Source organism: Ostrea edulis, chromosome 2 (genome assembly GCF_947568905.1).
Source record: "Ostrea edulis chromosome 2, xbOstEdul1.1, whole genome shotgun sequence".
NCBI lineage: Eukaryota > Metazoa > Mollusca > Bivalvia > Ostreida > Ostreidae > Ostrea > Ostrea edulis.
Genome location: NC_079165.1, coordinates 94,845,139 through 94,917,227, shown reverse-complemented (window position 1 = coordinate 94,917,227; position 72,089 = coordinate 94,845,139). Strand labels below are relative to the sequence as shown.

General features: G+C 37.9%; 5 protein-coding genes across 7 annotated transcripts; 3 read left to right on the top strand and 2 right to left on the bottom strand.

The window, feature by feature from the left end:
* Positions 1-17,111: 17,111 nt before the first annotated feature.
* Positions 17,112-21,086, bottom strand: LOC130051540 (uncharacterized). The gene has a single exon (XM_056153535.1). The coding sequence runs from the start codon at positions 21,084-21,086 to the stop codon at positions 17,112-17,114; it is 3,975 nt and encodes a 1,324-aa protein (XP_056009510.1).
* A 1,526-nt stretch (positions 21,087-22,612) lies between these two features.
* On the top strand, positions 22,613-44,561 carry LOC125680151 (uncharacterized). The gene is made up of 9 exons (XM_048919594.2): positions 22,613-23,067; positions 29,523-29,687; positions 31,170-31,340; positions 31,435-31,572; positions 39,886-40,887; positions 42,312-42,605; positions 42,715-42,885; positions 43,684-43,854; positions 44,377-44,561. The coding sequence occupies exons 1-9, from the start codon at positions 22,894-22,896 to the stop codon at positions 44,512-44,514; spliced, it is 2,424 nt and encodes an 807-aa protein (XP_048775551.2). The 5' UTR covers positions 22,613-22,893; the 3' UTR covers positions 44,515-44,561.
* A 2,761-nt stretch (positions 44,562-47,322) lies between these two features.
* On the top strand, positions 47,323-48,901 carry LOC125682569 (ganglioside GM2 activator-like). Its single transcript, XM_048923219.2, has 4 exons — positions 47,323-47,659; positions 47,934-48,095; positions 48,388-48,558; positions 48,656-48,901. Exons 1-4 carry the CDS (start codon positions 47,429-47,431, stop codon positions 48,791-48,793), a joined length of 702 nt encoding a protein of 233 aa, XP_048779176.2. The 5' UTR covers positions 47,323-47,428; the 3' UTR covers positions 48,794-48,901.
* A 7,806-nt stretch (positions 48,902-56,707) lies between these two features.
* On the bottom strand, positions 56,708-65,931 carry LOC125682567 (aminoacyl tRNA synthase complex-interacting multifunctional protein 1-like). Of its 3 annotated transcripts, none has more exons than XM_056155603.1 (7): positions 65,913-65,931; positions 64,380-64,492; positions 62,510-62,623; positions 60,443-60,619; positions 60,012-60,214; positions 58,503-58,671; positions 56,708-56,889 (listed from the first exon to the last, which is right to left on the bottom strand). In XM_056155603.1, the coding sequence occupies exons 2-7, from the start codon at positions 64,483-64,485 to the stop codon at positions 56,723-56,725; spliced, it is 936 nt and encodes a 311-aa protein (XP_056011578.1). In that variant the 5' UTR covers positions 64,486-64,492; positions 65,913-65,931; the 3' UTR covers positions 56,708-56,722. The 3 variants fall into 3 exon arrangements, with proteins under 3 accessions (XP_056011578.1, XP_048779171.2, XP_048779172.2); XM_048923214.2 differs by lacking the exon at positions 65,913-65,931 and adding an exon at positions 65,288-65,595; XM_048923215.2 differs by lacking the exon at positions 65,913-65,931 and adding an exon at positions 65,316-65,443.
* A 47-nt stretch (positions 65,932-65,978) lies between these two features.
* Positions 65,979-69,030, top strand: LOC125682562 (tripartite motif-containing protein 2-like). The gene is made up of 2 exons (XM_048923208.2): positions 65,979-66,235; positions 66,812-69,030. The coding sequence occupies exons 1-2, from the start codon at positions 66,050-66,052 to the stop codon at positions 67,943-67,945; spliced, it is 1,320 nt and encodes a 439-aa protein (XP_048779165.1). The 5' UTR covers positions 65,979-66,049; the 3' UTR covers positions 67,946-69,030.
* The last annotated feature ends 3,059 nt before the right edge of the window (positions 69,031-72,089 follow it).

Genomic DNA, 72,089 nt, shown 5'->3' with positions numbered 1-72,089 from the left:
TTTGACTATGAAGATTTTTATGTTGGTGAATAAAATGTGTTTCAAAACCTTTGCAATCCACGATGAAAAAACATGCATATCATGCTACCTTAAAGAATATAAATGCTCGTTTAGTCTTAGTTATGATGTGACTTCCCGCATCGCGATCCTTAAATTATTATTTAATCCAAATAGAAAGAGTCAAAATAATTAAAATAAAAAAGCAGAAAATTATGCAGTTCGTATTCACTTAAGGATGGATGTCAAAATCCAGATTTGTATATACATGTATGAATATAATTTGGAACTGCATATTTTCCTGCTTTCTTATTTTTCTATATAAAATATTGATGATGATGATAATAATAATACAAGCCACTTCGTAACTAAATCATTTTATTACCATTACAGCATTTTATTATATACTTTCAATTTCATCTCTTCTATTTTCTTTAAAAGTTTGCGGACATATATCACACGATATATGCCCGGAAACATTCCGGCCCGCAAACATTACGTCACAATCAAATTTCTACGCCGTTAATTTTCAAATTTTTCGTGTTTTTCATCTTTTACTCAGTTAAACCGATAAAGTTATTGTTAAAAATAAAATTATTGTTAGTAGTATAACCCGGCTCGATGGCCGGTTCAACTGAGTGCACTTTTGAGGTCAAAAGGTCAAGTTTGAGAACGGAGTGGCGAGCAGGCGAGGTAGGGCGTTGTTAAGGTAGCGCGTGTCGAGGTAGCGGTAAGGCGGCGGGTGCCTAGTGCAGGGGTAGGCCGATATGAAGTAGAGCGCGTGCTATGACGCAACAATGGGTCGATAGCACTATGACGCAACAATGGGAAAGAATCGAGAACACTAACTAAAGTCGCTATGACGACGAGACCTGTGTGAATCCTTTAAAAATTCAGAATGAAAAACGCATGATGTGAAGTTTACACATTTATTAAATAAACAATTGGAATAACAATTGAACACAATTTTATACAGTTAAACATTAAAATTGTCAGAATAAAGTCACAATAGTTTTATCACACGTTCATTCTTTATTCTTGCGGCTCAGCTTTCTCTTCTTTTTAGGGGGTTCTCCTTCACTCATCTCTTTGCTCGTTTTCTTAGGGGGTGGTGGGTTCCACTTCTCCGATGGGGTGTACTCTCTTACGACCGGAGGTTTTGTGCCGGGTACCTCGCCAATCATAGCCATCAATTCGTCTTCATCTCTCGGGCAGTCGCTGATCCAATGGCCTAATTTCCCACACTTGTAACAAGGGTCCTTTTCTACAGTTTTCTTGACTTTCTGAGGGCAGTCTGGTGACCAATGTCCCGTTTCTCCACATGTGAAACAGGGGTTAGTGGCTGGGTCCTTCCTTCTGCTGCTGGTGATGTCCTTACGGGTTGCTGCTAATTCCTCGATTTTTTTCACCAGTACTGCGGTGTGATTGGCGATTTCGTCGGTCATCACGTTGATCCGGTTGACAATACCGTCTAGTGTGGTTGTAATGATGGCGAAATCGGCCCTGCTCATGCAGGAATCTTCTCCGCCGAAGGGGGGTTTATCGTATAAGCCCATCTCCAGTCCCGTAGCGTCCTGTGAATCGGGAAAATAGAAGCCTAATCCCGGGTCTGTCGGATTCTGGCTAGGGAGGTAATCCGAGGTCTGGGCCATCTTCACTTGTTGAGCAACGTAGTCTGAAGGCGTGAGATTGAAGCTCGTGGTCTGGACCATCTTCTCTTGTCGAGCAATGTAGTCTGGAGACGTGAGAAGGAAGTTCGAGGTCTTCCCCAATTCAGTCTTCTGATCGTCACTCTTAGCTTTCTTCAGTTCAATGTAGTCTTTCTGTGGTCCCATCTGCTTCTGTACCAGCTGATCTATTTTCTTCTGAGCTTTGTCCACAAATTCTACTTGTTTCTGAGCCATGTCTTCTGGAAGGTGATTGAAGATCGAATGAGGACTGACACTGGGGCTCCGCTTTTATAGCCAGCAAAATGTCTAGACTATTCTGTCTCGTGGGGGGCACGTGGGGAGCACGTGGTTGCACCATCTTTTTCTGGAAAAACCGGTTTCATTTAGAACATCGCGCGACCAGCGCGTGGTAGTGCCCTAATTGAACTTGAAAAACCGGTTTCAGCTAGAACATCTCGCGACCAGCGCGTGCTAGTGCACTAATTGAACTTGAAAAGCCGGTTTCTCGCGACCAGCGCGTGCTAGTGCACATTGGTACACATTGACTTTAGTGGAATGGAACTTATATTGGTGTTTAAAATAGCCCTGAAAAGGGCTGTTTTGTGTGTGTGTGTGTGTGTGTGTGTGTGTGTGTGTGTGTGTGTGTGTGTGTGTGTGTGTGTGTTTTTAATAATCTCTTTGACCAAATTCGTAGGGGTAATCTACATCATAAAAGTTATAACTGTGATCTGCTGAGGTAATGGCGTTTTCTATTTTTTGAGCTCTGCTACCTCGGAAATTCATCACGTTGATTGTTTCCAGCCAATAAATGTTTGCACAAAAAAGCTGTCGCCATGCACCGCCTCTGTTACGACGTTTTTTCAAACGCATGAATCCCGACACTTTTCTGGTTCCGTTAGACAGCGTGTAAAACTGGGCAATCATAAACTGTATTACAGTATTGTTGCGGTAGCAATCTTCCAAATCGATCAGAATGGCATGTTCCGTTTCCCTCTCTTGCAAGACATATTCAAAACACCAATTTTTAGATCTTCTCCTACGATTTCTCATTCGACGCAGCTCTTTCAATTCTTCCCATACGTTGTCGTCCATGACTAACAGTGTAATGGTCGAGAATGTTAGCGCGTGCTACTGTACAACAGACTATTGCATCATCGGAAAAACCGGTTTCATCTAGAACATCTCGTAACCGGCGCGTGCGAGTGCACTAATTGAACTTGAAAAACTCTATTGTATCAAATCTAGAATATTCTCTGCACTCCACGACCTTTTCCCTATAAATACGATTGTTTTCTTAACTTATTTATTCACTATGGGTGGAACTTCCAACACTAGGTTAGACGGTTATACTTGTATTATAGATTTTGTCAAGATTGTTGAAAATTCGTCTTGGTATAAATCTGCTAAAGCCTATGTACAATCGGCGATACACGAGGTGGGGAATCTTGACAGTTTTCAGAGGATTGGTAGATCGTTAGTTAAAGACACGAATCCCGGGCGATTGATCATGATCTATTTGTATGCTGAGGAACTGAAGAAAATCATCCCCGATCAAACCCGAGACATCGAGCTCATTCTACGAGAATGTTTACAAGAAGGATTCATGGAAATAATCCGTTTTAACTAGTTTTCCTTCATTATCGAATCATGGGTGAAAGTGACAACATCGTAGAAAAAGCGGATACTTGTATTCATTTTAGTCATTTACAAACCATGGCTGAAAGTGACAACATCGCAGAAAAAGCGCATAACCATGCATTAGAATGGGTCGAGAAAATGCAAGACAATGTGGTGTTTCAATTTGCTAAAAAAATTCTGATAGCGGGAGTGTTTCCATTGACTCTGGACCAATATACAGATCTACGGAACCGGGTGTACATCAATCTCTATAACGATGCGGGATTGATGTTAATTTATGTCGTGGGGGAAGAAATCAAGAAACGCATGCCTGAAAAAACCGCCGAGATTGAAAGTATCACCAAGGACTGGCTTCGAGAAGTATACATAAAGTGTGAAGAACTTAATTCATTTCATTTATGAAATCATGACTGCTAGGGATAACATCGAAAAAACATTTGTCCTACAGTGTATTGAGGAAATAGAAAACTTGCCAGATTTTCAAAAATTGAAATCCTATCTTCGTGCGGTATTATTTCCAATCACTTTAGACGAATATTGGTGGATATGCAGACATTTGATCGAGACCCGTATCAACACCGAGGCATTGGTGTTGATTCATTTAGTAGCCGAGGAGTTAAAGAGAACAAAGCCGCACATCAGTGGCGTGATCGAGACCCTTCGAGGGCGGTATCTTCATCACATGTACAACAAAATACAAGAAAATGTGTAACTTTTAATCTGGATCATAATGAAGTGTATCTGTTACCCGAAGAAGACCGGACAAGTATCTGGATGACTGTAGCCGCTGATCGATATCGATTTCAACGCAGGATTCGAGAAATGGAAAAAATGTTGGACCCTATTTTAAAAAGACATGTGTATTGGTGTTGTGTGTGGGAGTTATGTATTTGAAATATGTGACATGAATAAAATTGTTTACACGAAAGCTGTGTTTGGTTGAGTCTCTCAGAGAAGGGTTTATTTGTTGAGGAATCCAGAAAATCCTAAAGGTAGAGTGAAAATCGAAGCAAATAAGGTGTTTTCTATCGAATAGACCTTATGAGATGTTTTTAGGGATGTACATGGTCGAGAAATAAATTTTTAAAGAGGCGGTGAAGAAACATCGAACCTCGACTCGACCTCTTTGACCCTTATTTCTTTGAAAACTATGCGACGTAGCAAAATAAAAGTAAGTTTAACGAATTCCGCGCCCTAGAATCTATCAGATTAAATCTACCATGCACAGATATCGATTGTCTAGAAAAAGACAATGAGAAAAAACACTCTGCTCGAAAGCACAAATCCGCCATTTTGACGGCCGCCATCTTGGCTTCGTCTCCGAAGCGAGGGATGTTTTCGAGGAGGTCCGCGCTTTCCTGATATATACCGGCGCGCTCCCCAGTTCGCTTCACTGGTGATCCAGCACAGCTTTTGATTATTTTATAGAAGATAGAAGATTTTAAGAAAGAAGAAAGAAGAATGGGTGAAGAAAGAAGAGACCCGCTCTACAATTTCCAGACCCTGCCTGGCTTTCGGTACCGGCTCTTAGTGGTGGCTGAGGAACGGGTAGGGGAGAATTGGGTCGTTCGTTCTCAGAACGACCTGAGTACCTTCTCCCCTTTCGACCGCAGTGGGGCCCGTGAGATCATCTACAGGGTGCGGGCAGAGTATGAAGGGAGGGGACGCCGCCGCACCGCCCGGATGTCCACGGCTACAAGACCACGCCGACGGGCCCCACAGCCACCCTCACCACCACCACCTTACTCCCCGGCGACGCCTACAGCACCACCACCAGCGATCCCATCGGCACCGGAGGAATAAAGCCCGATGCCGATGAGCGAGTCGCCAGCGTCACCGGTGGAGTACTCACCGAGGTCACCGTCCCCCGCACCACCTCCCAGTCCAGCCCAGAGTCCGTCGCTGTTGGTCGCAGACACGCCGCCACCATCACCACCGAGACCAGCAGCCCCTGCAAGACCCCCACCACCTACCATCCGGTCTGCAGGGAGGACTCCGCCACCGAGACCAACCCACGCACCGGTGGCAACTCATCCCCCGAGGAACCACCCTATGACTGTCCCTGGCTGGGCAGATAGGGCGGTTCCTATCTGGTTTAAGTGCCCTGTCTGCTGGCAAGACAGGGTACACTCCGGTATCACGTGTAGGGGATGTGGGCAGCGCCCAGCTTGCTGCCTGTGCGTGGAACAGTTAGAGGAGCGGCGACACACCCGGGGACGGTGCCCGTTATGCCGGTTTACCGGAGCCAGGCATTGAAAGTCGGTCTCAGGACCAAACGGCCCTTTTTAGGGCCACCCACATGTTACGAAAAGATGCTTTTATGACAATGATTGAGAAACAAAATTAACACCAGTTGCACTTTATTAACAAATACATGATTTAATGACAATATACACTTGTTGATCATACCTATAAGCAAAATCATGAATACATTGTCTGTAATGAGTCCAATTTCCTCCCGCTAACCCACATCCAATCTTATAAGGGAAGGCTAAAGTCTTGTACGATAATGTGCCCAATTCACGTAAACATTGTTGAAACCATAGTTCTCGCTGTTCGGGTGTATCTCGATAGCGGGGAATACGCTGAGTTCCTTTTCCGTAATCCCACTGGGCTAAGAAACAAATCACATCAGGATCTGTAGCATTTGATAAGATGCGTAACGTGCCGGGTATTCCTCGATCGGGTTCTATAGCTAGATTTCTACGGCCTAAGGGTCTCCGTGTAGCATACAAGTTGCCCCACGGATATTTGTCGGCAATACTTTGACTTATTCCATGAGGTTTCACTGTTAAACAATTACATTGTTGTACAATACCATCGACTTTCATAGTGAGTAAATCTCCCTACACATAAGTCACACTCATGCTGTGAATGATGCGTGTCGAGGCTACAGCTTTCGTTTTTATAAGTCACATTCACGCGGTGTGTTTGTTGAGTGTCAATCATGGGGTTTCTTTGTCAAAGGTTCACTACCCCATTCAAAGTGGCATTAAAATAGGATGAAATAGGTTTTTCTCTATCGATCTAACTATCATTGAGGTTTCTACTACCTCACAGACGTGAGAAATGAAGTTTTAAAGAGGCGGTGAAGAAACATCGAGCCTCGACTCGACCTCTTTGACCTTTGATTCTTTGAAAACTATGCGACGTAGCAAAATAAAAGTAAGTTTATCGAATTCCACGCCCTAGAATCTATCAGATTAAATCTACCATGCACAGATATCGAATGTCTAGAAAAAGACAATGAGAAAAAACTCTCTGCTCGAAAGCACAAATCCGCCATTTTGACGGTCGCCATCTTGGCTTCGTCTCCGAAGCGAGGGATGTTTTCGAGGAGGTCCGCGCTTTCCTGATATATACCGGCGCGCTCCCCAGTTCGCTTCACTGGTGATCCAGCACAGCTTTTGATTATTTTATAGAAGAAAGAAGATAGAAGAAAGAAGAAGATGAGCCAAGTACCAAGTCCTCCCATCAAGAACCACAACCTGGTCCCGGAGGATCAGCGTGAGGACTGGGATGCCGAGCTGGAACTGGTCCAGCGGCCCCCGGGACGGATTGTGTTCCAACCCGACGGCTCATTTGAGTGGCACTTCTTCTATGAAGGAGTGCCAGATGCCCCCAAGAAGCCATTGAAGAGACGCCGCCGCCGAAACAAGAAGGCCGCCAGACAGTAAGGGGTAGACAACCTCTAGACAGTGTGGGGGGCTTTCATAGTCCCCCCGGCCCTTTTCAGGGCCACCCACATCTTATGAAAAGAGACTGTATATGACAATGGTTGAGAGAAACAAAAACTAACACCAGATGCACTTTTATTTTTTATTAAGAAACTCGCTAAAGTTACACAGTGTTGATCGTTAATAACTTGCCGTGTTCTTCATAGTCTCCCGTCATGTAACGTAGTCTTTCAGCTGCGAGCCTATTCTCATATGCTTTCCAACAACATAGAGGATGAACGAAATACCGCATGTTACGCTTCGTTCTCCAGTGTTTCATTTGAATCAATCCTCTTAACGTTTGTTGATCTCGGGTCATGATCAAATACTGGTATTCACTCTGAACGATTTTAACGATATCCTCCGGTCCTGCATTGTCTAAGATAAAAGTCCATGCCATACTTTGAGGAGTTTCTCTCACTAGTTTGACTCTTCTATAAACTGGCACGTAATCCATGTCTAAGTAGACTGATTTTTTTATTGTGGCAAACCTGTCTTATATAGGTACACACAACACAGATTTTTTTTTTTTATTTTGTAAACAATTAAACATTTGAACAATTAAACATTTGAACAATTAAACATTTGAACAATTACATCAGTGACAAGTTAATACCATGACATTGACAACTTTGTCCTTTATGGGTTCTAGGTTTACGAAATGTCTCTTTAAACCATTGGGCTACATAACGATCTCGTTGTAACGCCGTGCCTTTCCAAGGAAGTAACCAATCTTGAACCGTTTTTCTTTTACGATGGCGTTGATGTAGATAATACACACAATATTGGCCACAGACATCCGTGTTCAACGCTTGATAACAATTCGTGTTATGAATCCAAGTGTCGCCGTGGCGTCGCATAAACGCTTTGATTTCTTGATGCATCGGGGGTAATCCGTAAGAATCAAAATATTCTATGATGGGGCTGTTCAAATACAAACACACCCAGTGGGCTCCGGGGCGATGATGAGGGTCTGTATTGATCACGATCGCTTTTTGGTGGGGTAAGATCTCCGGTAATACATCTCTAGGATACACACCTCCAAACGCAGGGCCTAAATCTCGAGATAAGACCTCTCTCAATTGTTACGTGTCCATCAGTAATCGATGCTGACTTCTCGTTGTTTGTTGATTTCTAGCAAATTGTCAAAGACGGCATACACCACGCAGTTTAAGGTCGTCGCTATGCTGTCGGTAAATTGTACTTCTACTCTCAGGTTCCCCGTCTGTATGAGATGAAATTTATCCGTCTGAGCTTCTTGATCTTTGGTGAAATCCATACACCATAGGGTGTAACCGTTTTTATACTCTTCCAGAGTAATGTCGGGAGCCCAATCTTGCCCTAATTTTCCCAATCCTTTGTACAGACTTAAATACGATCTCAGATACTGATCGGCCGTGAAATTCGGTTCCAGGGGACGAGTTTCCATCATGTCTCCATTGATACTGACTTCTAATTTTTTGATTTTCTGATTTTGGAAATTAAACGGATTTTTAGCATCATCCCCGTTAAAGGCGGCGTTTTCCACAAACCCCAAGAGGATGAGTTTGGGCATCTGACCTTGGAATAGGTGATCGGTGATTTTCGATTGGGTCCCGGTGGGGATCGTGAACGTTTTCACTTCCACTCTTCTCAATGGGTATTTAGCTGTTTGAGTACTCAGCTGTTGATTGATCAGATTGATGATCGTTGGAGTCGGTTTGACTTTTCTCACCCACAACACCATACTTTGAATGACTACTTTCCCACTACTTCCGGCATCGGTCATCATGTAGAATTGAGGTCTGGTACGATTGAATCGGAGACGGACGTCTACTCCGTTCGGCAGACATTTCTCTTGCTGAAACAAATCTAGATGTAAACGGTCCATCAAGACAATTTCCTTACTGTTATTTATTTTGTGGTGACGTTTTCTCAACCCCATATTCTGAGAATCGTCGGGATATATTGGGGTGGGTAACACTGCATTGATGGTGACTTTATCATTAGCTACGGGAAATTCCTTTGGAGGTTGAACCAGACCAGAATACTCTCGATCTTCCATTTGACCGGCGGTATCTTTTTCCCACAAGGTACAGGCTCTCATCTGAGTTTTCAGAGTTTTGGGGGCATAAGACAGTAATTTTTCCAAGTAGTATCCGTTCCGGGGGTAATGACTTTGCCATTGAGACTCACATCGATTTCACTGAATAAGGAATGTAAGATGTTATTGACCGGGGTAGAAGTAGAACCCGCTCCCGTGAGAGCCGTCCCGTCTGCTTTGGTGAATTTACAGACCATCTGGAGATACGATTGAGATAAATCCAAATATTCATCTCCTTGACCTTTGATTTCAAATTCAATGGGAGCCGTATCCGAATTTAACGTACTGGAAATCGGATAATATTCCATCCATTTAGAGTCTTCTAAAGTGACGTTTGTCGGGGGAACTTTAAACAGTTCCAAACTGTCGGTCCCACACGCGCAGGATTCTCTGTGCATCATTTTTGAACGATGTGTTACTGATCGTTGTTAGGAATCAAATGGGTTCACCCCTCCCTCACATCTCCTTTTTATAGGTTCAGTCGAAAATGTCGAGAGATCGTTTCTTCTTACCCCGGACCGGTGCCTGGGGCTTTCTTTTACGCGGTCCTCCTAAGAGACGATGTTGAGAGGGTGTCTTGGACTGTCTCTTACGATGTCCTCGTGCACCGGCCTGTCTTGTACGGGGTCCCCCTCTTGCTAAAAGGCGATGTTTGGCCATACCAGCTGTATTCTTAGCGGCTCGTATACCATGTGTCTTAAGAGCGTCTTTGAGAGATCTCTTATTTTCTAAAACATCTAACCCCGTCTTTGCGGCGGCTGTCAAAGCTTGTTTAGCTCCCGTTTTGAGTAAATCGGTAAAAAACCCTTTTCCTCTCTGTTTTCTTTTCTTTCTCCTCATAGCGGTTGCTAACGCCTCCCTATCGGTAAAAAAGCCTTTTCCTCTCTGTTTTCTTCTTTTCTTTTTCCTCATAGTGGTTGCTAACGCTTGCCTTCCGTGAGTTCTGAGCGCTTGTTTGAGAGATCGTTTATTTTCTAAGACATCTAACCCCGTCCGGTACCCGGCTTTCATGGATTGTCGTGCTCCTCGTTTCATCATCCCCGCTAAAACACTATCCCCTTGACGGGATCTTAATTTTTGTTGAATTCTCGGCATGGCCATACGACCCGTATTTTTGATGGCTTGTATTCCGTGTGTCTTGATGGCATCTTTGAGAGACCGTTTATTTTCTAAGACATCTAACCCCGTTTTAGCGACTGCTGATAAAGCACTTTTAGCTCCCGATTTGAGCAAATCGGTGAATAAACCTTTTCCCCATTGCGTGGGGTTAACCTTTTTGAGGAAATCGACGAAACCTGCCCTCCCTTTGCCCCCTTGTGGTGGCGGTACTATATTGGGCAAGGAAAATCCTCCGATGACTTTAGTGGCCGTGTTAACAAGCCCACGAGCCAAACTCTTGGACCAATCTCCAAAATATCCATCGCCTGTTTGTGGTGCGGGGCTCCCTCCCAGTAACCCTCCAACGACCTGACCGATCACGGGAGCCGCTAGTTTACCGACGGTTTTTAAGAGACTACCCCACCCATGACCCCGCTGGTGTAATAAACCTCGTTGATACTGCATCTTTGTCGAGACTGACCCCTTTCAGAGCCTTACCCGCTTTTTATACTTTTTGCGACCCCTCTTTTTTCTTTTCATACCTTTGCCTCCTTGAACGGCCCCGGCTATGGCAGTAGCAATCAAAGGGAGGAGAATGGTGAATAATCCGTGTCCTTTCTGTCGTCTGACTCCACGATGATACTTCATCGTCACACGACTTTTCTCTTCAATACACTTTTCGGAAATGAAGTTTCACGATCGTTCTTCCATTTAAAAAGGGCATGGGGGTTCCCAGAGAGGTCATGATGTGAATATCGATTGTATCGAAATGTTTTTTACTCAGTTTCAAATATTCTGCTCGGATAGGTTCCCATTTGGCTTGTTGTCTATCATCTTGATGAAAGGTACAAGGAACCACTCTTAATAATTTCAATTCGTTGGACCCCACCACCTGCGGATCCACCACATCGCAATACACGTACATGGATTTCAGATTTTCGTACAAATCCATGGTATGGTTGGCTAAGTAAGTCACGTTCAACCACGTAGTCATGGGTTCATTGGGAATGATGAGTTTCTCACTCCCTATTCCGAGTTTGTAAGCTAAGCCAGTGGGAAAACGGATGGCTAAGGCTGTTTTTTTAAGTATACTACCATGAAACTGATACATGACTCGATCATATTTCTCGAAGTACACTAATTTCATAGAATTCTCTTCTCGCGGATCGCCGGCTGTTTTCCATATCTTTGCGAATGTTCTGCGCAAGGCTTCATTGATTTCATCGATTAAAGCCGTGGAATGAATGTAAGCCCCGGGTCTAAAGTGAATTCGGTAAATAGTCATCATAGCATTGAGTGGAATGACATCCCCCCAATCCGTATGGGTCCAATCGACCACTACAGCACACCGATTTAAAGGGATCGAGTTTTTTTTGGTCAGTGTAAATCGCCCCCATTTAAACGTATCTGGATTTTTAATCTGTTGGGCGTAAGCTGTAGGGATAAGGATGTCAAAATAAGCCTCTTCCTTTGTAATGTTTTTCAAGGCATTGGTATACATCATTTCGGTTAGCCCTACTTCCCATTCTCCGTCCGTTAAATCCACGGTTTGTGGTAATAAGGTTTTAAATTGAGCAGTCGTATTATTTGAAAAAGCGTCCATAGACCCGTCACTGAGGAGAGTCATGTAAAACCCTTCTCGGTGAGCCATGATGATTCAAATGATGACCATGTTTCCGTTCCTTCTCTATTTATACTCATAACACAATGAACATTTTCATATTTTATTGAACATACAACATAATGTTAATACACAATTTTACATGTCATTCTTCTTGATCGCGACCACCACCGCAAGTCAACGATTGTAGAAAAGAGTCTTCCAACTCTAGTGTTCCTCTCTCGACTAAACGGCGGCGCATCATCAGATAGTGTCGGGTTCCCCAGCAATCGGCCACATCATACCCCTCCTGTAATGTGTCTTTGAAATGTCGGAGACAGTCCTTGGAATTGTCAAACCAAGGACTCTCAATCAATGTCCATTCCGATTCGTGTTCTCGTCCGAAACATCCCCAATGGGCTTTCACTTTCCAACGAAAATCTTGATACTTGGTCTTCATGATAAAGGCTGACCATCCGTGAGGTATCAGTATACGTTTGTACAAGTACACCGGTTGATCTAACACTTTGTGTTGTTTACAATGTCTCAAACACATCTTCTTATCCGCAAACCATGCCGTTTTCGTTCCCTCTTGTTTCCATGCGTACTGTGTGTTAGCCATGGTGAACTGGTGAATCTGAAGAAGATCGTTCCTGTTTTATACTCGGGCTCGCTAACGTCATTTGTGGACTAGGCATGACGTAGCCTACGAGAGAACTTAATGTGACCATCCAAAAATCACGATTGGAATCGCCTAAGGCTAACATCACGACCGACGTAATAATGATTGTTAAACACAGGAATAATTGTGCAAAATACACAATTTCTGCTCGAGGGGCTTTTTCACCCAAGAATTTCCATTGGACGGTCATGGCAGAATGAGATCCGCTTGCGGAATCCATGAGTCAAAACTAGGGGGATATCCTTTCCAACGCACTTTGACTTCTGAAATGACTTTTTTCCCCACGCGGCGCTTTTTATACCCTAAGATCTCCTCCACTTCGTAGACATCGTCTTTTTTAATTACTGCTTGCAATTCTTTATCGTAAAACGTTCCTTCTAATTCTTCTCCATGGTCGTCTTTAATTCGATATACGTTGCGTCCTGGAACTTTTCTGGAAATGGTAAACAATTCTGTCGTCCAATTCGGTAAATAGCCTTTTTCAAATGTACGTTTCGCTTTACTGATCCGTACACGATCTCCCGCTTGTAATGAAGAGGTCGATGATAGTCTCTGTTTTCCGTACAAGATTTTCCATACTTTCAAGACGTTCTTGGCATTGACTTGAGCAGGAGCTCTCTGAATACTACGATGATACGTGTGATTGTAACCGTGTACCAGATCGGGTAAAACATCCACATACCGTCGTGTTTTATGACGTGTAAAATATCGCCACATACGTGCTTTCAGGGTGCGTTGAAAACGTTCCACGATACTGGCTTTGGTTTCGGCATTACGCGTCGTAAAGAAATGAATGGATTTGAAGGCTTGCAGAAATTCTTTATTTGTGAATTCTCTCCCTTGATCCGATTGAATGCGAACGGGGCGACGTCCGTCTCGAAATATCCATTTGAGGCCTCGTATCATTTCTTTTCCCGTTTTCTGTTTTAAAGGCACCACCCACGCATATTTCGACAACACGTCAATCGCACACAATAAAAACGTATACCCATCATTGTATTTCTTCAAGTTCGAGACGTCGGCTAAATCTAACTGCCATTGTTCGTCTATATCCGTCACTCGCGTCTGTTGTCTTTTAAATTTCCGACGTATGGGCTTATGTAGGGTATACGTATCCTGTTCTTTGAACCATTCTCGAATTTGAGCAAGAGTAATCTTATGACCTAATTTACGCACTTGTCGGTATAAAGCCTGTACTCCTCCAAACCCTGTCTTAGGGTCGTAATAAAGTCGCTGTAAGATCTGATTCCTAGATTTTTTCATGGTAGCGTTAACCATTTTCCAATTTCACGTGATGTCTTTTTACCAGCCTCCCTGATATTTTTAGGGGTCATCATTCGTCTGGGAGTTTCATAGAAAGATTGGTCAAAACCCGAGATTTCTTGAAATCCGCTCTCATCTTCATCTATAGGTTTAGGAGTACTGATTTTTCCGGGCTTGTCCATCGCTTTTATAACATCACGATTGGTCACATATCCTTTAGGGGCATTCGTTTCTTTTAAAGCTTGGGCAAATTGCTGTAACCCTGCAGGGGGTTCACGATGTTTCAAAGGTTTTTGTCTCTGGGACTCGGTGATTAAATCCACGATATTGGAATCGGGGACCTTATGTCCTCTATAACTGATTTCTCCTTCTTTACTCCAAGTTAAGACTTTGGATTTCTTGAGATGATCGAGTAATAAACCCGCTTTCTTTTGACTCGGTTTACTGACACTTTTGATAATCTGATCTTCTAATGCATTGGTATCTGCGGCTGTGGCACCTCCAGGCGTTGGTATTCCCACAGGTGGTGTCGGTGGTAAAGGTTTAGACGGAGTCTGTTGTCGTGCTTGTTGTAAATATTGTCGATATCGATGAAGTTGATGGCCATACAAAGCTACTTTTTCCCCCTCGGTTAAATCATCTCGATGTTCGATGTCATCTAATTCACTGCGTAACCCCACGGTCGATTGAAATTCGGGAGGCTTGGGTAATTTTCCCTTCAACTCATTCAGCATGGCTTCGGGTACTAATACCATTTTACGACTCATCTTCTATTGGGATATTTGCAAATTTTGTTAATTCCACAAACGAATGAAGCCAAACCTCCTTTCTGATTGAGTAACGCTCGTCGTTTTTTCACGGGTTGCGGCTGCACCATGCGTCTTAAGATGTGCTTCTTCGGACCAAGTTGTCGCTTCTGAGCGGGAGTGAGAGGAATCACCCCTTTTAATATATTGTACACGATCTCACAAATCTTTAGAATGCAGTCATTGGAACAATATTTGATGACCTCTCTCTTTAATTTGGAGGAATAATGAGGAGCCGCTAAGGTTTGCAAGAGGGGTAAATGAGGTCTTAATCGGGATTCACACTTCTTCGTATCAGCCATAGTGTAATAATGAAGGTCTGTGCACATTCCCCCTGCTTTTTATAGTGTTACGCGCTCGGGTGCTGGGGATTGAAACGCCCGTGATGAACGGTCTCCTCGTGACGATCGCGGCTACTTTTCAAATTGTATTGCAGAGGACAATATCGACATTTGTATTTCTGCTTAGGGGTCGATGTGGTTAAGGGAGTAAAATGTGCCATACCCCCAAAGGCTTGACCAAAACTGGGTAAGGCTGTATCGGTGGTTCTGGAAGTTCCTATGGGTCCTCGCATGGCTCGTTCCATTTTCTTTTCAGCTAATCCTTGTTTCAGTTCTGCTAAAGTCTTCGTTTTCCTGGGTGGGGTATTTTGAGGTGTCATATATTTCGAAAAAGGGATTTTCACGATGAGTTTAGGGGTCTTCTTCTTCTTAGGAAATTTAGCCATGCGCAAGAGATAAGGAGCCAGGACACTGGTTTTAGGATCGTGGGTCTTCCGGTGAATGATGAGTTTCGGAACTTTCTTAGGAACTTTAGGAACTTTCTTTTTTCTTTTCTTAGCTAAGGCTAAGAGGGAAGGGGGTAACACACGTGTTTTCTTTTGCTTCACGACTCTCGCTACACTACGGGGACGTCTTTTACGTTTTTGCCCCGTTTCCCATTTGAACAAATGACGAATGATGGTCCCTCCTAAGAATCCGGCTCCACCCCGTTTCAAAATGGCTTTTTTACGATCTTCTTCATTCGCATTCTTATTGGCAATGACATTCAAGTCGTGACGATGTGCTTGAATGAAACGCCCCGTGAGTTTATTCACGGGTAAGACTCCTCGTAATAAATTTTTAGCGCCCATGGCAAACCAGTTGAGTAAGGCTTTACGCCCTAATTCAATGAGATGGGCTCGTTGAACGGGATCCCGTTCCCGCTGTAAACGTCGTAACGTTTTCACTAATTTACTCTTGGCTGTAGGTCTACCCATGATGAAAGGTGTTTGTGAAATGAAATGAATAGTCATTCATAATGATATTTATACTCTCGGTGGCATGTGCACCGCTAAGGTAGAAAAGAGTTGACTTCTTAATCTTAAATCCTCGGGTGTCTGAGGACTTAAATCGACTAGTAAATACCCGTGAGGAATACGGGTGGCGTCATCATACGCGGGTAATAAATGAGGCATTTGTAATTGGCGACTTAATACCCCAATCTGAGATTTATCTCTAGGATTTTTAAACAACACGAGATAGTGGGCATTCAGACTGATAGTACGATGTTGCACGGCCCGATCAAATAGATTTTGCGTGATATATATAACACTGGTATTACGATGATGCGCTTTGCGCGTAAACCAATCTACAATAGATTCTATGGCTTTACCGCCCATCATATCATCAAAAATGAGTAAATGGCGAGTAGTGAGATCGGCGACTAATTTCTCATCGTCTTGAGGAATGTTGTGAACGAATGTCACCGACTCTTGTAATGATTCGTAAGCCGGTTGCCATTCTCGATAACACCATACTATTTTTTCTGGGGGTGGTGATATCCACTGCGTATTTTGTACCAGTTGCTTCACAAATTCCGTTTTACCCGATTTAGAGGGACCCGCCACCACCATAGTAAATTCATGTTTCAATTGAAACGGGGCCAGTGTCTCGTAGGCATACATCTTGATAAATGACACAAGTTCATGGGATCATACATATTTATTAACAAGTAAAAATACGAACCGTTTCTACAAAAGAATCTCTACAAATAGGACATGTTCTAAGTCCTGAAGCACACATAGCACAAGTACATAAATGACCACAAGGTAAAAAAGCAATTCTCAAGTCTCGTTCTAAACAAATGTGACATTTCTGGGTACACATTGGATTCCCTGCCGCGTCTAAGGGTAAGTCTCCCCAATCGCGATCACTGTCTTTAGCGCGGGCATAGGCATTGAAGGCTTGTCGTACCCATTTGACACTTTTATTGCACAACACGTAAGCACAATGAGGGCTCCAATAGGCATGTTCTATCCAAGGATCGTCCCCGGGTTCCCAATGTTTGAGAGACAATGTGCAATGAAAACAACGCACATGATCATCCATTCCTTTGTAAAAGAATCCGGCTTCTGCAATGTTAGGTAATAAGTTCAACAGAATATCGGGGGCTGTATGAAATGACGCTAGACGAGCCGATAATTCACCATAGGAAGGCACTGAAGGATTCTGTAGTGATCCGTATTTACTCATTTTGCAGACTGATGTTTTTCTCAAGACGCGTTTCCTTTTTTATACCTAATATCCATAAGGAAGCGTGTTGTAATGGTGAACCCGATGTCGCTTGTCGTACACTACGCGGTATTTCTTTACTAAGGGGATGGTGCGAACATCGTGCTGGCGCGTTCTCTGAATAAAGTGAGGATAACGCACGTGGACTTCTTCTTCTTCTCCTTTTAACATTTTTTCTAAGGTAGCGAGTGAGACGATCTTAGAAGTGCGATAATTGAGCGTCAGTCCTTTGACTTTGCACATTGATTTCCCCCCCTGGGTCTCGTATGCATAATTTTTAGGGCCTCCCGACATGTACTTGATGATACGATCTCCACTCAATTCATCGGTCCACCCGCCTAAACTGTTGACAATGGTAGGGTTAAATTGGGTCTCGTCATGTTGGTAAATGATGCTGTCGGTATCAAAATAGAGGACGCGATCCCCCAAAGGTTCTAACGTCTCGTAGAGATGTAAACGAGCGTGTGCGGTGGTAAAACACGCTAACACCACATTGCCAAAAGGACAGTCTTCTAGGAATTCTTCTTTCTCTTGATAATTGATTAGCATCATGTCAGTTTCCGGATGATCTCGATTTTCCAGCAGCTCGACTCCTTTGATTTCTAGAGTGGCATCTTGTAATTTTTTCTGTAATTCTTCTTCTTCGGTTAAATACTGTGTTTGTGGTAGTTGTAATCGTTGTGCAAATTTTCCCCAGAGACAATTTAAAAAGAGTTTGGCAATGGTTCTACGGACGGGGTTTTTCTCGATGTCTATTAGATTCATGAAGATGCCTTCCCGGCGCCGGATCTCATCGATGTAGTCTTGTTTCTGTTCGGGCGTCTGACATTCATCGGGAAATCCGGAAGCTTCTTGTTTAATTTTTAAAAAAGTATCGATGTAAGATCGAAACAAGTCCTGACTGGTCTTTTCAAAATGCCAGACTTCGTGGATGCGGTCGAGCCGATAACCGAGATCTAGAGCTTTGTGTACTTCTACGGTCACCCAGGTGCCAGTCAGACTGCGTTCTGAATCGCTGTGACTGCATCGATCGTCGGGTCCTAAGTTGCGATGTTCGGCGTAGGTTCGGCATAAGGGGAAAAGTAATTTTCCTCCCGTCTTATAGGGTGAGACGGGATGATACAGACCTCGGGGTGGTAAGACGTGACAACGAATGAGACCAAAGTACTCTCTCACATTCTTGAAATCGCTGGTGATGACTTGAGGATGATCGATGGGAAACGTTCTGTATTTCAACACGTAAGGATACAGAGAACACACATCGACGTATCGCATGTCTCCCTCCTCGCAATACAGGCGCGTGGCATTGGTACGACCTCCGTATAAGGCATCGCGGGGATTTAAGGGGTCCTGAATATCGAGGTATCGTAGTAATGTTTGTAACTCTGGATTGTTTTTCACTTGTCGATCAAACTCGTGTTCCCAGATGCTCACGACGGTATATCCTTGTTGCTCTAAGGCGGCGGCGCGTTTCAAGGTTTGCTCGTACAGGGTTTGATACGTCTGCTGGACTCGATGGGGGTGGGTTTCCGTCAACAGATTCGGATAACAGGTGGGGCACCCGTGCCAGTAGCAGCCGTAAAATTCGTACACGGTGCGGGATTCCTCCTCGTAGCCGTCCACCGTATAAGGGCCTATGGTAATTTCGCCCCCGTTCTTAGCATGACGTATGTTGCGGTCCAGGGAGGTGAGCCAACGGCAACCCTTGGCCGAGTAGCGGCGCGACGGTTGATATCCCATATTGGGGATGATGGCTATGGTGTCCTGTGCCATGAATCCTCGGCGATACGCTAAATTAGCCGTGCTAGCAAAAGTGATGGATTCCTGAAACGGGTCGACGCGGACGAGTCCGTAGAGGGTAGACTTAAATTGCGCACAACACCGGCGCAAAATATCCACATCCGAGATACAGTAAGCCAGGAATTCCTTCTGGAAATCGAACACTTTCCCGGTCTGTTGATTGTACCAGGTATAGAAGGCCTCGCGATTGGTTATCGACATGTCGTCAGGATTGTAGTAGTGCGCATCGGGATAAGGCCCCACGTAATTCTGGTTCTGTTCCGTGTTAAAAAAGTGGGGGAAATAACCTTTTTTCAGTTCTGTTAATCCAAACGCAGAGGGCATCTTGGCCAGGGCAAAGGGGAGGAAATTGTAAGAATCGATGAATCTCAAGCCGAACACTCCCATACACAAGATTTTACTGCCGTTGAGGATGACTGCAGGTTTGATACAGGCCGTGTGCACTAGATAGTTCAAGATGAACTGCCCATCGTATCCCTTGAAATTGTGCGCAATGACGGTCGTTTCATCGTGCTTGAAGCTCACATTACCCTTCTCGTCCGTCTCGGATTGTAACAACCATTCAATAAACTGCTTTAAGGTGTCGGGGCCTTGAAATACGAAGCGGCGTTGCGAGCCAAACGCATGACAGTGATCACACCGCATGTCAATGTCTAAACTGTCGCAATGTTGACACACGCGTTCGGCCACACAGAGGTTAGGGGTGTGAATTCCGTTTTCCTGTGTACATTCAAAATCGAAATAAATGTACATTTTCAATTCCTTGTTGCGTTTGGGCTTGGGTTTCTTTTGAACGAAGCAGAAATGTGGGGTGGTGACGAGTTTCTTGCAGATGTGACATTGTGTTTTTCCCCCGCACGCGTGTCCCTTTAATAATTGCTTAGACATCCATTTCTGGCACTGATCGCAACGTCCCATTAAATTACACACGGTTGTCGCGGTATTGCTACTGTAAGGTTTCAAGTGGGTCTGGTAACACGCAGCATTTCTAAAAAATCCCTTACAATGAGCACATTCCGTGTGGGTGCCGTCCGGGGTACAGGGAGAATCGGCCAAACAAAACGAACAGCGGTGAGGACAGACGGTACGGTGCTCTTCGATGTGGCTATATCCAACATCACAGTAATCACAATAATATGTATTTTCCGTCACTCCCGCCATCGATGTTATGGTATCGTAATGCTCGTTATCCATCAGGATGTTCAAACATTTTCCGCTCCCCTGACCTCTGTAGATGGGGTCTAATCGTAATCGCTGCGTGTTTGTCTTAAATTGAAATATTTTCAAACGATACTCGGGAGCCAAGACCTGATGTAATTTCTCCCATTCCTGAGGCCCACACGGGTGGTCGTTTGCACACCCGGCGAGTTCCATGAGCGCTAAGGCCCGTCGTTTCTGGTCGAGAGCTCGTACATCTCCAAGTCTCATACGTTTCCATTTCTTCTCCCATTCGGGGTCCGGAACCTTGGGTTTTTGACTGTGTAACTGTGCCACGACAATAGCTCGAGGAAGACATAAAGAATCGTCGGGGTTTTGAATACGAACGATGGCTCTCTTGGAAATCTTAAATTTCTCCTTATCCACGTGCAGATGCTTTTTCTTCATACCACCGCCACTCCCTTGAGGATATTTGACATGAAAAAAATCTAACTGTGTGGCTCCGTCTGTCATCAGGAACTCTTTTTTAGATTGCTGTACGGCTTCTATTTTGTTTAAAATTTTATCCTCGTTGAGGTTTTTAGACTGGGTAAATTCAACCCAAATCTCGGAATCCAAAGACGGGTGTCGAATGTTGAGCCGTACATAATCATTGGGATTGCACTGCATTTCCCGTTTCACATTTTTGAGCATATCTTTGAATAATCGCCGAATAAAGGAAGAATCTGGAAGCTCTTTGAAAGTAACGTTGTACACATTTTGTTTCACTTTAAATTTCCTGGAATGGCGGCCTCTGTCGAGCTTGATTCGATAATATTCCGACACTAACTGGCGTTTTTCTCTGGCTATCCCCCCGCCCCGCTGTAAAAATCTCACTCGTCGCCAGTTTTCTCTGCGGAGTTCTAATTCACGCTCTCGCTGTATGTGTAGTTGTTCCTCTAAAAATCTCAATCGCTGTTCAATATAATTGGTTAGGACCCCATTTCTGCTATTCCGTAAGTCGTTGGGTATTCGCTCAGACATGCTGATGAAAGTGACAACGCAAATTGTGTATTGCGTTTATATACTTATTGTGACGTCATAGAAAAGCAGGTTTTTCCACAACGCCAGCTATAATGTTCCAGTCCTAGCTCACCCACAGCGTCATATAGAATGTTCCACAACGTCAATAACTCTCTAAAATAATTAAATTGTTTATTTAATAAATGTGTAAACTTCACATCATGCGTTTTTCATTCTGAATTTTTAAAGGATTCACACAGGTCTCGTCGTCATAGCGACTTTAGTTAGTGTTCTCGATTCTTTCCCATTGTTGCGTCATAGTGCTATCGACCCATTGTTGCGTCATAGCACGCGCTCTACTTCATATCGGCCTACCCCTGCACTAGGCACCCGCCGCCTTACCGCTACCTCGACACGCGCTACCTTAACAACGCCCTACCTCGCCTGCTCGCCACTCCGTTCTCAAACTTGACCTTTTGACCTCAAAAGTGCACTCAGTTGAACCGGCCATCGAGCCGGGTTATACTACTATTGTTAGTTTCTAAATGAAATTGAAAGTATATAATAAAAAGGTTATAGACTTTGTATGGGAAATATGACGACCTCGTTTTTTGTCGCGAACGGACCTCGCAAGCTCGGTCCGTCTACGTGCCAAAAACCTCGGTCGTCATATTTACCCATACAAAGTCTATAACCTATAATTATTAACATTTCACATTTAAGTTCATGAGAGATCATGCATGGATGGATGAGTCACATTTACATTAGATGTCAAATCCCCGTAGATGGATCCGCAGAACTTTAAGAAGTGGGAGGCGGTGACCAATTTTGTCACGTTTGATCGCAGTTATCCCGCACGCTGCTCTTTGTAGTCATAGCGACAATTACTATAATAATGAATTCCGATGAAGAAATAAGCATTTGTTTTCAAACTTTACAAATCATTATGCAAATCAAAATCTCCATAACTAACAACGCAAGTGGCAAACATTGAAACATATTTATTTAACATCATATTATAGATACATATAATACTGACATTCCAAAATCAATTCATAAATCCACATAAAACAATCCCAGTTATATCAGTTAAAAGAATTAGACGTTTCGACCAATATATTCTAGGGTCGAAACGTCTTGAGGTTGAAACGTCTTGATGTCGAAACGTCTGAGGTCGAAACGTCTTGGGTCGAAACGTCCCACATTATAGTCTCGTGGATTTCTAGTCAACTCGTACCCTGACCGACTGGTACCCAGGTCAACTCGTACCTCATAGGTCAACTCCTACCCAAAAGGCAAAAGTCATCTCGTACCCAAGAATCTGCCCATAATGAAATATATGTATGCGCATATAAGTGATATATCGCTTAGGTACGAGTTGTCATCAATTGAAGAGGAGGAGTCAACTCGTAACCAGATTCTTGGGACTTTTACCTTTTGGGTACGAGTTGACCTATTGGTACGAGTTGACCTATAAGTACGAGTTGACCTGGGTACGAGTCGGTCAGGGTACGAGTTGACTGGACTCCGTCTCGTGCAACCAGACGCTCTGCCTTTTCCGTAAATATCCGAAGAGCAGATATAAGATATAGCTGTTACACAAGTATTTTAAATAAACACTATTGTTTGCAATTTAGTGTTGCGTTCAAACTGTAGATCACGTTACTGTAAGTCGGTGAGCCCAAGATATATCTGCTCGTCGGATATTTACGGAGACAGCCGAGTCTGGTTGAACGAGACTACCCACATTCTCAAACGCGACATTTACAAACTTCCGGTTGATGTGTTTGGTCATGTGATTTGTCTTGTGATCATCTTCCCGGCAAGCATGATGGCAGGAGGTTATTTTGTGTTGTCCGCTTTGCTTTGCTTATCCATTGCAGATGCAGAATACCTGAAGTTCAAGGCAAATTATGAAGATGACGTCAAAGAGTTAATCAATTTTCTTAAGAAACCTTTCCTACCCGAGCGTTTCAAGTCATCGGAAGTCTTACTGAATGCGGTAAACTGTTCATTTTAACGATAACTGTACAGTTATGCAAGCAATCGGACTATGCAAAAATGATGCGTTACTTGTAAACTGAGGTATTTTTTATAATGAAGTTCAATACATCCTCAGATTATATTACTTTTAAAGGTTCTATCGAAGACTTAGACCGATTGTTTATCCAATATATTGGATATCGAAACTTTGTATTCTGAAAAGAATGCAAATGCACCAATCAAATGGCACAAAGAACAAGAGCCACGAATACCCAAATATGGCCCTGTAATTTTGAGTAAAATAAAGTATCTTCATTCCAAAATTCCAACATGGTATGAAATAGCTTAGACCTTCTTCTTTATAAATCCAGTGTGTTTTTTCCGCGAAAATTCACGCATATTGAAATTATAACATGCAGAACCCATAACAGTTGAGTTGTTTTTGTAAAAGTTGATAATATCCAACAATATGCACCAAAAATTTGTATAACCCCCAGGCCTTGATCCAATAAATATTAATGAATTGTAAATTAGTATATTACACACTGCATAGAAGTTAAGAGGTTTTTTGGATCGAGGCCTGGGGGATAAGTGAATTTTTACTTTTTATGTTCTGCAAATAACCGGAATTTCCCATTCCATGCACGAAATCCGAATACTTTTCCAAACTATAGGTTTAATACAAATCGTAATATTTAAATATTATAGTTTGGGATTGTTCCATGGTCTTTTTAAGAAACCAGAAATTATTCAAAGTTAATAAAATATGATTATTTCAAACAATATTATTGAAATAAAACTGGATCCGCGCCATCGTCGAAATCAGGCTACGTACATCAATCGATTTTGCCCCCAAGATTTCAAATAGATTATATGCTCAATTTATGAACTTGAATATATATGTAACCATGTTAGGGATAGTTACAAAACCCTTGCACTAGTTAACAGTTTTAGTTATTTGATCAAACAATTACAAAGCTATGCCATCGAATCCACTCCAGATACAATCGAGATCCACCCATTGTCTGCGCCGCGCCTTCACTTCCACACATTTTCTTTATACGTTATCACACTATATATATTTTTATTATCTGAAGACCGTTGAATCTAATAAATATCTGGCTTCACATGTTTCATCTTCGTGCATTCAGTTTTCTTGTCACTGATAAGCATGTTGAAATCGCTGTCGCAGTACATAAAAAGACTTGGAGAGCCAAGGGGTGCCTAACTCGATAGGCTACTTAGATGCGAAGATATATTGGCCTATCCCGTATTGTTTAATGGTTTCTAAAGTTATAGTACAATATATTTGTATTAGACAAAAATTAGGCGTCCACATAACAATACAAAGGATAGACTGTAGACTACAAGTTCCCAACAAGTCTCTGAGCTATCTACAACATTCGTTCGGTTGTTTACGTGTCAACCGATTTGGACATACGTCATCGGGTACCGTTCTATTTCGACACACAGCTATTCCGGTCCATTGCATATTTCATTCGTCAGAAATCAATATATAGAAATACATACAAATATGAATACGAAAAATATATCTAGCAATATGGATCTTGTTTTGCTTTTAAATGAAATTCATTGACAAACAGAATTACATTTTATCTAATTAGCAAAAATACAAGGCAGTTAATTAAAAGGGATAATAATAATGAATAATTCGAAAATAAAAAAAGGAATGTAAAAAGAATGTTAACGAAAATAGTGTATATTTCAGTGTTTCAATTATATTTATCATTGAAAATTCAGTCTCAACAGCAAATATTCAAAACCACAAATCTTATAACAAAATAAAAAAGACAAATGGAAAAAAGAAGAAGATATCATTAATACTGATTAAAATAGAGGTGAACATATGAATGGCACTCGTTCCTGAAGTAAAAGTTGATTTGATTTGAACATATTTTATTGTCTGGATGTTATTACAAACGGATTGAGCACAAGTTCTTAAAACTTAGAACGCCCTCTCCTATATGACAATTGATTACATATATGATAATGTTCAAGAAATGAAACACAAAGGTATATCAAAGGTCAAAAATGATTAGCTTTCATAAAGCAATTATATCAATAATTATATCTGTAGATATATAAGTACAATTGATTAATATATACATGTATGTACAATTGATTAATATATGCATGTAGTACGTACAAAGTAATTGCTATGTAAATTCCATCAACTAAAAACGACCAGATCTCTTTATAAATAACTGAACATAGGAAAATAATTCTTCATTTTCTGTGGTACTGATTGCGTTATCTCCCCATAATAATACATGCGTGTCTACTATATGCAAATTATTCATTCTAAAAATAGCATTGAATAGGTCATTTCTTGGGGCGGTGTATTTTGCACATGAGAAAAAGAAATGGTAAGCATCTTCTACTTTACCACAAGTACACAAAGGACTGTCAATGATATTACATCTAAATAAATCTATATTCAATACACAGTTGTGTCTTAGTCTCGTATGGATTACGTTCCAATAGCGTTCTCCGAAAGAAAAAAAGGATGGAAGGTGCGATTTTTGGAGGCGTAAATTTTTTTTAAACGAGCTTAATGTCGTAGATTGCCTTGTTCCTAGGGGCAAGGAATTCCATTCACGTACCCCTCTTGATACAAAAGATGATTTATAGATGTTTAATCTGCATTTAGGAATGCCATAATTTTGCGATTGTCTTGTAACGTAATTTGATTCATGTGAACGAATATTTGGTAAAATTTCTTTCAGATACTCGGGTACCATATTGTGATAAATTTTGTACATAGTTATTCTTAATTTTGTCAATCTTCTAACAATAAGTGGTTCCCACCCAGTTTCGAAATATAGAGATTCCCTTGATGCCAATGATGTTAGTCCAGTAACCAATCTTGCTGTTGCTAACTGTAGTTTTTCAAGTTTTTCAGAATTTTGATTTGAACACCCACCCCATACTTCAGATGCATATTCTAGAGGAGGTCTAATGAAAGTAGTATATAAAATAGCTAAAGTTTTCGAACTGACCTTGAACTGTAATTTTTTAAGTAGTCCAAGTTTTTGATAAGCATTGGCTAATAGCGAATCAATGTAAGCTGACCATGTGAGATCATGTGAGAAAGTGATACCTAGGTGTTTATGTGTTGATACAAAATCTAAATTGCAATTTTGAAAATGTATACAATGATTTATAGATGTTTAATCTGCATTTAGGAATGTATTTTTCTTTGTACAAAAGAAGACGGCTTTTGTTTTCGAAGGATTAAAATTTAACAGTCATTGTTTAGACCAAGTAAAAGTTGATGTATTTATTTTTTAAATATATTATCCTACATAATTAAGTAAAATATTACTAAGCATTATAGAAGGAAGAACTGAACACATTATTAAACCACGCTGTCTTACTTAATTTAGTTTGAGTGTTTGTAACATGGAGGAAGTGTCTGATAATGGAAAAAGGTTTCCCTCATGCATTTTATGTAAGATATGAACTAAACCTAATGACAGGAAGAAATGTGAAAGTGTTAAAATAAGCAAATTTTATGGTGGATGCCAAACTACAGATGTGTTAATTCACCATGGAGTTAACCCCTTGATTGATAAAATTCTTGTTTCTATTTATGTGAAAATAACATCCGCTTAATTTTGTTTGCACACTTACCAAATATATGCAAGGAGGGGGTTTGGTTCTATTATATGTAGCAGTATCAGAATAAGATTTTTTAATTAATGAATTCGTTTCATAGATGTTATGGAGTTAATGACAATAATTAAGGCATTTTGAAATACACATAGGTCTAGATATTATTGTAATAAATGATCCAGATAGGAAACTAATGAAATTAGATAAATGGAACATATTTTACCTGATGATGAGTTCACGTGAACATTTTCTTAGCCTAATGTAAAATAAATTATCTCCATATGGCTAAACTAAATGTTCATGTGTTATTCTGTATATGTACGGCTACTTTTGTAACAGTCCCCCCCCCCCCCACACACACACACACATCATAAACGTAACTTCCTATATAGCAAAACACAAAATGAACGTGTGAAACATAGGATTAAAATGTTTACTCACTGTCCAAAGTTGTACATGTAGCAACGTGCGTCTGAAATAACGCCGCTGTCCGAAGCCTGGCTGTTACTGTTTTCAGCGTGTTTACATGTACATGCGGGATAATAATAACACCCTCAAGCAAATAATAAAAATAAGAATCCGCAAATTTATAAAAGATTGTTAAAAGAAGTGATCAATATGCAACATAAACTACATGAAACGCACATACATAGGTCAATAGATCTTATTCGTAAGTCAACGGTTGGATCCACCATGTTTTCGTGTACATTTTAAGATCCCCCCCCTACCCGAAAACTATCAGTATATGCAATAAATGGTTATACAGTTCAAATATTGGGATTGGGTTTATCTTCATGTCATACTTAAATAACAAGGTAAGTAAAGAGGTACTGAATTAATATTACTTCAAAACTGTTGAATCGTTGCATATAAATAAAAATTAAAAAATATAAAGAGAGGGAAGGAGACAAACAGAGAGAGGAGAAAGAGATGTACGAGTATACTATATAGGTGTGTTTTAATATAGAATTAACATAGACAGATTTAAATATTTACAATATTATAATTAAATTGCACTGAATAGTGTTTTTGTTTCACTTTTATACCTAGAGAACTTTCACGTAAATGTACATGAAACGTTGTAAAATTCTGACATTACATTGCAAAATTGCGACGTCAATAACAATCTGGCCAAAACAATGGGTACTTTGAACGTCAATAACTAAAAAAAATTGAAAAGATATCGGAAAAAAGATAACATATTTGAAAAATAGATATTCTTGGCTTCTGTCCCCGAGAATAATATCATGTTCTGACTAAGGGCCATTTTTGGCTATTCGTGGCTCTGGTTCTTTGATGGTGATGCTATTATTGTAGGAGAACAAATGCCAGATTTTCCAAGAAATAAGAAATGTGGCTTTGTAGTTGTTACAGTAAAGTCATGTATGCCTGTTCACAAGAAAAATTTAATTTGCATCAAAAAATTTATGTTGCATTTTTAATGCGCATCAAATTTATTTCTCATTAGCTTCAAGTGAATGCAAAACGAAGCGAATGCAGATTAAATGAATATGCAAATTTGGGTCACATCTATCACATGTGGTCAGATATAAATATTTATGTTATTGTTGAGTGTAAAACTAATTAAAATAACATTAATCACTAAAAAAATAAACATACCAACATTACATGTATGTCATTAGATAACACCTGATGTAGACCTGGGGCGCGTTTTACAAGAGGACTTACGACCCAACTTTTCATACTGGAATTTACCAGTTTATTGTATTGAACTCCAAATTAAGCCTTAGAAAAGTTTTACTTCATTCATTCAAAGTAATAACTGTGTAATAGAATTTAAGACTTGCGACTTTGTCTTAAGTTGTTTTGTAAAATGGGTCCCTGTGTTCTACATATGCATACTAAGGAATACAGATGGAACTTGCTTTTAAGTGGACATGAATGCTTTTAATGGTTGCAAATTGATTTTTTTCTCTGTTGCATTTGTGAAGTTATAATTATTCTAATGCATTTCTCTGTATTTTGTTGGAATTTTTAAGAAAAAATAATTATATATTACAAAATGTTCATGTCTTTTAACTGCCTCAAACCTCAGTACTTTAGCGATAAAAAAAAAAGAAGAAGAAAAGAGGGTACAAAACAGTTGTAGTACATGTAGAATGTTATTTTTGTGTTCATGAAAATAGGGCAAACTTTACATGTACAGTGAAACTTCTCTATACCTGTCAGTTTACCAAGGGGCCAGTTTGGAGAAGTTTCACTGTATAACATGAGATACTGACTGGATGCAAACTAAAATAGAAGAAATTAACTTTGATTAAGCCAGTTTGACTTTGGTAGAACCCTAATAAGATATTGGACTTCATTTGTGTTTACATGTCATTGAATACAGTCTGCGAAATTAGTGGTAATCCGAACGCCCGCAGCCAGTGATTTTCCTGACGGACTTGTAAAATCCGCTTGGCAACAAGTTCGACTGGCTTGTAAAAAAAATTACCCGTCAGAGTTTTGATTTGACAATCAAAAGTAATAAAATATTACGCGCATGCTCAAGTCATAGAATTAGAATAACTCGCCCCAAACAAAGTAATTCGTCCCATTAATTACACATCTTCACTCGGTCTGTTCCGGATTTGTCTTGCAAATTATTCAGATTTAATAATATTTTTTTAGTTTCTTTGTACATTTTTTTTATTCGGGCAAGTGAAATTGAGTTCAGGCATGTGGATTTCCTGAAAATGGTTGCCCGAATGGCTTGTGGTTAGCAAATCTTAATATCATTGACTGTGAATATATTTGCTCTCAATAATATCGTAAACAACATTTTTATGTATTCTTCATTACACTGTATCACAAATATTCATAAAATATTTACAGGGCTTGGACAAAAGTAAAAGGTTGACAGCTTTTCACTATAAGAACTGTGGAGGAATGATTGATGTAAGAAGTCTGTCTGTGATGCCTGACCCCCTTCAATTCCCAGGGACCATCACCTTCAGTGCCAGTGGAGCACTGAATGCCACCCTCTCTGCTCCTCTTAATGTAAGTCATAGTAGTGCCGGATATAAAGAGGCTTTTTTAAAGTCTGGTTGATAAGTGCATGTGCACATGCATAGAGATTTTAGTAGAATTGATGGACGATGGATATCGGCCTGGATTGTGCAGTGGTAAGAGCACTTGATTAGTCAGGGGTCACAGGTTCAATGTCTGATCTAGCCTTAGATTTTCTCATTTCCTACTACAGATGGTGCCATGGCCAGCTCTGTTCAGGCATTCATTGCTAACTACTGGCAGCAATGATCTTGCATTGTTGCTTTTGTGGTTTCAGACTATTAAGGGAGAATGATTGTAGTAGAATTGGGGCACTTTGTATATCAACCAGGTGGTTACATCTCTTCACTACCGTATATACTCGCCTATAAGTCGGATTTTTGGGAGTCAATTTTTGGTCCAAAATTCTATGTCCGACTTATAGGTGTGTCCTAAGAAGATTGGTATTTTTCTGGGCGGCGTAATGTAGTGTTTTTTAAACAACTCCGACGATTATCATGGACTACCACACAAATGATTATTGTTCACAAATATCTAGACATATTGTATTGTTTATGTATTTTAAAATTATGTATAAAGTACAAGTATTTACATATTTTTATCTATAGTTAAAAATTATTTACATACCGGTAACTAATACTTTCAATTCAACTAATCTATCGTTTATTGGTAAAATTAAATTATGCACTGTACACTTCTCCAGAATTGATGATTGGAGTTTTATACTGAAACAAAGTTAAACTGGTTCCCCGCTGATTGGTACTACACACAAACAACGGGTAAGCAGTACTTTGGTTAGCCCAAATGAGCCGATTTCATTGGTTAGTTGATTTTTATGTCTCACTAGAGAGATTCCAAATGGTAGAGTCGTAGTAGTCTAGTTATGATGTTAAAGTCTTCTGCGCTACATTACGAAGTTTCGCGCTTCATAGACCTACTTCACTGTATATTCGTAACGTAGTGTAGTCGACTGTGATGTCGAAGCTAGCGTCGTTGTTGTTTTGAAAGGAACTCTCGTTATACGCATGAGATAACGATACAACCCAAGTCCTGGCTGTCAACAATTGGTGCTTACCTGTTGTACACGAGAGAAGCGAGGTCAACAGGGTACCAGTTGAAAAAAAGTGTGATGTGGAATTTAAAGATTGAAGCAAAGAGGGCAATGATCATGAAAAATATGACAGAAGTTAAAAGCTTCATTAAATCTTCGTTGTAGCCCTAGCAGTTAATCGTGAAATCAGTCTTCTATTGCATTATAGCTTACAAGAGTATCCAGCAGACAAGAGTTGCTTTATAAACTTACACCATGTTCTGAATTCTAAACTTCAATAAATAAACCTAAATATATCTGGAAAATTCTCCTCAAGGCAAACAGGATTTGGGATATGCGTTTTCTAAAATTAGATAGCTCTGAGGCATGGAAAGTTATAGTTGAAAAGATTGTATCGAAGTATGAATCTGTATCTTGTACAGGCAGCAGTTGTCCTGAAGAAAAAAGCAGCAGGAATATGGATCCCCATTCCGTGCATTGACCAAATAGGTTCATGTAATTACGGCGACATATGTACTTTATTAGAGTCAGTGACCCAATGCCCCCCTCAGCTCACTGCTATTGGTATCGACTGCAAGTGCCCCATCAAGGCGGTAAGTTTTTGAAGATGTTATATGTTTATGTGTAATGATAAATTGTGTGGATTTGTTCACATTTACATCCAATACTTGTTTCTTTACCTAACAGGGTAAATACACACTACCAAGTATGAGCCAGGACATCGGAGCTGAAGTGTTCCCATCCGGGGACTACCAAGTCACGGGCAATGTTACCGACAAGGCTGGAAGAGTTGTGGCGTGTCTTCAAGTAGAGCTTTCTGTTGCCTAATGATGCTCAAACCAAATTTCAGGGGGGTGGGGGGAGATTTAAAGGTATTACATTTCCGAAATTGTTAAAAGTTTCCTTGATTTAACATTTTAAAAAAAAGATGACTCTCCCTCTTCAAGGATTAAATATGAATTTTGGGGAAGTATGTGAGTGTACAAGGTATGAAGTTGAGTATAAATAAAACAGTGAAATTTCAATGAAAAAGGATTGTAAGATGAAAAATCACTATTCAGAATTATGTATTTCATTTATCTGAAGAATAAATTTTTAAATTGTTTGTTATATATTGTGGCAGTTTGCTAATTTTAATCCATGCCCCCATTGTTTTTACAAATAAACTCAACATTTCTTTGCAATATATTCGTGGATAATCTAAATCTTTTTTCTGGTTTTTTTTTGTTGTTTTTTTTTTTTTGTGTATGTGTCTCATTTTAGTGAAAGTGCAACATATTGATTTTCGTCTGTCTGACTGTTTGAGCTTTAGCAATGTAACTCCACATCGCCCCTACTTTAGTAATAGTGTTGCAATTTAGGCCCAAGGTTACTGAGACCCACAATTAGAGTAATTAATGGTTTTCAGATGATATCTCAAACACTGTTTAAACCAATGAAACTTTAAATAAATATTTTTTTTTTTTAAATCCAGCTTAGTACTAAGTTACATATTATCTTAATAAGAAACTTTTGCTTGGCAGATAGCAAACTTGTTATCCTAGTTTTCCCCAAAGAATAGTATTTCCTAACTTGACCTAGGTCACAAGGTCAAGGGTCAAAGGGCATAAGAAGATAATGTCCACTCAATTTTTTGAGAACCCTTTGGTTGACAGACATCAAATTTGATATGCTAGTGCATTCTAAGGAGTAGATGATAACTATTGATTCTAAGGTCAAGGGTCAGACTACTATGGACATAACAAAATATTGTCTGCTCATTGTCTTTAGAGCCCACTGTCTGATAGAGATCACACTTAACATTGGGGTTGCCCCATATTTTTCACTATCATTTGAGACATAGTAAATCTAAAGTTTATCCTTTCCAATATTGCCATAGGAGGAGGGAAATGGAAAAGATTTCGTTTTAAAAAGGTCTACCTTTTTATTAAAGAGTTGTCTTTGAAATGCTTCTATTTTTGGAACTATTCCTTGAAAATATGTGCAAAATGCAATGTATTGAAATCATTGATAAAAGGAACTGTAGGTTGTAGATCTCTATGATTTTTAAAGACTGAAAAGAGAACAGTAAAGAAGTAGGACTATGCAAACATACCATTTACCCACGAGAACATTAGATTTTTTTTTTATAAAACAAGTGAATGTACTTGTTCATTTTGAAATCTCATTGTATATCTTTATTATGTGGAAGATTTCATGTGTATTTTAATAGTAAATTTAACATACATTGATATATTTTGTATATTTTGGGTTATTTTTGTTGATTTTTTTTTTTTTTTACATGTTTAATATAATGCATGTAGCTCTCGTGTACAGCTGCACTGTCTTTTATGCTATGAATTATTTACAATTGTTTTGTAGAGATCTGATATTAAAACTGGTCTACTCTATTTCCTACTTATTTTTTTAGAATTTATATCTACATCATTCATACAGTTTATGAGTTTTGTAAGAATTGAAGTGGCGTGGAATCAGAATAAACATAAATTTATGTAGTTACAGTAAAATGAATAAATTTTAAATTTTGTGTGGAGATTTTTTTTAGCAAGACTTTTAAACCTAGTACCACTTGAATTCATGATTAAGTAATTCTCTTGCTATTTCATTATATATGTAATTGATATGTTGTCTTACTGTGAAAGTAGGAAAACAAGGTATATGTAGTGTTTTTGAAATTTTTAAGTATATTTTGAGAAAATAAAAGTAAAATGATACTCTTTATTTAAAATAAGATGTTTTTATAATTGAAAACAATCAATTGTTTAGTGTTCCACATATTTCCAGGTGCAGTGTGACTGACATAGGAAGATAAAGTATTATACATGTAGCATGTATTTAATTCTGACTCCAGTATTGTTCTTTTGTTGTATGTACCGTACCACTCAACATCACTTTTGAAGATGCAAAATTTGTCTTTTTATACTAATCAACAAAATAAAAGTGCTAACCAAAGATTTCTTGTGTCTGTGTATTTCAGATATGACCAAAGCATTGTGGGTTTGAACATATTTTATTGATAAACATCAAAATAATTGGAAACAAATTTTTTAAATAACTTACTAGTCATGACAAATAATTGTCATTCAAAGAAATTGTTTCAAAGTAAAATTGTAGATACTTCTTGTACAAGTATCTACAAAATTCATTCATAAATTTGTGAACAGCAGCAAAACTGTGGTCCCGTTTTAATGACGAATTTCTATTGCCCAAATTGAAAGATGCGTATATATGATATTCAGTTAAAGTCTATAAAAAAGATTATTTTGAGGGTTAGAAAATATTATTTTGAATATAGAATCCGAAGGGGAGGGGGTGTTGGCTGACATATTGCAGATTTAAGTTTGTTCAAATCATGGCCCCCGGTGGTAGGATGGGGCCACAAGGGGGGGATCAAAGTTTTACATACAAATATATAGGGAAAAACTTTAAAAATCTTCTCAAAAACCACTAAGCCAGAAAAGCTGAGATTTACATGAAAGCTTCCTGATATAATGCAGATTCAAGTTTGTTCAAATCATGGGCCCCTGGGGTTGGATGGGGCCACAATAGGGGATCAAAGTTTTACATACAAATATATAGGAAAAATCTTCCTCTCAAGAACCACTGAGCCAGAAAAGCTGATTTTTACATGAAAACTTTCTGACATAGTGCAGATTGAAGTTTGTTCAAATCATGGCCCCCGGGGGTAGGATGGGGCCACAAGGGGGATCAAAGTTTTACATACAAATATATAGTTAAAATCTTTTTCTCAATAACCACTGAGTCAGAAAAGCTGATATTTACAAGAAAACTTTCTGACATAGTGCAGATTCAAGTTTGTTCAAATCATGGCCCCCGGGGGTAGGATGGGGCCACAAGTGGGGGGGGGGTCAAAGTTTTACATACAAATATAGGAAAAAGCTTTAAAAATCTTCTCAAGAACCATTGGGCCAGAGAAGTTGACATTTACATGAAAGCTTTCTGACATAGTGTAGATTCAAGTTTGCAAAGGGTAGTTTGGGCCATAATAGGGACTAAGGTTTTACATGCAAATATATATGGAAAGTCTTCAGATATGGGCCAAGGTGACTCAGGTGAGCGATGTGGCTCATGGGCCTCTTGTTTGATACATGAGCCTTCCATGTAAAATGATACAATGGACAGTGTCGTAACTTAACATGATCTACCCTAAAGTCCAAATGGCAGTATTGCAATCTTCCTGTTTGGCTCTCTAATGAATTGCTGAGAGTAAAAAAAAAAACACCTTTTGATATTAACTAAATTTCCTGTGTCTTCACGGACGGAAAATGTCTAACTATGATGCATTGTAATCCTGTTATTACTAGATAAAAAGACTTGCATTGTGGATACCCTGGTCCAATTATACATATAAAATGACTGAGACTTCCAACAGAAATGAAAGTGGAATGTAATTATAAATTTCCGTTATGAAAATACATAATGGTATGAACTGCAACACATGCTGTTATAGTGTTCACGAAGTACGCCGGCGTGAGGCGTCACAGTTCATACCCTCATGTATTTTCAAAAATGAAATGTATTTCTTAAATATATTTTACATTATCTACAACAACAAAAAAAATCAAACACGTTTGATCTGAATTACTAAAGATGCTGGGCACCCTTTTGATTTCTTCCTAAGTCTAGTTGCTAGTATTGACACCGCCCAAGTAACGATGAGCGCTGACATACTCCATTCTTACTGGAATAAATCTAAATCTGAAACGGATACTAGTATAGTGTAGAAATAAAAAAAAATGAAACAATTTCCCCAGTGTTTACATGAAATTCATAAAACGATTGCTTGAAATAGTTCATATAACAGTATTACATGTACATTATGAAGTATTTTAAACATCATCTTAAAATTGAAACATGACTCATAAAAAGCAACTCGGGTACCTATTTCATTTTTAGAACCGTCAAATATGAAAAAGGAGAGACGTTGCATGTTTTGAGTTGTCTCGAAAACTGAATGTGGTTTTCTTTAAGCTTGGTTTGATATACATACATACACATATCAATCTAATTAAAATCAGATCCTAAGATACGCTCACAATCGCTACAATACGCAGAGTATACGGAGCGGATCTAAGAAGCATGATTTTAATGAAATTGAGACGCATATACGTGTGTGTGTATGTGTTTATCTCGAACAATTAAAAGTAAAAATGGTAGGGACGCTTATTAAAGAGCGTAAACTGTCACATCTGACTTCATATCGAATGAACTAAGTAGAAATTATTTCCATTCCTTATAGTTTAATTTAGAAAGTGATTTGATCACTTTGTCCCTTACTCCCATGTCAGAGTAGAAGTAAGGAATCCAAAATATGTCCCGACCCCCCAGGAGCCACTGTGTGTTACCCTTGCATTTCAAAACCGAGAGAGGGTAATGAGTTCTCTACCTTGATGATCCTATGGGTCCTCTACCGTGATAGCCCTATGATTCTCTACCGTGATAGCCCTATGGGTTCTCTACCGTGATAGCCCTATGGGTCCTCTACCATGATAGCCCTATGCGTCCTCTACCGTGATAACCCTATGAGTCCTCTACCGTGATAACCCTATGCGTCCTCTACCGTGATAGCCCTATGGGTCCTCTACCGTGATAACCCTATGGATCCTCTATTTTGATGGCCCTATGGGTCCTCTACCGTGATAGCCCTATGGGTTCTCTACCGTGATAGCCCTATGGGTTCTCGACCTTGCGCTAACGTTCGCTCCGTTTTGTCTTCAAAGATTAGCGCAAAAAAGGCAGACATTAAAATTGTCTATGAGGTACTGAAAATGTCAAAGTTCAGGTGAGCTTAACAACACCTCTGGGTATCAGAGACCTTTTGTCTTCATCAGATAGAGTACATGTACCCTTTGTAATTAAGATCCCTTATCCCGACCAAGATTCACTTTCCACGACTGAATAGAAATATGTACTCCAGATCTGACTGGATTCTAAGTACCACGTTACCTCTTGTCTGTGATGGAGTACCTCCTTAGGTATCCTACCATGTCTAATGATTACTTTATCCTTTTCTTCCATGACGGAGTAGAAAGATTAAAGATCTGTCCCCGACCACCTGGATCCACCTTTACAGCCCCCAAATTAAACCGAGAGCGTGGAAGAAAAGTCCTAAGATTCCCCGTACCTTGTTTCGGGGTTCATCCTGCCTCATCTTCGGAAGGCCGTTATTATAGTCCTTCAATCGACTATGAGGGAAGAAAAAAAATGTCAAAGTTCAGGTGAGCTAAATCCAGTCTTTGATGACAATGGCCTACTTCCTTGGTTGGATGGCTGCATCGCTCGCTAGATTTTATAGAAGAAGTGTATGTTTTATTATTAAATATTCCTATGCTCAGGAGATTCCTTTTGTAGATTCAGTTTGAATTGACGCAAAATTACTGAAAAGTATTTTAATGCATATATATGATATTTAAATGGGTTGGCACCTGATATATATGCATGATCTCAAGATCAGATAGTTTTCCTTAAGTAAACATCCATTCATTAGTACTCAATAATGCGCATGTGTGAATTTTTTGAAAAGTTATGCAAGCACCTTTGATTTGGTTCAACATTTTTTTTTATCCACAATGCTCTTTAAGGACGTATGCTACACCAGAGAAATTTGATATGAATGAAAAGTGGAGGACATGTGCAACAATATTTTGAAATTGAAAACTTTCAAATTTTCTTTATTTAGTCAAAATATGCAGTTTTAGTTTAAAGCAATCTGATAAACATTTAAAACCCCTGCTGGGCTCGAACACACAATCTACAGTTTAGCAGTCGACATCCTTTTTTAAAAAATATATAATATATCTTTTATTGGTTTACATCATCATACATATATGCATGGCAATTACATTTTTATCAGTACATAACTGTTGAAACAGATAATTCATGTATATATTGTTTTTTAAAATATAAATAAAAGTACACCCTCAGTTTCTGACGACTAACCTACTGTGAGAATGAGAAGATAGGTGAGAATGTTTAAAATGAATAGACAAATATTGCTGATATTTATATTGTCATCCATGTTTTAAAAGGAAGTCAGCCATTATGACGATGTAGAGTACCTCCTTAAAGAAACAAAATGATATTCAACCAACTGCCAGAAATGTTTCAAGGTCAGTCTCGTGCTCATCCAGTATAGTCTTGGGTTTCATTGTGAATGTAACTTTGATTTGAACCGTTCTTATCTGCACCGTATGGAGTGCCATATTAACATAAATCCAAACCTTTATTTATTTGAAGATACCGTAAATTTATTCGGTGCACGCAACAGCTTAATTAATGACCTGTTCAAATAATTAATGATGTCTTAAAATCTAAGCTATTGCAAGCATTAATTGAATTGTTGATAGCATTAATTACTGTATTGTGCTGAATTGATGCGCTTAAATTGAATTCTTGCTCTTTTCCAATGAATTGATGATGTCAACATTTGAATTGGTGTGCGCTCTAATTCAATTAAAGACAGCAATAATTCAATAATGCACGCAAAAATTGAATTATTGTCCTCTACAATTGAATTAATGACATTCTTAATTCAATTGAAGCGCGCAAGATTCATTTAGAGAAAGTAACATTTTATTTTTGAATAAGAGATAACTTCAATTCAACAAATTCACAATTAAATCAATAATCTCTTTAATTGAATTGTTGCTCTTCTTAAAAGAATTGATGCATACATTAATTCCTACGGAAGCCGATAGGTGCCAGGGTATAGAATTAATATTTATTTAGCTGGCGGCCGCCACTTAATTTATGTGGCTGCCGCCACTTAATTTAACTGGCGGCCGCCACTTAATTTATCTGGCGGCCGCCACTTAATTTATGTGGCGGCCGCCACTTATTATCTGGCGGCCGCCACTTATTATCTGGCGGCCGCCAGATAAATTAAGTGGCGGTCGCCAGTTAATTTATCTGGCGGCCGCCAGTTAATTATATGGCGGCCGCCAGTTAATTTAACTGGCGGCCGCCAGATAAATTAACTGGCGGCCGCCACTTAATTTATATGGCGGCTGCCACTCAATTTAAATCATTTATATGGTTGTCACCAGTTATTCAATTCCTCTCTCTTTCTCTATCTCTCTCCCACAATGAAAGGGGTGCAATCCATCCCCAATGCTTAGTAATATGTATGTGATATATATATACTATATATATACAATTAAGAGCATTAAATCATTGTTTTTCGATTGTACTGTTAAATACGTAGAACCACAGGGCTGACCCTCCATTTATTTGAACGTTCAATTTCTATTATTTTCACATTTAAACTAAATTATTTTCACATGTGAAATAAGATTAATTGGCCCCCACCCCACTCTTTTGGTGGTAATAATGAATGGTAAAAATGTAATAATGAATGAACTGATCAATTGAAGGATGAACGGAGCTCCCTCCCTCAAATTTAGGAGTACGAAGTTTGGACAAGAGACATTTTAGGTTCCTTTTCTTCTTGTCAACAATTGTAGAAGACAATTTCTCCTCCGACTGTCCCTATGCACTTTGAAAAACGATGCTGCGTGTTTGCGTACTATTCTAAATCTTTCCAAAATAATCACTCAGCGATACGAATTACATTGTTTTTGCAATTGGCAGCCGCCATATATAATTTAAGTGGCGGCCGCCAGTTAATTTATATGGCGGCCGCCAGATAATAAGTGGCGGCCGCCAGTTAAATTAAGTGGCGGTCGCCACATAAATTAAGTGGCGGCCGCCAGTTAAATAAATATTAATTCTATACCCTGGCACCTATCGGCTTCCGTAAATTCCTTATACAAAATTGTTGTCAATAATTAAATATATCTTCAATTGGATTAATTTAAAGACATCACCAAATCATTCATACCGAGCGCCAAATTCAATTTTGACAGCAATAATTCCATCTCATTGATATGTACATCAATTTGGTTGATAAGAACAATAATTGAATTGATGCGCACATCAATTCAAATGATGAAAACAATGATTAATTTGATGAACGCATCAAATGAATTATTGTGCGCAATACTAGTATTTCAATTGACGCACGCATTAATTCGATTATTGCCGAGAATGATTCAATTAATGCGCGCATCAAATCAATTATTGTGCCCAACAATTCTACTATTGCACACATCAATAAAGATTGCCATTAAATCCCTTAAAAATGGAAAATCAGCTGGAATAGATGAAATCCCATCAGAAGCATTGAAAGCAGGTGGAAATGAAATTATCGAATACTTGTACGGATTGCTGAACAAAATATGGAACCAAGAGTGTTTACCATCAGAATGGAAAAAAGGCCTACTAGTCAAATTAGCAAAGAAAGGTGGTCTTAGTAACTGTGAAAACTGGAGAGGTATCACCATTCTTACAACAGCAAGCAAAGTTCTGAGTCGTATAATACTGAATAGGATTAAAAATGCATTAGACAAGATTCTCAGGGAAGAACAAGCTGGCTTTAGACAAAACAGAAGCTGCATAGACCAAATTGCTATACTCAGAATCATCATCGAGCAGTCTGTAGAGTGGCAGTCCTCACTATATATAAATTTTATAGACTTTGAGAAAGCTTTTGATAGTATAAACAGAGATAGAATGTGGAAGTTGCTACAATATTACGGTCTGCCAGTTAAAATAGTCAACATGATAAAAGCATTATATGAAGATTTCAATATACAAATAATAAATTATTCAAACCTAACTGAACCATTTCAAGTAACAACTGGAGTTAAACAAGGATGCATTCTATCACCTACCTTGTTTTGGGTAGTAATTGACTGGGTTACAAGACAGGCCTTTGATTCAAAGAGAGGAATACAATGGACAATAGTGAACAACCTTGAGGATCTAGACTTTGCTGACGACCTAACATTGCTATCCCATCGTATAAAAGACATGAGAGACAAAACCAGGAAACTATATGAAAAGGGGAGAAAGATCGGATTGAAAGTTAACATCAAGAAGACCAACATAATGAAAGTTATGACCAGGAAAGGGGGAACAATATCAGTTGAAGGTGAAGACATTGAGGAAGTAGACCAATTTACATACTTGGGAAGTATTGTAAGCAAAACAGGTGGGACGGAAGAAGACATTAATTCTAGGATAAGAAAAGGAAGACAGACATTTGCCATGCTAAAGCCTGTATAGAAATCCAACGTACTATCTACAAATACAAAAATCAGAATATTCAACACAAACGTAAAATCTGTTCTACTCTATGGATCTGAAACCTGGAGATTTACCAAAGGACTCCAACACAAAATCCAGGTGTTTCTCAATAAATGTCTTCATTATATACAGTGTATGTAGAATATGGTGGCCTCGAACCATTAGTAACAAGAACCTCTATATTCAAACAAAGCAAGACCCAGTGAATGAACAAATTTAAAAAAAAAACGATATTGGCAGTGGATTGGACATACTTTGAGAAAACCTGTGAACAACATAACAAAACAGGCGTTGGACTGGAATCCACAGGGATGCAGAATCGAGACAAGGGAGACCAACACACAGCTGGAGAAGAACAGGACTGAAATAACTAGATATCATTGGAACCACCTGGAGAGAAGCCAAACAAATTGCTCAAAACAGAGTTAGATGGAGGATGACTGTTTCAGCCCTATGTTCCGTAAGGAACGAAGAGGACTAAGGAAGGAAGGCATCATCAATTCAATTGATGAGAGCAATAATTGATTTGATGAATGTATCAATTGAATTATTGCGCGCAATAATATTGGATTAATGATATCTTCAAAAATTAAATTAAATGATATCTTCAGTTATTTGCATTTATGTTTATTTGGCGCTCCATAGTACCAGCAAGTTGTTATTGATCGTACGGGTATTGTTTATCAGTTATCATAGACACGTCGACCGGTGACTGCTGCCGAGTCAGTACACTAGTACTATCTGTGCCAAGTACTTGTTATCGTCCCTATACATGTCGGTGCAGATTTTGTACACTGATATCCACTGTGTATACATGATAAGAAGTTAATTCATATATAGATGGTATATAGAATATTTTATCGAATTGGGTGCATTTCAACATGCTATTCTTTCATTTATACCATACTCTTACTAGTATATGCAAATATGTGTTTTCCATGAGTCTACCCTGCTGTGTTGGTGGTTGTTTTCTTTCCCTTTTTCTGCCCGAAGATTATAACAATGGACCAAAGTCTGTTTTAAAGAGTATTTATTGCGAATGTCAATATAAAAACACAATGCTACCAAATAAGTACATACATTACAAGTGTCCTATAAAGCACACATAGACCCTTAAAATGCATGGAATATTTCTGTAAAACATCATACATGTATGTCATTCCTTCCAGTACTTCTTTAGATGATCTGCCGCAGTTTTCAAGGAATGACTACACGAATACGATCTGTGCAGCTCATTGGACAAGACATAGCTCGAATTCTGAATCATCATCTGCGAAACATCGAAGACTAATATATATGATAAATCATTTGAAAATGTTATGAAACATCACCTTTTACCCTGCAAATTGATAAACAGTGATAACAGTTATTTGTACTACCTAACGATAAGAGTGTGATCAACACAATCAAAGCTTGTACGTCGTATGTCGTCAGTATCTTCTGATACACGTATAGAGAAAGATCTATTTTTCCTTTCTCTACTTTTAAGAGACATGAAGTTGTTATTAGTCGTCGCTTTATTTGTGGGTGCTAATGCCGGGGAATACGTCCCCGAGACTGTTGAAAATGAGATATATTTAAATGACGAAAGTCACGTCAGACTGAACGATGAAACGGAACTTCTCATGGATCTCCTTAACCTTAATGCTCTCCCAGAACGATACAGAGGGGAGGACTATTTCAAATCCGTCGTGAGTTTTACTCTTACAGATCGCGACATAGTGTATTACATGTAGTAATAGTGAATAAGATTTGATTTTCATGATACATGTGATCATTATTTGGTTTTTAATCTATTAGGGTAGAAAGAAGTCTTCTCGAGTGGAGGCTTTCCAGTGGCAGAACTGTGGCAGTAATGACCCCGCTACCGCCTTGAGTCTGTCCGTTACCCCGGACCCACTACAGTTTCCAGGAACTATCAATATCGCAGGCAAACTGCAATTCAACGCCTCGTTTCCAGCTCCTCTTCCGGTAAGATATATATATATATATATATATATAATATATATATATATATATAAAGCACTAAATAATCACAACTAGGTACTGAAAATTTTCGCCCCAGCCCGGGGTCGAACCAGCGACCTGCGGCACCCACCGCCTAGCAAGACTGTCAAACCAGTGCTAAGTCCACTCGGCCACAACGACTTCCCTATATATATATATATATATATATATATATATATATATATATGTCATCTTCCGAGTAGGTCTATTCCCAGGCGCGTAGCCAGAAAGAAAATAAGTGTTGATTTGAAATCCAAAAAAGACTTTGAATTTGAATGATGTTGATTAAATTATAAATCGGAACTATATAAAGCAAACGTATTTCTGAGGCACAGATAGTGTAACGGCATATATTTTATTTTGTGTGTCACGTGATATTACATCTTATTATCCCTTAAGGTAGTACTCTACATCGTCATAATGGCTGACTTCCTTTAAAAACATGGATGAAAAAATCGATATCAGCAATATTTGACTTTTCCTTCTCCATTTAAATACGCAGCCCAGTAGCTCATTAGGTTAGAACACCGACTGCTAAACTGTAAGTCGCAGGTTCGAGTACAGCAGGGGTTTTAATTTTTTTCCAGATTACCTTCTACTAAAACTGTATTTTTTGACAAAATAAAGTAAATTTGAAAATTTTCAACTTCAAAATATTGTTGTACATATCCTCCGCTTTTCATCTACATCAAATTTCTCTGGTGTAGGATACCTCCCTAATTGAACAAGACTAATACACTGAATTTGGAATTGTTATAAAAGGCAAGCCTTGTTGTGTCAAAGAAAGCGGCGGGAATCTGGGTCAAGCTGCCATGTATTGATAGCTTCGGTTCCTGCGACTACCCTGATCTCTGTGAAATTCTGAGCGGTGCGGGAGACTGCCCCGACCCCATCGTCTCCTCGGGTCTAGGATGTCAGTGTCCGTTCAAATCTGTGAGTAGTTTTTTAATTTGGTTATTGTGAATTGGGTCATGAATTTGTTTTATTGTAATCATCGATATTTATTTTGAGGGTTGTAAGTTACATTGTGCTTATAAATGATCAGTTACATTGTGCTTAAATGACCACTGACCGCTTACATAATTATAGTGGTAAATTGAAAGCCTCTGAAAACCGTGCGTGCGTTCGTCAAGAATTCAAAAACCATTAGTACATGTATTAGTGGATTAGATTTTCATGATTAATGGTTACTTCTTATTACTAATCAGTTACACACGTCTCTCTGATCGCTGGTTATCTAACTCGGGAAGTACAATTGCATTACTTATTGTACTTAATGTGTTATTTTTTCGTGGTTTATACCAACACGGTACAAATGTAGTTGATTTTGAGTATTTCGTATTCCCGGGTACGTTTGATGTTCAGGGTTTATCAGTTGATTTTGAGTATTTCGTATTCCAGGGTACGTTTGATGTTCAGGGTTTATCAGTTGATTTTGAGTATTTCGTATTCCAGGGTACGTTTGATGTTCAGGGTTTATCTTTCGACGTCGACGCTTCCGCTCTACCATCTGGAGATTACAAACTCAGAGGATCTATCTCTACTGGTGGAAAGGAAGACGCATGCGTGGAGATTGTTTTAACAATTGCGTAATAATACTAGTACAATTATAAATTTAGATGAATAAAATATTTCATCATTTTGTTATTTGATATTTATGGAGCATGAGCAGATCTGATGCATTTGTAAAAAGACAATATATGTTTTTCGCGCATTGACATACATTTCTAATAGTATAATGATTATTTCCAGCGTATATTACTAGAACATTATATAATTCAGAACCGTTACAGTGCGGTAACTCCCATGCAACATGAATGAATGATGAAGGAATAGATTGATATCATCCACATTATACAGGACTGAGTCCTGAGTTCAATTTTATGAATCCTTGAAATTTAAACTGTTAAAAGAATATGAAAACTCAATATATTGGAATGGAAATCAAGTGAAACAAAGAATATTTAATCTTCCCGAATCCTGGATTCCAAATAGACTTTTTAGCCGGAATTGCCTACAGATTACAAGGAATTAATGCTATTATTAGAATTTTGGGGGTAGGTCCTCGGACCCCACAAGCAGAAGGGGGAAACCTCGATCCATTCCGCACCCCCTTCCTACTTCGTGATAGCCGGCTATCTAGGCTAGCTGGAGGTATGATTAATGAGCTCCCCTCTTTTTTAAATTTGTGGATCCTCCAATAGTGTATATAAAGCTGAAAACCAGGAATTTAAGGTGATTCCATGAGTCGCTGTTTGAGAAGTGGAGGTATGTTGCTGGGTGTCTGTTATGATGCCTGACATACATACATGTCTGTCTCCAATGTATTTACATATCAAACACTACCTATACCGCACAGTTTTAGACAATTCAAATAGAGTCGCGTCATTATAAAGTTATGTATGGTCCTGGTTGTATTTCATCCTAGATACATTGTACTCACAGAATTAAACTTGCCCACCCCCACCCCCTTCCATGAGCGTCGATTACCAAAATTCATTCATTACGATTTAAGACATTTCCCCAAATTTCTGTTTCTATGGACATCATTTACGTCATATGCGACGTTTCATACACCCCTTTCCCTAAAACTACAATTAATTTTCATCATATTTTATTTAAAATAATAGATTTAAATTTGATATTGTAGTACACTGTAAATAAGAAAGTGTTTTAAAAATAAACACCAAATTGCAACAGATAATAAACGCTTTAACGTGTTTAATTTTTAAACACCTTTTCAGGTGTTTAAGAAAAAAACACGTTGAAGTGTTTAAAAACTAAACATACAGTATTTAAATTTTAAATACTCATTTTGTATTCTGTTTAATCATTAAACACTCTATAAACGCATCATGTTTAGAGATTAAACACAAGATGTTTAATGAATTAAACATCTGATGTGTTTAAGAATTAAACTCTTCCTGTTTAATTATAAACACGTTCAACCTAAACACTTTAAAAACGCTTAAAAATGTTTATTTGATGCAACAGATAATAAATGCATAAACATGTTTAAGAGGCAATTTTTAAACACTTCAACGTGTTAATTCACGAAATAAATAATCACTTAAACATGTTTAAATTTTCAACTCGTTTAATTTGCTCTGTAGATCGTAATATTCTGCATGAATGTTTTATGCTGAAATTTTATCTATCCTTAGTGATACAGTCATCAATGATCTTATAATTATATGACTCTCACATGCACACACACCCCCCCCCCCCCCCCCCCCTTCTAGACTAGATCTATAATCGAACGGGAAATTTGAGTCATCAATATATAAACGAAGTATGGTACAAAAATACATTTCAGATTTCATTTAGAAATTAATTTTAAAGTTAACCAAGGTCGTCAAAATATGAATGAACAGCACTTGCTTTTCACGCAGAGTACAACCAACTCATAGTATATCAATCATAGTGTATGGATGGAGACGTGAATTTAGAAGTTGAAAGAAAGCTTGAACTTCCGTCTTAAACTTGCAATCCAAATTGTAATATTCAATTAAAATGTAGAAACTCGAAATTTTGAATCATTATTGTACAGCTAGCATATGGGGTAGTAAAATTTATTTGACCTGCCAATTTTTATGCTCTCGCTTGCCCTATGGACTAATAAAAAAAGTTAATCGCAAAGACTGTTTACCTACCGTGACGTCATCACGTAAGTGATATAAGTTAAAACACGCAAATAAACTGTTAAATGTGAAGTTAAGGGGTATGATATATCATGTACTCTGTATACATGTGCCTTCTCTATCGTGAATTTTATTTCATAAAGAGAAGTTATACATATACATTCACTATTACTACACATTTTAACAGCTTAATAATATAAATTCAGATATATATGGATATATTTCATAATTGATATTCTTAATCCTCGATCGATCGAGAGAGAGATGGGGGGGGGGGGGGGGGGGGGGGGTCCGCATCTTATTGTTTTAAACATATGCAATTCAACAACTTATAAAGAATTATGATGTATTGTATATTATATATTCAACCTAAACTACTGTTTAAGCATGTCAGCTTCACCACGAAGAAGTTTATATTGTGTATTGAATGTCTTTATTTAATCGATGTGACAGAGAAAATTCGGTTACAGCTGAAACTCTCAACGTGCTCTCCTTTCCGCCCATAGAGTCTTGCAATGCGTTTTCTAAGTTCGTCTCTAAGCGCAGTGAGGTCTTACGAACCGTAATCCGCCATCGTTACTAAATATTCAACAACTTTCTAATCTAAACATGTCCTTCCAACGCTCTCTTAAATAACGGATCGTGCGCCACCTGTAATCAAGGGCGAGTAATTTGAAGTTTTATTTGCCATTGTCCTATGCTAAATACGCATCGCTTTGTTACAATCCTATAATCCCATTGTAGGAAAATATAACACCGCGTGACATTGTGCGATATATCTGCATCCTCTGTGCAGAAGACAAAACACTGGTGATACGTATCTCCTATCTAAATCGGACAAGCTGATAGTAGGCTGCATACAATATATGTACAATGTATATATAATAGGCAAACTAGATTTTAAAAATATCATTTGCAAGATGGATAGAATGCGCGGTGTTGTGTGTTTTGTTGCCATTATTATTGCTGCTTTAGCGATACAAGGTAACGCCAACCCCGGGAAAGCCATTGAAGACGATACAGAACTTTTCTTAAACTTTCTGAAGCAAGATGTTTTACCAGAACGCTATCGCAGCAAAGAATATTTCAAAAAAATTGTAAGTAAAAGATCAATTACCTCAAATTTGTTTGGCTACTGAATAAAAACAGATGCACTTATAACTCTCGTTGGTCTCAGTTTTGTACATAAGAAAGGGGGTGTCAACGGAAGTTTGTGTTCAAACCGTCAGGTGTCAAATTAAGTGCGTGTATATATTATACATGTATATGAAACAATCCATCTGGTTACAAAAAGCGAGTACGATCGTTTGAACGAGATTTAATACAAATTAGCATTTATTGATTAAAAATTTCTCCCATGACTATAAACAGGGCAAAACGACCAGAGTGCAAGCATTCAGTTTCAAGAATTGTGGAGGGGATTTCGCAGGATTGACTAAACTCCAAATAGTACCTGACCCTATAAAACTGCCGGGAAATTTTAATGTATCTGCCAGCGGTTACATGAAAGAGGGACTAAATTCTCCTCTGCAGGTAAACAACTTTCCATGATCGATATTACTTCACTTTAGGCTGACTTATCAGCCATTTTAAGAAATACCCTCAGTACATAAAGTAACATTAACAGTAGCAGATTTGGAGAGGGTATACGGACGTTGCACCCTTCCCCTTTTTGGTTGAACAAATTTGACGGAAACAAATGATAATTTTGCTGTCTGCAACCTCCCTTTTATGGTTGAAAAAGACACCATCTTGGGTTACATCCCCATTAAAAAATTTCCTGAGTCCTAGTCATTTGCTAGTTTCTTGTAAACACGCTTTTCAGGCATCCCTCACGATTCACAAGAAGGCCGCTGGAGTTTGGGTAAAAATTCCGTGTATTGGAGACTTCGGCTCTTGCGATTATGACGACTTTTGTGAAATACTTCAAATGGCATCGGACTGTCCAGATCCAATTCAGAAATCAGGGCTTGGTTGTCAGTGTCCATTTAAACAGGTATACAATCTCTTTTACAGGAGGAAATCTTCGACTTATCATTTCTAGATGGTCTGACGAATTTTACATATTACAAATAAATATGAACTATTTTCAGGGAAATTACAACATTCCCAACATCAATATGTATGGATCGTTCGGGTTTCCTATAGGGGACTACAATCTTACCGGCACTCTTCATTACCAGGGAAAATATGTGGCCTGTCTAGAAGTTCTTCTTACCATAGCTTCATAAGCAGATTCCTGAATAAATCATATTTTAGCATTTATGAATACACATATACTACAATAACACCAACAAGAAGCAAAGTGACTAGAGAAAATAAATCTTAATTATTCAGAACACTACTTCAAGTATTTGAACTGAAACCGCCCTCTACTCCATTGCGTCATTTTCACACGGGTTTGTGTTTAAAATGCTGCGTATCTTGATACCATTATCTGTATGAAATCATAGACGCTCCCAATTTAATTTCGTAAATAATGAATTGTAGGTAAGTCTGTACAGTTCAACTTTTCATTACTACATGTAAGGGGGGGGGGGGGGATACATAGAATCTTCATTCGTCATTTGCGAAACTAAATGAGGAGCGCCTAGGTACTACGGAATTCTAAAAAGTCAAGTGTCCGACAAGAACCGATCTTGACCTTAAATGAATGACTTTGAGTAACGATCATGCCGCGCCTTAGGGCTAAGAATGTTAATTTGAAAGGTGAAGATAACGAACAGTGGTCAATCTCATAACTTCTATGAGGAATACAAAATAGAGTTGGGCAAATACGGACCCCTAGACAAACCAGAGGTGGAATCAGGAAAATAGGAGGAGTAAGCATTTCCTATCGACCGGTGTTGTATAGTAGCATTTCCCCCTAGCCATCTTTCCCCCCGGAAAAATGGCTATATAGTAGATCTCCCCCCACGGAAATGTGGCTATATAGCAGATTTTCCCCCTTCTTTTCATTCCGGTTACGTTTACGGCGGACCATTCCCATACATATTCTTTCCATTCTGAAATTAATCCTTTTCTGGCTATTCATTTCTTTTATATCCTAAATGGATACTTAATTTCTGAATTCCCTTGATTGGAATTTTTGGAAATAATTCAACAAACATCGTTTCATTCAGTCGAATGTTATGTAAAACAATCATATACGTATTTAGAATGTAAAATCAGAATAGTTCGTACTTTTAAAACAGCACCTATTTAGGCAACTTAGAATTTGTTAATTAAACGGATAAGTATTTATCGTTCGATGAATCAAAATTGTTTCTCTCCAATTGATAAACACAAAAAACTTTTCATACAGATAGTGGAGTAAACTTAAATTGTACAATTCTGTTGGTTGCCTACCCCTGATTCCAAATTCCCGCTACTAAGGAATCAACTCGCTCTCTCGTTAGACATGATTCTTCACATCTCATTAGGGGAAGAAGGATTTTTCAATTGAATTAGATGTTTTTGAGAGGAACCCCCCCCCCCCCAACTGTTCTCAGGTCATTGGTGGATTAATAGATGTGAATATGTTATCGATATAATCGTAATTATTCCAGCCGGTGTAACTCAGTTCCAACAGTACTGTCAGTACTTTGATTTATACATATTCGTTTACATAATTTCTCCATAGATGAATTTATTTTGAATCTGACAGATGGACAACGTCATCATATTTCATTCCTATACGGAGAATAATCTGGAAAAGTTTTGATGTTTAGTATGCATTCCTAAAACGTTTTTAGCTCGCTCAACTGAGCTTTTCTGATCACCTCTTCTTCATCGTCTGTCTGTAACCTTTCCACATTTTCGACTTCTTCTCCAGAACCACTGGACCAATTTCAACCAAACTTGACACAAAGCTACCTGGGGTATGGGGATTCAAGGTTATTTAAATGAGGGGCCACAATAACAGCAAAATAGGAAACATGCATTGACTACTTTTCAAAATCTTCTTCTCCAAAACCACTGGACCAATTTCAACTAAACTTGGCACAAAGCATTATCAGATTAAATCTGTTTAAATGAAGGGTTATAGGGCCTCTACAGGGGGATACGATAATCAAATAATGAATTTTGTGTTGTTACCTTTGAGCTTTTTTTTTTCTGAATCAAAGTACTAGTATAATGATAGTTTTGCTCAAGCTTGTTTATTGCTAAGACCTGCTGCTCAGGTGAGCAATGTTGCTTATGGGCCTCTCGTTACTTTTTAAGTTTCATATAACAATTTTATAAAATTGTAGGATAGAATTATTCAAGTGTTAAAACTGCAGTCCTGCACACACATTCAGGTGCGTTTCTCTCTGATTTGTGGATTTTATTTTGTTAATATTCTTTTACAAATAAAATGAAAAAGCGACTATTCTTGAATGTTTCAAACTCATTTCTAGAATACAACTGGAAATCCTATAAATATTCATTTAAAGCTGAATATACGAGATTCACTAATTTCCTCCCTATTTTGTCTCCTTGTAAAATGCTAATACCTTGGTACTTGAGGAGCCGTTTTTGGAACATAAATTACGTAATTGTTCTCCGTCACTCAGCATAACATCTTATAAATACCATTTAATGACCATACTAATCATATACATGTAGTGACAATTCCTTTAAAAATCTTCTCTACTACTAGGCAAATAACAGACAAACTGAGCATATAGTAATGATGGGCAAGGAAACCTCTAACAAAATTGTAATTTTCATGATCTTACAAAATTGTTTATTTTGTAAACCAGGTTGCAGGGTTTCAGGAGGGGGGGGGGGGTAAATGGTCAAAGAGAGTTAATGTTTATAATGCTTAAAACCTTATGTCTAGTTCTTTTGATGTTATATGAAAACTAGATAAATAAAAAGATGAAAGATGAGGTGATCAAGATGATGCCTACCCGAGTAATACTTTTGGGGAAAGACTTTGCTGGAAGGGGTGGTGGTGTCTGAAATTCCGTCAATAAATCTGCCAAAATATATTGAGCTATTGAACACTGAATGCTTTTGTAAAGAGGTTATATAATGCAGTCTACCAAATGTTTCAATTGTAAAGGCTTTGGGGGATTGTGCATATAAGAACCTTTCAAACAGGTCTATGCATGGGCTCAGGTGACCGTCAAGGCCTAACGGCCTCTTGTTAATTCAAGATATCGATACAATTGAGACTGCATAACATCATTGAACATAAAGATTTATTCTGATACATTGCAAGTAGGCTTACTCTTTGTTTTCCACAAAATGCTTTTTATGAATTTATATATAATTTCGCATGTTTTATACTTTCTCAGTAATACCGTTAACTATATCTCTAAAATGTATCTCTATGAAAATACATGTATCTACATTCAAACTATCGGCAACAAACACTATACACTCTTCTATACTCAGATCTATACAATATCAATATTTGTTGTACAAAGCCTGATTGACTTTCCATAATTTGTTTTCTAAAATCAAAACCAAAAACGTGAGGGGGAAACCCTGCTATGGGGGAAGATCTACTATATAGTAAACTTTCCCCCTAGGGGGAAAGGCTACTACAGTGTATATAGCCATTTTTCCTGGGGGTAAAGCTACTATGGGGGAAAGGCTGCTATACAACACCGGTCACACCCACCATGAGCCCTGTCTTGATAAGGTAAACGGAGTCATCCGTAGTCAAAATCAGTGTGCCAAGAACGGCCTAGCAGTTGGTATGAACACCTAACTCAGACAGCATTTGACCCAATGATAGGTTGAATTGGCAAATTAGATCATTATAAAGACCATAGCATTTGCAAAATGTTGACTTTAACGAGACTGTTGAAACCCCTGTAATATCAACTTGTTTGTCAGTAGCCTTTTATAAGCCGAACAAGCTCTTGCTTATCGAATCAGTTGAGACTGAGATATAAACACCATAATCAGGTGATAATAAAATATTGTTTCAAAAATATTGGAAGTTGACAATAGAGAAGCTGAAATCATCCCTTTTGTCATAAAGTTGAGTTGTTAGTTTGCCCTTAATATCCACTTTCATTAAAATATCTACGTACAAAGCAGATGTGGAGGACTCTGTGATGTCTTTTATCTCGAGTTCACATGGATAACGAATCGACATATAAATAAAAATGATTATTGTCGATTGATAAAACTTCGTCGATATATCTAAATTTTGAGTTGAAGGCCACGGCAAGAGACCTTTTCTTCTCATGTAGAAGCTGCTCCTAAGATTTGTGCAGGTCTTGTTCTTAGAGAAGAAAGGTCAAATTCAATGCCAGTTGTCTCATCAATAAACACACAGACCAGTTTTAATCAAACAAAATCTTTCACAAATTTTAAGACCTTCATATTTGTGAGTAAACATTACATTGAATGATTGTTTTCATATAATGAGTTGATAACACAAAACGGTGTGCAGACGGATAACGTACGTCACGATAATTAATGTCTGCACACGAGTCTCCAGATAACGTACGTTACGATAATCTGTCTGCACACGAGTCTCCATCATCCAGATATTTGTGGATACTACCACACACGACGCCGTAAACGCGTGTTTTGCGCAATAGATTACAAGGATTAGCTGTCCAAGTTTAATGGTCCTTGGCCTTACTAACCACCACGGTGGTCTAGAGGTAGAGCGTTCGCTCCGCATGCGGAAGGTTGAGGTTCGAATCCTGGCCGCGACAGACCGAAGTCGTTAAAACAGGTAGTGACAGTTCCATCGCCAAACGCTCGGCATCAGGTGTGAACGTCACGGGTCCTCGGAGATGACCTTAAAAACGGATGTCCCGTTTCACAGTAGGTGTGGCACACTAAAGAACCCTCACTGCTCAATGACCGTAAGCGCCGAGCATTGGCCTAAATCGTGTCTGGATCATATCTTAAGCAATGAGGCCAAGATTGTATCTTGTTTAACCTCCCTCTCGTAAATTTATCACTCACATGGAGACGTCACAAAGACCGATGAAGGGCTTCAAATTTAGGCCAATATGTAATAATAATGACAAGTTATATATGACAGACAAGTTTGTTTACATAGCAGTTGACTTCTGACCGATGTGTCAACAATCAAATAAAAGTTTTATGGTGTGTGAAAATGTTTCTAAATTATAAAAAGTTCTGCATTTTATGGAGCGTTTAATGCAGGTTTGTATCCTCGAATAAAAAACTTTTCTGTAGTTTGACGTTCCGTTTCCGTAGTATCTCTCAAGAATTTGTAAAAGGGAAAATGGTACCTTTTGTACCGATATTTTTGGCACAATTTCGAATGTGTTTATTGATTGGGTACATGAAATTGGTATTTTGGTTCCTTATTTGTTGACGGTGTAGTCATCCCATGTGTTGTAGGGATATATATATATATATATTCGAATATATATATGTATATACAGTGTATATATATATATATATTTGTTGACGGTGTAGTCATCCCATGTGTTGTAGGGATATATATATATATATATATTCGAATATATATATAGTGTATATATATATATATATATATACACACACACACACATATATATAGATATTCGAATATTAAATCAAGATTTTTGCATATAAATCATATTTTTTTTTTTTTATCTTCAAACGCTTTACACGCCATAGTCTGCCAGACATGATAGCTAAAACCACTAAATGATCATTTTCCAGTCTGGGACATGGCATGACAGGGATGTAGTAAGTCAGCTTGTCATGTGCAAACAATCACAATCCATAGCAGTGATATAAAAATTTCACAATTACTTCCAAGTAATCCGCTCTACCAAGTTTGGTGGCTTAGTATGCAGTCATGGCATGAACAGGTCAGATACGGCAATAGTCTTTTGAAATCACTGTATTAGCAGAAAGGTGTTCTTATAAAGACAAATGGGGCACGCTCGATTGGATTGTTCAGGAACCCCTAATTCAGATTGTTCCGCGAATCAAGTGAAGCCGGATTACAAACTAGGCAGCACGGGTCATGCGTTTAGAAGTGTTGAAAGATGGTGATGGAAGTAAAGGATGTCCTAGAATATGCGATACCATTTTCTCTCTAACTTTTTGAATACATACTTCTAACGACATAACAAATTCATTTTCAAGTCAATGGAGCGCCAAATTAACATCCTCAAATAATTGAAGATATCTTTATTTGAAGATACCATCAATTCATTTGGTGCACACAATTCAATTAAAGATTTCCTCGAATAATTAATGATATAGTTGCTCTCTTCAAATGAATTGATAATATCAACAATTAAACTAATGCACACTAGACTACATTCAATTAATGTAGCAGTAATTTCAAAATTTTCAATTTTTAGTTTCATGTATTGTGTGGGTTTTATATATATATTTTTTGGAACTCTTCTAGAAATTAGGGAAATGCATTACATTACAATGTAGACATTATTTGAGACTTTCCAGTGAAAATTTTTTTTTAGCAAGTGTACATAAATAAAAAACAAAACAAGAGATGTTTGTAAAACACATATGCCCCCCATGGAGCAAAATTGAAAAGGGTTATACACACACATCATTTAATTGATAGTAGTATCATCCATCAATTCAAAATATTGAGCAGACAATATCTTCCTATGTCAAGAGTGAATTGACCATGTGACCTAAATATCAATAGGGGTCATCTACTCCTTATGATGTACCAGTGTACCAAGTTTGGTGTCAATCAAGCAAATAATTCTTAAAATATAGGAGACAATATATTACTATGTCCAGTGCAACAATTGACTTTTGACCTCAAAATCAATATGGGTCATCTTCTCCTGAAGATGTACCAGTGTACTAAGTTTGATATCTGTCAAGCAAAAGGGTTATCAAGATATGGAGTGGACAGTATATTACTATGTTCAGTTTGACCTTTGATCATGTGACCTCAAAATCAATATGAGTCATCTCCTCCTGAATATACATCACTGTACTAATTTTGATGTCTGTCAAGGAAAGGGTTCTCAAGATATTGAGCGGACAGTATATTCCAATGTCCAGGTTGACCCTTGACCTTTAAACATGTGACATCAAAATCAATAGGGATCATCTTCTCCTGAAGATGTACCAGTGTACCAAGTTTGATGTCTGTCAAGCAAAGGGTTCTCAAGATATTGAACGGACAGTATATTCCTATGTCCAGTTTGACCCTTGACCATGTGACCTCAAAATCAATAGGGGTCATCTTCTCCTGAAGACGTACCAGTGTACCAAGTTTGATGTCTGTCAAGCAAAGGGTTCTCAAGATATTGAGCGGACAGTATATTCCTATGTCCAGTTTTACTCTTGACCTTTGACCATGTGACCTCAAAATCAATAGGGGTCATCTTCTCCTTAAGACGTACCAGTGTATCAAGTTTGATGTCTGTCAAGCAAAGGGATCTCAAGATATTGAGCGGACAGTATATTTCCATGTCTAGTTTGACCCTTGATCATGTGACCTCAAAATCAATAGGAGTCATCTTCTCCTGAAGATATACCAGTGTACTAAGTTTGATGTCTGTCAAGCAAAGGGTTCTCAAGATATTGAGCGGACATTATATTATTAAGTCCAGTTTGACCCTTGACCATGTGACCTCAAAATCAATAGGGGTCATCTTCTCCTGAAGATGTACCAGTATACCAAGTTTGATGTCTGTCAAGCAAAGCGTTCTCAAGATATTGAGCGGACAGTATATTCTAATGTCCTGTTTGACCCTTGACCATGTGACCTCAAAATCAATAGGGGTCATCTTCTCCTGAAGATGTACTGGTGTACCAAGTTTGATGTCTGTCAAGCAAAGGGTTCTCTAGAACTTAAATGGTCAGTATATTCCTATGCCCAGTTTGACCCTTGACCATATGACCCCAAAATCAATAGGAGTCATCTACTTCTTAGGATGTACCAGTGTGCTAAGTTTGATGTTTTTCAAGCAAAGGGTTCTCAAGACATTGAGCGGACATTATATTCCTATGTCCAGAGTAGATTGACCCTTGACCTTTTGACCTGAAAAACAATAGGGGTCCTCTTCTACTCATAACCAACCCACATATGAAATATCATTATCATCAAGTGAAAGGTTCTCAAGATATCGAGCGGACAACATGTGGTCTACAGACCGACCGACCGACAGTTGCAAAACAATATACCCCCTCTTTTTCAAAGGGGGGCATAAAAAGGGGGGGGGGGGGGGGGGGGGGGGAGAGAGAAATGTATAGTCAGTTTCCAAGTTTTATTTGATTTGTACATCTTTTAGACTGGGTGCAGTTAAGGCACCCTTCCCCTCAATCACAAGTGGATCCCCTCTAAAGGTGGCCACTTTCTCTTTGTTTACTTTCAGATCTGGTGCCAGTGTTTCCCAGACTTTCTTCTTTGGTTGGAGCTGTACATCTGGGGCTCCTGTAAAACCAAATGTATATATATATAGTGTCCTGGTTGGAATGACAAACACCCTACCAAACACAATTGAAATGGGACAGAGATCAAGGTAGTAAGCTTCTTTCACAGCTATGTATTGTAAACCCTGGGGGGTAGGGGAAAACACTTGTGATCATGTTTGTATTGTGAACCTTGGTGAAAGAGGAAACCACTTTGACCCGGAGACCATTTTTCTATCTTCTAAGAGTCCTGTTTACTTTACCTTTAACACCTTTTGAACCTAAAGTACATGTAGATGGAGGTCTTCTTCATCCCATGACAAATCTGTGTGTGAAGTTTGGTGACTTCAAGTGGAAAGAGAAAACATAAAGGTTCCTAGACCAATTTTCTACAGCAATGTCCTGTTTGATTGACCTTTTGACCTCCAAATTAACAAAGAAACACTTATCCCATGACAGCTTTGTATGAAGTGATTTCCCTATTCATATGGTGACTCTGTGTTTGAAGTATAAAGACTCCAAGTGAAAAATAGAAATTATCTATAGTCTGGAGACTTGTTTTCCTACATCAGAGTACAGTCTTGTGACCTTTACAGTCGACCTAGAAATCAATAGGGATCACCCTCATTCTATGACTAGTCAATGTGTGAAGTTTGTTAACTCTAGGTGGACCGAAAAAAAGAAATTACTTAAGGCCTAGAACTCGTGTGATCTGATGACCTGCTCCTGTCAACTCGATGAGATTCGACTCTTCGGATCAAGTTACTGTAGTAATAATATATATGTATCAGTAATTAAAATTCAGTGTTGTTAATGGCTTTACTAAGCATTACCAATTATGGTCAAAACAATATCAACTACCATGTAAATGAGAATATATTTTATTACTGTTACAAGTTTTAGGTTTTGACTGTTGAAATATTGTCATAATGTAGTATAATAAACATGTTTTTATTTGTTGAAGGAATAAAAATATATAAATATATATATATATATATATATATATATATATATATATATATATATAAATATATATATTGTGAAAACTGTTGTAAAATTCTTGATTATTTAATGAAGCAGATATGAACTTTTAATTCAGTCTACTTGTAACTATACAGACCTTGTCAGATATTAGTTGACCTCGGACTACCACCTCGGGCCCTCGGCCACCCAATACTTGACCAGATCCATATAATAACAAGTAGACCTCATCATACGTCAATAATTGTATAATATCAGTGTCCAGTGTGCTTGACCTTGTACCTTTTGAAACCAAAACCGACAAGGATTATCTTTAATTCATCGCGAGTTAGTGTGTAGTATGGTGACTCTGGGTGGGAAAGAAAATCACCAAAGGCCCAGAAACCAATCCTTCTACAGACAGACAGTTGTCCTGATTCCAGTACACATCAACCTCCCCTACCCCACCTTGGTTACAAAAATTGCAAACGCATGATTTTCATACACTGAATCTGACAGTGTATGTGATTTAGTCATGGTATTACACAGAGTGCATCTGAAAAATCACTACATAATATCTTCAAGAATATACAATCACACAAATGTATTTGTATTTTTGATTTCAAAACTTTCAAATACTTTGTACATTTCCAAAGAAGATAGATCTCAACATACCAGGATAGGCTTTGCAAGTAACTTTATCACCAATGGCAGCTCCTGGAGGTATATTTAGAATTTCTACTTTTTCTGGAGTGCTAGCACACATGATCATGGCCTCTGACAGAATTCCTCTCATTTTAGCAGGTTTTAAATTGCACATAAACACTGCTACTTTGTTTTGCATCTGCAAATATAAAAATTCTCTTAACTCTTTGATTACTACATCATACATGTAGCCCTTGAAGGGCTTCAATTTCACAAATTAATATTATCACAGAAACAGACTGAAAATTTCCATTACAAGCTGTAGCAATATGTACAATCAGTGGGTTACACATCGCTTTGTGGAACTCTTACCCACAGTGAGACACAAAACATACTTTCGTTCAAATGCGGTGGGTACAAATGCTAATTGCTGCTTTCATATTTTGCCTAAAGTATGACTATCAGAGATCATGCAACGACCCAAACTGCTGGGACACACAATAGTAAGTTTATGAGTAATTGATAATAAAATAGCTCAAACAAACAAGAGGCCCAGGGGCCTTATAGGTCACCTGAGTATCATGTAACAACCTTCCAATGTTTGAATTAGGTTTGTGTTTAAATATAAGAATTTTACTTTTGGATGGAAGAAACATTGAATAGCTATGTGGTCATGAAGTACATGTGTCATTTTTATGTTCAATCAATACTCCTTTTTAAAAAACCTAGGTCTGAGACATCATAAAGAAAAGGGTTATTTACTCCTTAGATAAAACCAATATAAGAAGATTTTCAAAGAATTTCTACATTTTCACTATATGACCAATAGAGCCCCACCCTAACACAAGAACCCCTGCCCCAGGGGCCATGAATTTCACAATTTTGGTAGAGGGCTCAACGCTCATTATAATTATGCCCACAGTTTGGCTTCTTGATGTCCAGGAGTAAAGAAGAAGATTTTTTAAAATTACACTCATTTTGATGGTTTTTGCCCCACCCCTCAGGCCCCAGGGGGGCAGGGACCACGAATTTCACAAGTTTTGTTCCCCTCCACCCACAGATGCTATATGCCAAAATTGGTTGAAATTGGTTCAAGGGTTTCAGAGAAGAAGCTGAAAATGTTCAAATGTTAACGCACGACGACGGACAAAAACAGATAGCAATAGGTCACCTGAATGATTCAGGTGACCTAAAAATCAATAATCACCATCTTTCTTTCATTAAAGTATCACTCGTGCAGAAGGGGAAATAAAAAAAACAATTTCATATTTGATTTAATGGCCAAATTCAAACAAATATTTTTCTTAATATGGTCAGTTTAATGTAAATCAACGGCTGATATAAACAAAATTTACGCTTTCATAACTTTATCCTTATTTACATAGCTAGTCTATAATATATGTATACATCTTGTACCCACCCAAGCGTTCAACAGAATACTGAACGTACCTCCATCACAGAAGAGCTGATATCTTTGAAGTTGCGTATTCTGTGTGTATGACTAGGTTAGACACCACTTTATAGTTCTGTGTGTCTTACCTGCTCTAGTGGAACATGATTGACCAGGCCAGACACCACTGTACGGTTTCGCCCCTCTCCCATATCCACTTCCTCTACATAAAGAGTGTCAGCATCAGGGTGCTTCTTGACATCTATTATTTTTCCAACTCTGAAGTCCAAGCGTGAGACATCCATCTTCTCCTCTGTTTTAGGTTCATTTTTTCCTTTTTTGGCTTTTGGCTCTTGAAAAGAGAAAGAATTTAGTTTTTTAAAATGTAGATTATTCTACAATAAAGTCAAAAAATCAAAACAAACTGGAAAAAAAATGATTTAGATTATACATTTCCAGATAAACTTGATATTAATAGTTAAGAGATTTTCATGGATCTTTACATTAATTAGTAATTACCAAACAGGACATTAGACTGAAAGGAAAATCTGTTTTCTCTAAAATGAAAAACATTGCTTACCTCCATCAGCTGCAGACTGCTTAACTTTCTTCTCTTTTTTGTTAGACTTCTCTGGTTTCTGATCTTTATTGTTGGCTGCAGCAGGTGCTTGTTTGATCTCTGGCTGATTTGTGGGTTCTTTTTTAGGGGGCTCTGCTTTGGCCACAGTTCTGTTGGTAGGTAGGGGAATTTGTTTCACTGAAAATATGGTTTCATATGTGAATGACATGAAGAAGATTAAGACAAAATTTCTAATCAATCTCCTGTAGCTGTGATTATGTGATATACAGATATTGAATATCAGGCGACAACAGTAACATTCAATACATGTATATATCCAAAATTCAATACAACTGAAGGCAAATGTCTACAGGAATCACGGCTACGTATGTAGTATTCTCAGTAACTTGCATGTCCATCATATAAATAGTAATAAATACCTGTAATATGTGGTTTATGATTTTTAATGTTTTCAATGTTTTCTGATTAGTTATCTGATAACAATTTTGGCAAATTTTTTTTCAGCAAAGCATCCGTCTTACTTTCATTTTCATTTTTCATATATTCTTTTGTATATTATATCTGAGCATTTTATTAATCTTTCAATAAATGCTGGCCATCATGTACACAGAGGCCTAGATGTTAAGGTGTTTTTTATTTCCTGAAAATCACAGGTCTTTCACATAAGATCTTAAAAACAGACATTCCATGTCCGAGTGAGCATTAATGCAATAAAGCACTCTCATTGTTGAGGACTTCAGTGCCATGTATACATGTATAAAGTATATCAATACAGTCCATGTTTACTTGTAAGCAATTATGAACTTGATGGCCATAATGAGTACAATATATTAATTGTTAAGAAAACAATTCATTGCTGATAATGAAACTTTACAAGCCAATGACAGAAAAGTATCATATATTCTTTGTGAAGTTGAAACTTGGTGTTGACAGAACCAGATTATTCTGAATCCATCTTAAACAAGATGCACGCTCATGGGTATGCATCTAAGAAAATCTACAGTAAATTACAAGTGTTCAATATTTAAATTTATGATCATTCTATTCAAAGTGTTTGAACTGAGAAATTCTTGGGGTTCATCTGGTAAGTGAACTTTATTTCACTATTCACAATAGGCTCAATGTTGCTTCAAAATTACATCTTTTATGAAAAACTAGGATATTTCTACTCTTTCTACCATAATTTTTTTTTTATGCTTGTACATTACCAAGTATAAAGTAAATGTTTACCGGTCAGTCTTGGGGAGCCCTTATTTTTCAGATTTAAGCCACATTTTAAAACTCCAGAAGTGATGCTCCCTCTTTACTACTATTTGTGAAACTTGGGTTAGATGACTATATTTGAACAAGTACAAAATCACAAATACAAGTTATTATATAAAAGTTTTGCTGACAGGACTCCCAGTTTTTTCTGATAGGGATATTCATTTATCACTCATCTCACAGTTATAGTTTACAATCTAGATTAAATTAAGATCTTTAATTTACACCTGTATTTAATCAAAAGAAGTTAGTTTGTTATAAAATTCCTTCATTATGGAGTCAATATGGACTCTGCTGTAAACCTTTGCAATGAACTTGCATTCAATATTTTTACAAAATTCACCTTCAACATCTAGTTTTAAACAAAATGTCAAATGCTTGATTGTCAATTTTCATTTTATACAATTATCTTACACAATTATTTTATACAATTATCTTATACAATTATCTTATACAATTATCTTAAGCTTGCTCAACATGTCTGTATGTTTTATTTATTTACTTTTCATTGTATTTATATTTTTGTATACATGTATTATTACAGAGGACCTCAAGGAAGACTAGTATACAACACTAATCAAGCTAACTTCCTTAAATAAAGTATTGTTACTATCATCACCATAGAGATCTGTCTACTGCTTCAATTTTAATGTGCAATAATTCAACTTCAAATTAACCAATATGTTTATTAAAGAAAGAGAGATAAATTGTCAAGCATTAAATTTGTCAATGCAACCCCAAACTCAATACAAGTGACTTCAATACAAGTATGGTCAACTGTGTGTGGTGTGCATGGTGTAGTACCTCCATTCCTTATCTCAGTCAGAATCAACTGAGACTTCAGTTCCTCTACGTCACTTCGTAGTTTCTGGTTTTCGACTCTCAGACGCTCTTCTTCAGGGTTTGATATAGTGATAGCTAAAATTAAGTTAGATCCTTTCATAAAATTACAAAATCATCAATATATATATATAAATACATCAATTAGGGTTGTACTGGAAGCAGCAATTTCATTTAGTACAACCCTGAAACAAGACTGAAATTATTCTTACAAATGAAGAAATGCAATACAAGTTGTAGTGCTAGATGTATTTATATGTAGTTTTTGTTATTATTCTCTGTTGATATTGGCCACATTATGTAATTCTTTTTGTCCTGAAGAAGGGACGGGTCGTCCCGAAAATTTGAGAATCTGGTTGTTCGTGTCGTTGGTCATTTTAGTGCTTTGAATAATTTTTTGTATTTGACCTTGCTGGTGTTGTTGGAACTTTAGTGCTTTTATATATATATATATATATATATATATATATATATATATATATATACACACGACTGGGAAGTCGTTGTGGCCGAGTGGACTTACGCACTGGTTTGACAGTCTTGCTAGGCGGTGGGTGCCGCAGGTCGCTGGTTTGACCCCAGGCTGTGGCGAAAATTTTCAGTACCCAGTTGTGATTATTTAGTGCTTTACATATTAATTAACTGATTATCACATGTATCGCTTAGATCCTAGGGGTAAACGTAAGGTTGGGTGTTATAATTGTTTGTTTGTGCTTTATATATATATATATATGTATGTGTGTGTGTGTGTGTGTGTGTGTGTGTGTGTGTGTATATATATATATATCTGTGTGTGTGTGTGTGTGTGTGTGTATATATATATATATCTGTGTGTGTGTGTGATTCTCATTCACACCATAATTAAAGATGGTGTTCTTTCTGTTGTGGCTATTTTTAATGGCAAAACTTTGTCTACTTCTGCTTCCAGTACAACCCAACCCCCATGTTCATATGAATTACATACATGTATGTTTATATATAATCCTGCTTGCATTCAATGGTTTTACTTTAAGAAACTAGAGCTCTCAGGGGAAAGGCAACTTTAGTGAGTTTATGAATATAGGATAACAAAATGGCTCAAACAAATATTGTTAATTGCCATATTTCTTTGATAGAAGGGTCACTCATGTAGAAGAGGAAACGAATAATGATTTAATAGCCAATTTGATGATCTTATTCAAACAAATTATGCTTGATATGGCCAGAATATGCATACCAGTGATTGATATAAACAAAAGTTACGCTTTCATTACATTAATCGTACGTATTTGTTATGTACAGTGCCAGTCTACGATATAATGTATACATTGTGTACCCACCATACGTCATAAAATGCGAAAGAGTTCGACTAAGGGAAATAACTTTTGGGTAACTCGGAACTTGCGTATTGAACTACCCTACTACACTGCTGCCTTAGGACCAGTTGATGTCTGTGCTCATTGTGGCTGCACTGAGGCAGACCCCAAAACAGAACTTAAAAAACTGTACAAGACCGTCCTGCCTCTATGTAATGAATGTGAAAATGATGGCAAAAAGCCTGTCGTGGCCAGATTGTATGGCAGTTTGGAGTGACTTTTGGATGTTATTGTTGATCTAAAGTGACCTTTAATGTTTATAAATGAATTACAAACTGTAATGATTGTTTATTAAAAGAAAACAAAAACCAGTATTAATTATTTTAGCACTTGTAGAGGACTGTGTGTCTACAATTCGTACAACACACCTTCATTCAAAAAAAAAAACAAAAACAAAAAAAAAACTACCTACCTAGATCAATTTTTTTCTGACATGTAACAGGAAACAGAGATATAATTTTATTTGGCCTAACACAAACCTGCATTCTGTCTAAGAATTGCTATCTGTTGCTTTAAATCTGTTATCATCGACTCCGCCTGCTTTGCACGTTGGTTCAATCGAGAAAGAACTGATGCAGATGCCATTCTGAAACTGAAAGACACGTACAGTGCGACAGCTATTCTCTTTAGAGAAGTCGAGAGGCATAGCCTTCATCGACTTCTCTTCGCAAGCATTCATATTTTGATTCTGGAAAACGTGTAAATGCCAGAGTCGGTGACGTTTTATGCTTCGACTGACGTTTCGACTCAGATGTGCCTGGATTTACGCAATAGACAACTTGTTTTCAAACATTTAGCAGTAATGTACAAAACCGTCACAATGAAATCAACACTTACTTGCTTTTAATCTATTTTCAACATGTCCCCTGTCCCGGGTTTACGTTAACTGGTCTTGGAAGTTGTCAAAATAGGGGACCAGTTAATAGAAAGTAAACAGAGTTGTGATTTAAACCTGGGACAGGGGACATGTTGAAAATGGATTAAAAGCAAGTAAGTGTTATTTCCTTGTGACGGTTTTGTGCATTACTGCTAAATGTTTGAAAACAAGTTGTCTATTGCGTAAATCCAGGCACATTTGAGTCGAAACGTCGGTCGAAGCATAAACCGTCACCTGGTCACCGACTCCGGCATTTACACGTTTTCCAGAATCAAAATATGAATGCTTGCGAAGAGAAGTCGATGAAGGCTATGCCTCTCGACTTCTCTAAAGAGAATATGCGACAGCTACTTCATGTATGATGCAATGTACTGACAGCAGGCTAAATGTCATTTGTTTGTTTTGTTTATAATTTGTGTCCTTTTCACTTACATTTTATCATTAACACTGATGCAACTTTAATAAGTACACGGTGTTACAATAATATATGCAGATGAATCTTTAAAATACCTAAAATTGGCAACTTTACTCAACATACCAGAAGACGTTCAACACGGCGCACAGAATAACAGGAGCGACACCTAATAACCGGAATGACAAAATAAAACCGGACTGACGCCTTTTCAAAATGATCAGGATGATACATGTATTTATATATTTCTAAATCATTTTGATGAAATGATATATATGATATGTATATAAAAGTCATGTTCATCAAGTTGTCCAACTTTTCATGGTTTGAATTTCCTCAGAACAACTAGGTCTAAAACTCAGAAACCAAAGCTATTTTTTTATCGCCGGATATTTCACAATCAAACAATTTAATGATTCATTTATTCAAAATACTCGGATGTTTACAAAATACAATACAATCAATGCAAATTTCATTCCGATCATTTTAAACGTCATTCTGGGTTTTACCCTATCATTCCGGCTATTGGACTTCACTCCGGTTGAACACGTGTGTGAAAGAACAACAAACGTATACGGATAATATTGAAATTAATGTAGCACAAAACCATATATGGATTGTGATAAGAACCATACAATTATCTAATATATATATATAGAAAAATTCAAAAAGAATATAATGAAAATTATAATTATGTGATACAAATCATCAAATCTGACTTACTGTCTCTATAAATCTTTCGCATTCACCTCAAAATTTACTTGGAAACTAAACGCACCTTTCTAAATATAGCTTGACTGATCATGTGCTTATGACAGGAATTGTTCAATGTACATACATGTAAACAGAAGGGGGAAACAATGGCAAGATCTTCAGTTGCGGGACAGATAGAGGAGTCGTTCTTGTCGTGTTCAATATGTATGGAACATTTCAAAAGACCTAAGGCTTTGTCCTGTCTGCACACGTTCTGTGAGGACTGCCTCAGGGATTACGTCGTCAGTAGATTCGAATCTCTTGGACATTTCCCTTGTCCAATTTGCCGACAGGTATGTTATTATGTTGATTAAAAAATATTATTAAGCTTTCTGGGTGTGTGTATCAGTTTTTAGTAGGAAATGGATTGTGGAAACTTGTCGAAGAGTTAATCTATCTCTTGTTGTACCACACGACATCGATATACTGACTAGATCTAGATCTACATTGATTTAATTAATTAATAAATAAAATAAAATACAAACTATGGTACACAAAATGCCTCTTTAAATCTTGCTACACATGATAAGACAATTTAATACGGAGAAATGTGCACGTTGAAATGTATCCTTTATCCGGTGACGTAAAGGAGAGCTAATTTCAACTTTTTAATATTAAGTTTAGAAATTGAATCTGTTTTATACGAATGGAATCTGCTCTGCTTTGACTTCTTCACAAACAAGACTGATATTCGCAGTTTATAGAATCTTAGATACAAAGTATGCATAATTTGAATAAGATTTAATGATCAGAGACATATTTGTCTCTGATTTGATCTTTCACCATTCTCTTTTGAATAACAAGATCTATATAGAACTTATAGAAGAGCATACATATGTATACAGTATGTATTTATTTCACTGTTTCAGATTGTGTACATCCCCCCTAACGGTGTGCTTGGATTTCCTGACAATCATTTTATTCTCAGCTTACAAGATACAGTACAACATTCCAATGAATTTGCAGTATCAGGAAGTTTTGAAAGAAGCGAACTTCAGGGGAGTGAAAACTTATCCATACCCTTATTGCAACCTGACAAATACTCCGCGAGATTCACAAGATGTGGGTCCCCAAAACTGCTTCGAACGTTCGGCCACTTTGGTTTAGACCAAGATGGTCTGGTTCACGTTTCTGGTCTAACCTTCTCTCCACTGACTGGAGACATACTGGTCGTTGACTGCAGTCTGAACAAAGTTTTAACCTACTCTAAATCAGGAGACCACCTTGGAGGGTTTGTGTGTGATTGCTCAATCCGTGATATTGCAGTCACTGCACAGGGGTCTATTTTACTGACGGTTAGTCGTGCAGGGTCGTCTATTATGAGGGAATATGGACATACAGGCAACGTCATTGCGTCCTATGGCTCTTTTTACAAATACGAAAATCCCTTCGGAATCTGTGTTTCAAGAATGGGTAAAGTTGTAATATCTAGCTTACAACACAACAACATTCACATATTTACAGAACGAAAGAAACCATCGATCAAGTTCGGCTCTAGAGGGAGTGGTCCAAACCATTTTCTGTTGCCGTATTACGTTTCTGTCAACAGTAAGGGTGATATTGTTGTGTCCGATAGCGGGAACCATCGGGTGAAGATCCACAAGACTGACGGCACCATTCTTCACATATTTGGCAAGCAAGGCTCACAAAATGGCGAGTTCTTCTACCCACAAGGTGTGTTCGTCGATGAGTTTGATAACATTTACGTTGCAGATGCCAATAACTTTAGAGTGCAAGTTTTCTCCCCGGAAGGGGCGTACCTTACAACACCCGTGGAAAACACCTACGAATTTGGCGTGGACGTCAAACCGACGAATGTCATTATCGTAGATAATCGCTTGATCGTGGCACTACGCGGCACTCGGACTTCGCTTCTACAAATCTACGACTGGGACAGTTCGAAATACGCCCAGATAACGAGGAAAAAAGCTGCTCATGGAGGTCTGTTGCGATCTTGCTGTCCGTGTTTATCGTCTAACGATATGAAATACGATGATATGTGATGAATCAGTGAGAATGATAGATGATGATGACGTTTCGCATTGACCTGTGATAAGAGATCCGTTTTGAAGACATAGCCAATGCTGTAATTTGATTCCACATTGTCACACAACCTCAGCTAGTCTAAGTATGTTGATGAAAAAAATCAAAATTTAGAATGGGCAGGGCAAATCTTTCCAAGATTGTACACTTCATTTATTAGACCTACACTTGAATACGCTTCTACTGTTTGGGATGACTGCTCTATACAAGACGCTGAAAAAGTACAACTATCTGCAGCTATAGAGTTGTTACCCCGTCTTCCTATGTTTGCTTCTAAAGAATCACTGTGCTTCGAAACCGACTGGGAAACTTTTGAAAACAAGGCATTATGTTGTAAAAATAACTACGATGTTCAAAATCAACATTGGAAATGTAGTTGAATATTTACGCAATATCGCCCCTAAAAAGCATTTTCAAACACGCGAAACAAAGATCAGTTTATTGTGCCAAGAATGTAATCTAGAATTATTCAAAAAGTCATTTGTACCAGATGCTGTAAAACACTGGAATTTATTAAATGTAGAAGCAAGGGCAATCACCCCAATCAATTCATCTCACAAATACATAACTTAATGGTTCTAGTTCGGCACTGTATTCATTTGGAAAACGTTATACCAATATCATTTCACACTGAACTAAGATACGAGTACAAGCTTAACATTATCAATGGTCCTCTATGTTTTTTTGTGGCTAAAATGAAGATGTGTATCACATGTGAATTTCTGTTTTGGTTGTAAAAATTTATACATATGCTAGAAATATTCTTTTTAATCGACTATTCAGAATTGATTTGATCAACATAGATACAAACCTGCTATTCTGAGGAATACAAATTTGTCATTACAAACCAATACCAGTATTTTTGCTGCTGTTCATTTTATAGATGAATCCTGTTAAGTAATGACTATGAACTATGTTATTTGTGATCTGTTCTGTTCAATGCGCATGTCATATCATCTGTAATATTTAACAGAGCCAGTAAGTTTAAAGAACTCGTCTCGGACTCCAATCCGTTTGATTATTCAATAAAATATGTTCAAAACAATTCGATGTGCTTAATTTGATCCGCAAAAAACCTCACACTTGTATAATTATTATAATTATACATTCAGTCGATTTATTTGAAACAATAAAAAAAAAAAAACCCACAGAATTGTTTCTTTAAGATGGCTTAATCACCATCGGCGCGCGGCGTGATGTCAAGTGAAATGGTTATGGTTGAAAGTCCTCCAGTTCTTAATCTGATTCATCTAAACCCACTTGAAGCGAGAGTAGAAATTCACTTAATTAACTGATGCTGTCTGTTGGCCATCGTGTTGCCTGTTCCACTTGGCATAAATTATCATTGGATAAAGAGGATTCAGTACGTTTGTCCAAATGAAGGGTCACACCCCCATTCAAGGATTAATGGAGGGGGACTCTTTTTTTGTGGAACCATTGGATCGTACATTACAAAATGTGTGTATGCAAGCTTAACTATATATAGTATACGTTAAATATTCTTCAAATGATGACACCAGTTTGGAAAAAAAGACGTATCCAAATTGTATGTATAGTGAGTGTAAACGTAGTGACGCCATTAGCCGAGAGAGAGGGAGAATGTTAATACCTATGCAACTGGTTAATGTTTTGTTAAAAATAAGTTCATGAGATACTCTTGATGTATAAAATATCATAACATCACAATAGAAACTGGTTTAAAATTCTTTGATTTTTAGCTCGCATTTTACCCGGCGTCCGTCCGTAAACTTTTTACCATTTTCGACTTCCTCAGAACCAATGGCTTGATTTTCAACCCAACTTCCCACGAAGCATCCTTGGAAGACGGGAGATTCAATTTTGTTTAAAGGAAAAGCCACGCTCTATTTTAAGGGGAGATGATTTAGAAATAGTGAAAATTTTATGAGGTTATTTTTAAAAGTCCCCCCCCCCCCCAAAAAAAAAAAAAACCACCACTGGGCCAAACAAAAAAGGAAACAACAATTTACTGGAAAGGATCCTCAGTTAGTACAAAATTAATTAGATGTGTTTATTCAAATCATGACCCCCGGGGGTAGGGTAGGGCTACAATAGAGGATAAAAATTTTACAAGGGAATATATAGGCAAACTTTCTAAAATCTTTTTCTGTAGGTCAGCGGATTAGTTATGTATCAATATGCACGCATCCCTAGGTAGTGCAGATTCAAGTTTGTTCATATCGTGGTCCCCGGGGGTAGGATGGGGTTACAATAGGTGATCAAAATTTTACATGGAATATTTAGGAAAAAATCTTTAAAATAGCAGTGTCATGATTAGTCATTCATTTGCAAACATCTCCAAGTAGTGCAAATTCAAGTTTATTTATATCATGGTCCCGGAGTTGGGTGGGACCTTAATAGGGAATTAAAGTTTTAAGGGGGATATTTTGAAAAAAATCTTTCTCTCAAGAACAACAGGGTCGTGATTAGTCATATCAATAAACATGCATCCTCGGGTAGTGTTTGTTCAGATTATGGCCCCGGTTTGGTAGGTTGAGACCACAACATGGAACAGCGTTTTATATGGGGGGAAACTTCTAAGATCTTTTTCTCTATAGCAACAGTTCCATGATTGATTAGTCATAAGAATATGCAAGCATCCACGGGTAGAACAGATTCAGGTTCAAATCATGGCCCCGGAGGTAGGATGGGACCCTAATAGGGAGTCAAAAGTTTACATGGTGATAAATGGGGGGGTCTCATCATTAAAAATCTTGTTCTCAAGAGCAAAAGGGCTATGACTATCCATATTAATACGTAAGCATTCTTAGGTACTTCAAGCCTGGGGGTAGGATGGGGCTTCAATAGGGGATCAAAATTAATATTGAAATGTATATAATCTTTGAAATTTTAAGTATCAAAAGCCACTGGCCATGATTAGTCATATTGATATGCAAGCACTCTATTGTAGTACAGATTCAGAATTGACTATTGTTGGGTTTGAATAGGAATTCAAAATCAAAAATACATTTCCTTGAATATTTCCTATATTCTTAGTATGCTCTTCAGAGGGAATCATTGGCCAACTTCACTCATTTGTTTAGGAGGGTGTAGAATCTTCTTGCCAGTAATCATGGGCCAGCAGCACGGCACCTCGAAACACACTGTTTTGCACAGCTCGTATGTCTGCAAATCTTTCAAGAGTTATGTTTCTTGCTACATGTACATTGTATATGATAAAACAAACAAACTTGCGTTTAGGCACACGTAATGCATAGTACATTACATGATCGTATTAACAGATGACCTGCTTATGGTATAAGATCAGATAAGTTTATTCCAATTTTGGGCTCAGAGGGCATAACAGTAAGACAGTTTATAAAGAAGGAAATTCAAAAAAGAAAGTTTACAACATTAACTACAGGTTACATAGATGTGGATGCAGCATGTTGTGGAAACAAGTACATACATATATGAATTGCTATTCATGTATATACACAAGTAAATGGACAGTATCAGTATTATACCAACATATGAATAATAAACTATAATGATTTTTGCAGTTTTAAAGCATCACTTCTTTTTCTGAAAGTTTGCACTAAATATTCACTCAATTTGACAATTACTGGTTTGTCTTCATTAATCATCAACCAAGTAAATTTGTCCTTATTTGTAAGATAGATAAAAAATTTGTTCAACATAGAATGGACAATCAGTAAGGAAATGAAATTCGTCTTCTACACAATTAAGGTTACATATTTCACATATTCTTTTGTTTCTTTCTAAAGAAATCTTCTGGCCAGAATTGGTTTTTGTAAATTCGTATCTTCCTCTTTCAATTCGAAGGTCATGTGCACTAATTCGAAATCTACATAGAGTTTTTCTTAATTCTAGGGATTCTAAAAATATATAACTTTCCATAGTAAAGTTTTCTTTATACGAAAAATATGTTGTGAGTTTTCCTGATTTCTGACCCTCTTCACGTCGTTTTGACCAGTAAAGTAAAAATTGTTTCCGTACCTGATTCTTCATTTGTTTTTTGAAAAATGAGAATTTGTGATTTTTACAATTGGGTATCAAAATGCCCATTTTTCTCTTAAAATAAATGTTTTTGTACCAACAATTTATATTATATGAATTCAGATT

Excerpts from the sequence above, each read along its gene's own strand:
- LOC130051540 (XM_056153535.1), bottom strand. The coding sequence starts at position 21,086 with ATGTCTGAGCGAATACCCAACGACTTACGGAATAGCAGAAATGGGGTC.
- LOC125680151 (XM_048919594.2), top strand. The coding sequence starts at position 22,894 with ATGATGGCAGGAGGTTATTTTGTGTTGTCCGCTTTGCTTTGCTTATCC. Across the intron at positions 31,573-39,885 it reads AAGTAGAGCTTTCTGTTGCC|ATTGCCATTAAATCCCTTAA; the intron begins TAATGATGCTCA and ends ACATCAATAAAG. Across the intron at positions 42,886-43,683 it reads CGTTTCCAGCTCCTCTTCCG|GCAAGCCTTGTTGTGTCAAA; the intron begins GTAAGATATATA and ends TTGTTATAAAAG.
- LOC125682569 (XM_048923219.2), top strand. The coding sequence starts at position 47,429 with ATGTACAATGTATATATAATAGGCAAACTAGATTTTAAAAATATCATT. Across the intron at positions 47,660-47,933 it reads AAGAATATTTCAAAAAAATT|GGCAAAACGACCAGAGTGCA; the intron begins GTAAGTAAAAGA and ends GACTATAAACAG. Across the intron at positions 48,096-48,387 it reads GACTAAATTCTCCTCTGCAG|GCATCCCTCACGATTCACAA; the intron begins GTAAACAACTTT and ends CACGCTTTTCAG.
- LOC125682567 (XM_048923214.2), bottom strand. The coding sequence starts at position 65,313 with ATGTTGAGTAAAGTTGCCAATTTTAG. Across the intron at positions 62,624-64,379 it reads AATTCTTAGACAGAATGCAG|CTATCACTATATCAAACCCT; the intron begins GTTTGTGTTAGG and ends ACTTAATTTTAG. Across the intron at positions 60,215-60,442 it reads GCAGTCTGCAGCTGATGGAG|AGCCAAAAGCCAAAAAAGGA; the intron begins GTAAGCAATGTT and ends TCTCTTTTCAAG.
- LOC125682562 (XM_048923208.2), top strand. The coding sequence starts at position 66,050 with ATGGCAAGATCTTCAGTTGCGGGACAGATAGAGGAGTCGTTCTTGTCG. Across the intron at positions 66,236-66,811 it reads CTTGTCCAATTTGCCGACAG|ATTGTGTACATCCCCCCTAA; the intron begins GTATGTTATTAT and ends TCACTGTTTCAG.